General features: G+C 45.2%; 3 protein-coding genes across 6 annotated transcripts in view; all 3 read right to left on the bottom strand.

Moving 5' to 3' along the window:
• Positions 1 to 7,428: 7,428 nt before the first annotated feature.
• Positions 7,429 to 17,114, bottom strand: plekhf1 (pleckstrin homology domain containing, family F (with FYVE domain) member 1). Its single transcript, XM_078401535.1, has 2 exons — positions 17,071 to 17,114; positions 7,429 to 8,191 (listed from the first exon to the last, which is right to left on the bottom strand). Exon 2 carries the CDS (start codon positions 8,152 to 8,154, stop codon positions 7,429 to 7,431), a length of 726 nt encoding a protein of 241 aa, XP_078257661.1. The 5' UTR covers positions 8,155 to 8,191; positions 17,071 to 17,114.
• A 2,023-nt stretch (positions 17,115 to 19,137) lies between these two features.
• Positions 19,138 to 31,250, bottom strand: pop4 (POP4 homolog, ribonuclease P/MRP subunit). Its single transcript, XM_078401651.1, has 7 exons — positions 31,206 to 31,250; positions 28,203 to 28,255; positions 25,410 to 25,627; positions 24,133 to 24,210; positions 22,661 to 22,722; positions 22,038 to 22,139; positions 19,138 to 20,618 (listed from the first exon to the last, which is right to left on the bottom strand). Exons 1-7 carry the CDS (start codon positions 31,228 to 31,230, stop codon positions 20,482 to 20,484), a joined length of 675 nt encoding a protein of 224 aa, XP_078257777.1. The 5' UTR covers positions 31,231 to 31,250; the 3' UTR covers positions 19,138 to 20,481.
• Positions 31,251 to 57,181: 25,931 nt separating this feature from the next.
• The window catches only part of vstm2b (V-set and transmembrane domain containing 2B), a 24,067-nt gene continuing 20,300 nt past the window's right edge, over positions 57,182 to 60,948 (bottom strand). For all 4 annotated transcript variants that reach the window (XM_078401646.1, XM_078401649.1, XM_078401648.1 and 1 more), the window contains one exon: positions 57,182 to 57,870. In XM_078401646.1, coding sequence (XP_078257772.1) covers positions 57,791 to 57,870 — 80 coding nt within the window. In that variant the 3' untranslated portion in view covers positions 57,182 to 57,790. The remainder of the gene's footprint in view (positions 57,871 to 60,948) is intronic.

The raw sequence follows: 60,948 nt of genomic DNA, 5'->3' as shown, positions 1-60,948 counted from the left end.
AGTTTGCACGTTGTCCCCGTGACCATGTGGGTTTCCTCCAGGTGCTCTGGTTTCCTCCCACATTCTAAAGACGTGCAGGTTTGTTGGTTAATTGGCTTCTGTAAATTGCCCCCAGTGTGTCGAGAAGAACTAGTGTACGGGCGATCGAAGGTCGGCGAGGTCTCTGTGGGCCGACAATAGATGCAGGAGGAGCCCATTTGGCCCTTCGAGCCAGCACCGCCATTCAATGTGATCATGGCTGATCATTCTCAATCAGTACTCCGTTCCTGCCTTTTCCCCATGCCCCCTGACTCAGCTATCCTTAAGAGCTCTATCTAGCTCTCTCTTGAATGCATTCAGAGAATTGGCCTCATTCCACAGAGAATTCCACAGATTCACAACTCTTTGACTGAAAAAGTTTTTCCTCATCTCAGTTCTAAATGGCCTACCCCTTATTCTTAAACTGTGGCCCCTTGTTCTGGACTCCCCCAACATTGGGAACATGTTTCCTGCCTCTAACGTGTCCAACCCCTTAATAATCTTATATGTTTCAATAAGATCTCCTCTCGTCCTTCTAAATTCCAGTGTATACAAGCCTAGTCGCTCCAGTCTTTCAACATACGACAGTCCCGCCATTCTACGCTGTATCTCTAAATTAAAGTAAACTAAAAATTGGCAAAAGGTCTGGCAGCAAGTATGGGCAGGACATTGAGTTGATGTTCATGTCTTTTTCTGCTAGGGTAGCTTACAACCGAAACACTATGAACAGTCGATTTTCCAACGTTAATACCTCCCCCACCCCTCACTCTTCCCTTTGCCCCCACCCTGCTGGGCACCCATTTCTCCCACCCTCACCCCCCTCTGCTCCTGCCCTTCTTCATCCACTCATCTCCCAACCTGTCATCCCTCATTTCCCCTCCCCCCCCCCCCAATCCCACCCCCCCCCCCATCCTCCCTCCGGCTTCACATTTCACACAGATCAAACCCGGGTCTCTGGCGCTGACAGGCAGCAGCTCTACCCGCTGCACCACTGAAGCTTTGGAGACAATTAGTTTCCACGATAGATATCTGCCTTTGGGGTTAAATTGAGTGGACTTACAAAGTCATTAAGGAATAGGAGTGGAATTAGGCCATTCGGCCCATCAAGTCTACTCCGCTATTCAATCATGGCTGATCTATCTCTTCATCTCAACCCCATTCTTTGATTATTCGTGGATACAACATATATTCGATGGCCTGATGTAAGCACCCTCTGGTCTGCTGGTATTCTGTGTTGCACGACAGGGCTGCATGGGTACTGGACGCACCGCCAAGAGAACAGAGGGGGGGCCGGCATAGGGAGGGGGGGGGGGCGAGAGTACAGATGGGGGGGCTCGGCATGGGGAGGGGGGGAGAGAACAGAGGGGGGCTCGGCATGGGGAGGGAGCCGCGAGAGAACAGAGGGGGGCCTGGCGTGGGGGGGGGGGGGAGAGAACAGAAGGGGGCTCGGCATTGGGAGAGGGGGGAGAGAACAGAGGGGGGCTCGGCATGGGGAGGGAGCTGCGAGAGAACAGAGGGGGGCCTGGCGTGGGGGGGGGGGTGAGAGAACAGAGGGGGGGGGCTCAGTATGGGGAGGGGGGTGCGAGAGAACAGAGAGGAACCCGGCGTGGGGGGGGGGGCGAGAGTACAGATGGGGGGGTTGGCGTGGGGGGGGGGTGGGCAAGAGTACAGAGGGGGGGCCTGGCATAGGGGGGGGGGGCAAGAGAACAGAGGGGGGGGCTCGGCATGGGGAGGGGGGTGCGAGAGAACAGAGGAACCCAGCGTGGGGTGCAGGGGTGGGCGAGAGAACAGAGGGGGGGCCCAGCATGTGGGGGAGGGGGGCGAGAGAACAGAGGGGGACCCGGTGTGAGGGGGGGGGGGGGGGCGAGAGAACAGAGGGGGACCCGGTGTGGGGAGGGGGGCGAGAGAACAGAGGGGGACCCGGTGTGGGGAGGGGGGCGAGAGAACAGAGGGGGACCCGGTGTGGGGGGGGGGGGGGGGCGAGAGAACAGAGGGGGACCCGGTGTGGGGAGGGGGGCGAGAGAACAGAGGGGGACTATTGGGAACTAAATGGAACACTTTGTCGGCGCCCTCTACGTGGCAACTCTTTGCATACTTGTGTAAGCAAAACGAAGAATCTCAAAGATAATAAAATATCATTCATTCAATTGTGTAACAATGGTAAAGAAATCCAAAGAGATAGAGAGCAAAAAACCTCATTGACGTTTATTTACAAGTTCAAATGTTGCCAATCACCATTTAAATCCCTCTGCTACGCCCTTAGAAAAACCAGAGTGTGAACCAGCTAACCATCCACACTGGAAAAAATACAAAGAACAGCAGATGCTGGGTTATACACAGATAGAAACAATGTGCTGGAGTAACTCAGCGGGTCAGGCAGCATCTCTGGAGAACATGGACAGGTGACGTTTCACAGAGTGCTGGAGTAACTCAGCGGGTCAAGGCAGCATCTCGGGAGAGAAGGTTGGGTGAAGTTTCAGGTCGAGACCCTTCTGTCCATCTAACAATCTCAACTGCAATATTCAGCAATGCTTACAACATCTAAATGATCTAACCATTGATATCACTTTGTCCAGCTTAGAGGACGTGGGGTGTGAATAGCATAACTTTCCCTAGTTTATCAAATTAGTCAAATGTCCTGATTCCCACAGCATAGACAAGCACACATTGCCATGTAGGGTCCTGAAATGTTAGCATTCGGGCTAGCATTTATTGAAACTAGAATTGTAGAAACTAGAAAAGTGCGAGTCCTGTGAGAAAAGTGCGAGTCTTCGGCGAGGAGGCTACAGTTGTTTTTGAGCCTGATTTGTTTTTAGACAATAAAGTAATGGCCGATAAGTTGGTGCAGTGTGTTTCCTGCAGGATGTGGAAAGCTAGGGACACTGCTGGAGCTTCTGGGAGCTACACCTGCAAGAACTGTGTCCAGCTCCTGAATTGACGTGTGGTGGAGTTGGAAAAGCAGCTGGATGACCTCAGGGCCATCCGGGAATGCGAGAGTTTCCTGGACAGGATCTACTGTGAGGCTGTCACGCCAAGGGTCCAGGTCGAGCGAAGGTGGGAGACCGTTTCATGGGGGAGTGAATGTAGACTACAGGAGACCCCGGTGGCTGTGCCTATTGCAAACAGGTACACCCTATTGGGAACTGTCGGGGCAGAAGACACTTCCAGTCCGAGCGGTGGACAAGTGTACAGAGTCTTTGACCCAGGGTAGGGGGATCAACAACGAGAGGACATGGGTGTAAGGTGAGAGGGAAATGGTTTTAATAGGATCCTGAGGGACAACTTTTTCACACAGAGGGTGGTGGGTGTGTGGAACGAGCTGCTTGCTGGTGGAGGTAGTTGAGGAAGCTGCCTGTTTCTGTGCTCTGTGACTCCATCGCTCTATAACATGGCTTGGTGCTGGTCACAGCTCCACCACCGATTTTCCAGCATCTTTCTTTCCAGGGCCTTTTTGGATTATCCGTTTTGCCAGACCAACAGAGGTCGCTCAGAGAGGAATGCAACGACCGAGATGGCGGCTCTAATCCAGGCAAGGAGACTCGACCAGGGAGACCGAAGTCAGGATGAGCCATAGTAGTGGGTGACTCCATTGTCCGAGGTGCGGACAGTAGATTCTGTGGCGGCTGGCGGGACTCAAGGATGGTCTGTTGCCTCCCTGGTGCCAAGGTTCAAGGCATCACGGAGCGGCTTCAGAACATCCCAGCGAGGGAAAGCGATCAACCGGAGGTAGGTGTGCACATGGGCACGAACGACGTCGGGAGGAAGGGGAAGGAGATACTGCAACATGTTTAGAGAGTTAGGAAGAAGACTGAGAAGTAGGACGTCGAGGGTGGTTATCTCTGGATTGCTTCCTGTACCTCGTGCTGGTGAGGGCAGGAACAGAGAGATCGGGGATATGAATGTATGGCTGAGGGGCTGGAACAGGGAGCAGGGATTTAGATTTCTAGACCACTGGGATCGCTTCTGGGGTAGGGGTGACCTGTACAAAAGGGATGGGTTACACCTTAACAGCAGGGGGTCCAACATTCTGGCAGGCAGGTTTGCTAGTGCTACAAGTGTGGCTTTAAACTAAGTAATGGGGGGGAGGGGTTGACAAATTGGGAATATGAAGATGGAGTTAAAGGGGAAGTGAATACAGGCGAAATTGCAAAGGACTCGAATAAATGGGACGGGAAGTTCTAGATGGGATAAGATAGTAAGGTCAGGGCCAATTGTGACCGGTGTGAGAGGGGAGGTGAATACCGAAGTGAAAGCGTTGTATTTAAATGCGCGTAGTATGAAAAATAAAGTGGATGAGCTTGAGGCTCAGTTAGACATTGGCAAGTATGATGTTGTGGGAATCACTGAGACATGGCTACAAGAGGACCAGGCTGGGAACTGAATATTCAGGGGTACACAATGTATAGAAAAGACAGACAGGTGGGCAGAGGGGGTGGGGTCACTCTGTTGGTGAGGAATGATATTCACTCCCTTGCAAGGGGTGACATAGAATCAGGAGATGTAGAATCAGTATGGATAGAAATGAGAAATTGTAAGGGTAAAAATACCTAATGGGAGTTATCTACAGGCCCCCAAACAGTAGCCTCGACATAGGGTGCAAGTTGAATCAAGAGGTACAATTGGCATGTCGCAAATGTAATGCTACTGTGGTTATGGGAGATTTCAACATGCAGGTAGACTGGGAAAATCAGGTTGGTAATGGGCCCCAGGAAAGAGAGTTTGTGGAGTGCCTCCGAGATGGATTCTTAGAACAGCTTGTACTGGAGCCTACTAGGGGGAAGGCAATTCTGGATTTAGTGTTGTGTAATGAACCTGATGTGATAAATGGACTCACGGTAAAAGAGCCATTAGGATGCAGTGATCACAATATGATAAGTTTTACTCTAGAAATTGAGAGGGAGAAGGGAAAATCGGAAGTGTCAGTATTACAGTATAGCAAAGGGGATTACAGAGGCATGAGGCAGGAGCTGGCCAGATTTGACTGGAAGGAGGCCCTCGCATGAAAACGGTGGAACAGCAATGGCAGGTATTCCTGGGAACAATGCAGAAGTTGCAGCATCAATTTATCCCAAAGAGGAGGAACGATTCTAGGGAGTAAGAGGCAACCGTGGTTGACAAGTGCAGTCAAGGACAGCATAAAAATAAAAGAGAAGAAGTATATCATAGCAAAGAAGAGTGGGAAGCCAGAGGATTGGGAATCTTTTAAAGAGCAACAGAAGATAACTAAAAAGGCAATACGGGGAGAAAAGAAGAGGTATGAGGATAAGCTAGCCAATAATATAAAGGAGGATAGTAAAAGTTTTTTAAACTATGTGAAGAGGAAAAAAATAGTCAAGGCAAATGTGGGTCCCTTGAAGTCAGAAGCAGGAGAATTTATTATGGGGAACAAGGAAATGGCAGACGAGTTGAACTGGTACTTTGGATCTGTCTTCAATAAGGAAGATACAATCTATTGTCTATTGTAAGTTATGTCTTTTTCTGTCAAATTACTTAAAGCACACGTTAACTCAAGGGCCTGATCTGTAGGGAGAGGCTGGGCAGGCAAGGACTTTATACCATGAAGCGCAGAGGATGAGGGGTGATAATTTAGAGGTGTATAATCATGAGGGGAATAATAGATAGGGTGAATGTACAGAGTCTTTGACCCAGGGTAGGGGGATCAACAACGAGAGGACATGGGTGTAAGGTGAGAGGGAAATGGTTTTAATAGGATCCTGAGGGACAACTTTTTCACACAGAGGGTGGTGGGTGTGTGGAACGAGCTGCTTGCTGGTGGAGGTAGTTGAGGAAGCTGCCTGTTTCTGTGCTCTGTGACTCCATCGCTCTATAACATGGCTTGGGGCTGGTCACAGCTCCACCACCGATTTTCAAGCATCTTTCTTTCCAGGGCCTTTTTGGATTATCCGTTTTGCCAGACCAACAGAGGTCGTTCAGAGAGGAATGCAACGACCGAGATACCGATGTTTAGAGATACAGCGCGGAAACAGGCCCTTCGGCCCATCGGGTCCGCGCCGACCAGCGATCCCCGCACACACTAACACTATCCTACACCAACTAGGGACAATTTTTACATTTACCAAACCAATTGACCTGTATTTCTTTGGAGTGTGGAGGAAACCAAAGATCTCGGAGAAGACCCATGCACGTCACGGGGAGAACGTACAAACTCCGTACAGACAGCACCCGTAGTCGGGATCAAACCCGGGTGTCTGGCGCTGCATTCGCTGGAAGGCAGCAACTCTACCGCTGCGCCACCGTATTCCCGATGTTGGGGGAGTCCAGAACCAGGGGTCACAGTTAAAGAATAAGGGGTCGGCCATTTAGGACTGAGATGAGGAACAACTTTTTCACCCAGAGAGTTGTGAATCTGTGCAATTCTCTGCCTCAGAAGGCGGTGGAGGCCAATTCACGGGATGTTTTCAAGAGAGAGCTAGATTTAGCTCTGAGGGGTAAAGGAATCAAGGGATGTGGGGAGGAAGTAGGAACGGGGTACTGATTTGGATGATCAGCCATCATCATATTGAATGGCGGTGCTGGCACGAAGGGCCGAATGGCCTCCTCCTGCACCTATTTCCAATGTTTCTATACCGGCCCGCAAGGTCGGCTATGGGAACGGATCTGCCGGCTCCGGCCGGGCTGGAGTTCCAGAGCCACGGCCGGGCTGGAGTTCCAGAGCTCCGGCCGGCTGGAGTTCCAGAGCTCCGGCTGGGCTGGAGTTCCAGAGTCCCGGCCGGGCTGGAGTTCTAGAGCTCCGGCCGGGCTGGAGTTCCAGAGCTCCGGCCGGGCTGGAGTTCTAGAGCTCCGGCCGCGAGGGGCAGATTCGACTCGACCATCGGCGGTAGAACTCCCGATGAGGTGGAGATCGGCCGCCTCACCCGGTCTGGGCGCCACATTTGCGGGGGCGGGGATGGGGGAGGGGGGTTGTCCGGATTAAAGAAGGGGTCGGACCACCAGTTGCTGATAAATCGGTGGTGGAGCTGTGACCTTCTGTAACGGGGGACTAAGTGTGGAAGGAGGAACAGGAGTGATGTGCGGAGAAGAATTGTTGCTGCTCGGACCATGGCCGCGCCCCCTCGTCATCACTGGACCAGTCGTCCTGGCCAGACTGCCCCACTCCTGCACCGCCAGTCTCCACACCCCCAGTCCCCGTCCCCACACCCCCAGTCCCCACTCCCCCAGTCCCCACTCCTCCAGTCCCCACTCCACCAATCCCCCGCTCCCGCACCCCCAGTCCCCACACCCCCCAGTCCCCCACTCCCGCACCCCCAGTCCCCACTCCCCCAGTCCCCATTCCCACACCCCCAGTCCCCACTACAACACCACTCACTCCTGCACCCCCAGTCCCAGCACCCCCAGTCCCCACTCCCCCAGTCCCCATTCCCACACCCCCAGTCCCCACTACAACACCACTCACTCCTGCACCCCCAGTCCCAGCACCCCCAGTCCCCACTCCCCAGTCCCCGTACCCCCAGTCCCCGCCTGCCCCGTGTTCGCCTCGGCCGCCAGCCGCCCGTAGCACAGCGTGCAGACCCGCAGCGGCTTTGCGGAGAGGCTCGGAAGCAGCAGGCGCTGCCTGGAGCAGGAGCGGCAGACGACGAAGCCGCAGTGGCGGCAGTGGTGGCGCCGGACCAGGGCGCTGAACCTGGTGTTTGTGCAGCGCATACAGATGTCTGTCACACTGTCCTGGACCCAGGGCGCGGCGTGCTCGTTGCAAGGCTCCTTGCCCGCCCGCTGCAGCAGACACCGCACACAGTCCGCGATGTGCTGCAGCCAGTCTGCCTTCTCCGGCGCAGTGGCGGCGCAAACCACGAAGGATTTCTGCGGCGTCTTGATCATCCAGCGGTTGCTCTGGCAATCGTTGTCAGGCAGGTCCTCCACTGTGACAGTGTCCAGAGGCAGCAGATGTTGCCCAGTGTAGCGTCGCTTGTACACCAGCACCGTCCCGTACACCAGCAAGTCGCTGAACAGGAAAAAGATCCGCGCCTTCGGCTTCTTGCGGCACATCTTGGTCAGTACCCCCTCGCCCACCAGGACCCGGCCCGGCGTGGCCAGTGGGTGGCCACTCGGCCCGAAGCAGCTCTCCACCGCGGCGACACGCTGCGCGTTAACCTCCGTGTCCACCAACTGCTCCCCCATTGCACTCGGCCACCCGCCAAACACCAGCTCCTTCCTGCTGCACAACAGAAGGAAAGATGACACTTTATACATGGGCCCTAATCCTGTACTTTAACAGCTCTGTGTCTATCTTATCGAAACGTATAAGATTATTAAGGGGTCGGACACGTTAGAGGCAGGAAACATGTTCCCAATGTTGGGGGAAGTCCAGAACAAGGGGTCACAGTTTAAGAATAAGGGGTAGGCCATTTAGAACGGAGATGAGGAAAAACTTTTTCAGTCAGAGAGCTGTGAATCTGTGGAATTCTCTGCCTCAGAAGGCAGTGGAGGCCAATTCTCTGAATGCATTCAAGAGAGAGCTGGATAGAGCTCTTAAGGATAGCGGAGTCAGGGGGTATGGGGAGAAGGCAGGAACGGGTACTGATTGAGAATGATCAGCCGTGATCACATTGAATGGCGGTGCTGGCTCGAAGGGCGAATGGCCTCCTCCTCCTGCACCTATTGTCTATCTTCCGTTTAAACAGCATCTGCAGTTCCTTCCTGCCCGAGCGTGTTGTATTCTCAAAGGTAGTCACAAAAATGCTGGAGTAACTCAGCGGGACAGGCAGCATCTCTGGAGAGAAGGAAATGGGTGAGGTTTCAGGTCGAGACCCTTCTTCAGACTGAGAGTGGGAGGGGGGTTAGAGGTTTCTCCCTCTCCCCTGCCCCTAAGACTTAAGAACTAAACTGTCAGTGGTAAGACCACACTTGGAACTTTGTGCACATTGCTGGGCACCCCTGCTTTCGGAAGGATGCAGAAAAAACTCCATGAGGATATGACCAGGTCTGGAGAATTTCATTTAGAGATACAGCATGGAAACGGGCCCTTCCGCCCAGCGATCCCTGCACATTATCACTATCCTACACACACTAGGGACAATCTACACTTATACCAAACCCAAGCCAATTAACGGACAAAACCTGTACGTCTTTGGAGTGTGGAGGAAACCAAAGATCTCGGGGAAAACCCAAGCGGTCATGGGAGAACGTACAAACTCCGTACAGACAGCACCCGTGGTCGGGATTGAACCAGGGCATCGGGCGCTGTAAGGCAGCAACTCTACCGCTGCGCCACTGGGCGCCCGTGGGTGTGAATAATAAGGGGAGGCTGGATAAGTTGGGACATTGTTCCTTGGAGCATAGGTGACTGGAAATGGCATGTAAAACACAAGGGCCATAGATAAGATGGATGGTCACAGTCCCCAGGGTGGGAGAGTCTAAAATTAGAGGGCATAGGTTTAAGGTGGGATGGGAAAGATTCAACAGCAACCTGAGGGGCGGGCAACATTCACAACGTGCACGGAGGAACTTCAGTCTAGTCCAAATGTTAGCACTTGCTAAATGTTGCCTTACTCTCTTCCTGCTTTGTAAATGACAGAAGTTTGCTCATCGGCGTCTGTTCAATTGTTATCTGTGATCCGAAATGTCCTGAGACGCCACCCAGTCCTTCTTTCCAGACATGCTGCCTGTCCCGCTGAGTTACTCCAGCATTTGTGTCTGTCTTTGGCAACATTCACAAACAGGGTGGTGGGTACATGGAACACTTTAGGCTGTAGGTAGCTCCCTTGCCAGGTGAACTCTCCTCAACCTCACTACTTAGTTTTAGTTTTAGAGATACAGCATGGAAACAGGCCCTTCGGCCCACCGAGTCCGTGCCAACCAACGATCACCCCGTACACTAGTTCTATCCTACACACACTAGGAGCAAATTAATGGAAGCCAATTAACCCACAAACCTGTACGTCTGTGGGATGTGGGAGGAAACCGAGCACCCGAGAAAACCCACGCGGTCACGGGGAGAATGTCCAAACCCCGTACAGAGAGCACCTGTGGTCAGGATCGAAGCCGGGTCTCTGCCGCTGTGAAACCTTCAGACCACGTTCCAACCTTCAGACCACGTTCCATGGTGGCACAGCAACTCTGCCCGCTGCGCCACCATGCCACTGTTGCTGTGCCACCATTGCTGATGGTGAAATCAAAAACAAGCCTTTTTATTCTCAATATTCCTGCATCCATTTGGATGTGGAAAGTCGTCTGGCAATTTTGTAAAATGGGCGACGGAAAATAATCTCACCTTGTGCCTGACTTTTCACATGATTGGGAAATACTTTTTTGATATAAACGTCTCCACGCCTTACTGAATTACAAGTAGTTAAGGTTTTTGTTTGGAGGCAAAAGGAACTGCAGATGCTGGAATTTTGTGTAAAACACAACACACTGGAGTGACTCAGCAGGCCAGCCTGCATCTGTGGAGAATGTATCACCAAATGCTGGAGTAACTCAGCAGGTCAGGCAGCATCTAGGAGAGAAGGAATGGTGACGTTTCAGGTCGAGACCCTTCTTCAGACTGATGCCACATTTTGTGATACAATAGACAATAGACAATAGACAATAGGTGCAGGAGTAGGCCATTCAGCCCTTCGAGCCAGCACCGCCATTCAATGCGATCATGGCTGATCACTCTCAATCAGTACCCCGTTCCTGCCTTCTCCCCATATCCCCTCACTCCGCTATCCTTAAGAGCTCTATCCAGCTCTCTCTTGAAAGCATCCAACGAACTGGCCTCCACTGCCTTCTGAGGCAGAGAATTCCACACCTTCACCACCCTCTGACTGAAAAAGTTCTTCCTCATCTCCGTTCTAAATGGCCTACCCCTTATTCTCAAACTGTGGCCCCTTGTTCTGGACTCCCCCAACATTGGGAACATGTTATCTGCCTCTAATGTGTCCAATCCCCTAATTATCTTATATGTTTCAGTAAGATCCCCCCTCATCCTTCTAAATTCCAGTGTATACAAGCCCAATCGCTCCAGCCTTTCAACATACGACAGTCCCGCCATTCCGGGAATTAACCTAGTGAACCTACGCTGCACGCCCTCCATAGCAAGAACATCCTTCCTCAAATTTGGAGACCAAAACTGCACACAGTACTCCAGGTGCGGTCTCACCAGGGCCCGGTACAACTGTAGAAGGACCTCTTTGCTCCTATACTCAACTCCTCTTGTTACGAAGGCCAACATTCCATTGGCTTTCTTCACTGCCTGCTGAACCTGCATGATTCCTTTCATTGACTGATGCACTAGGACACCCAGATCTCATTGAACTCCCCCTCCTCCTAACTTGACACCATTCAGATAATAATCTGCCTTTCTATTCTTACTTCCAAAGTGAATAACCTCACACTTATCTACATTAAACTGCATCTGCCATGTATCCGCCCACTCACACAACCTGTCCAAGTCACCCTGCAGCCTTATTGCATCTTCCTCACAATTCACACTATCCCCCAACTTAGTATCATCTGCAAATTTGCTAATGGTACTTTTAATCCCTTCGTCTAAGTCATTAATGTATATCGTAAATAGCTGGGGTCCCAGCACCGAACCTTGCGGTACCCCACTGGTCACTGCCTGCCATTCCGAAAGGGACCCATTTATCCCCACTCTTTGCTTTCTGTCTATGTCAGTACCCTACCCCCAATACCATGTGCCCTAATTTTGCCCACTAATCTCCTATGTGGGACCTTGTCGAAGGCTTTCTGAAAGTCGAGGTACACCACATCCACTGACTCTCCCTTGTCAATTTTCCTAGTTACATCCTCAAAAAAATTCCAGTAGATTTGTCAAGCATGATTTCCCCTTCGTAAATCCATGCTGACTCGAATGATCCCGTTACTGCTATCCAAATGCTCAGCAATTTCGTCTTTTATAATTGACTCCAGCATCTTCCCCACCACTGATGTCAGACTAACTGGTCTATAATTACCCGTTTTCTCTCTCCCTCCTTTCTTAAAAAGTGGGATAACATTTGCTATCCTCCAATCCACAGGAACTGATCCTGAATCTATAGAACATTGAAAAATGATCTCCAATGCTTCCACTATTTCTAGAGCCACCTCCTTAAGTACTCTGGGATGCAGACCATCAGGCCCTGGGGATTTATCAGCCTTCAGTCCCATCAGTCTACCCAAAACCATTTCCTGCCTAATGTGGATTTCCTTCAGTTCCTCCATCACCCTAGGTTCTCCGGCCCCTAGAACATTTGGGAGATTGTGTGTATCTTCCTCAGTGAAGACAGATCCAAAGTAACGGTTTAACTCGTCTGCCATTTCTTTGTTCCCCATAATAAATTCCCCTGCTTCTGTCTTCAAGGGACCCACATTTGCCTTGACTATTTTTTTCCTCTTCACGTACCTAAAAAAACTTTTGCTATCCTCCTTTATATTATTGGCTAGTTTACCCTCGTACCTCATCTTTTCTCCCCGTATTGCCTTTTTAGTTAACTTTTGTTGCTCTTTAAAAGAGTCCCAATCCTCTGTCTTCCACTCTTCTTTGCTATGTTATACTTCCTCTCCTTAATTTTTATGCTGTCCCTGACTTCCCTTGTCAGCCACAGGTGTCTCTTACTCCCCTTAGAGTCTTTCCACCTCTTTGGAATAAATTGATCCTGCAACCTCTGCATTATTCCCAGGAATACCTGCCATTGCTGTTCTACCGTCTTCCCTGCTAGGGCCTCCTTCCAATCAATTTTGGCCAGCTCCCGCCTCATGCCTCTGTAATCCCCTTTGCTATACTGTAATACCGACACTTCCGATTTTCCCTTCTGCCTTTCCATTTGCAGAGTAAAACTTATCATGTTGTGATCACTGCCTCCTAATGGCTCTTTTACCTCTAGTCCCCTTATCAGATCAGGATCATTACACAACACTAAATCCAGAATTGCCTTCTCCCTGGTAGGCTCCAGTACAAGCTGTTCTAAGAATCCATCTCGAAGGCACTCTACAAACTCTCTTTCCTGGGGTCCATTTCCAACCTGATTTTCCCAGTCTACCTGCATGTTGAAATCTCCCATAACCACCGTAGCATTACATTTTTGACACGCCAATTTTATCTCCTGATTCAACTTGCACCCTATGTCGAGGCTACTGTTTGGGGGCCTATAGATAACTCCCATTAGGGTCTTTTTACCCTTACAATTTCTCATTTCTATCCATACTGATTCAACATCTCCTGATTCTATGTCACCCCTTGCAAGGGAATGAATATCATTCCTTACCATCAGAGCAACCCCACCCCCTCTGCCCACCTGTCTGTCCTTTCTATACGTTGTGTACCCCTGAATATTCAGTTCCCAGCCCTGGTCCTCTTGTAGCCATGTCTCAGTGATCCCTACAACATCATACTTGCCCATGACTAACTGAGCCTCAAGCTCATCCACTTTATTTTTTATACTACGCGCATTTAAGTACAACACTTTAACTTCTGTATTTACCTCCCCTCTCACATCGTTCACAATTGGCCCTGCCCTTAATTTCTTTTCCGCTCTAGAACTTCTGTTCCCATTCTTCCGAGAGTCTTTTGCAATATCTCCTGTATTCCCTTTTACCTCATCTTCATATTCACAATTTGTTAACCCCTCCCCCCCACTACTTAGTTTAAAGCCACAGGTGTCACACTAGCAAACCTGCCTGCCAGAATGTTTGTCCCCCTGCTGTTAAGATGCAACCCGTCCCTTTTGTACAAGTCACCCCTAGCCTTCGATTTGTACCAGCATCTGCAGTTATTTTCTTACACATCTGTGGAGAATGTGTCGTTTCGGGACGGGTTCCTTCAGTCTGAAGAAGGAACATGGTCTGAAGGTTTTAGTTTGGTCTTTAAACAATAAAGAGACTTTCACACTCACCTCTGCTATTGTTTCAGTTCCCTCAGGATGTATCTCCAGCTCCAACCACTTTCAGTGGCTTACGCAATCTAGTGAGACCTCGCTGCCTTCTGAACAGTGAATGTCAATACCCCAGGACAATGAGACATCTTCCCTCACTGGCCTGATGAGAAACTGCACTGGTTTTTGGAAACAAAACCTGTCCTCGACCCCTCTACCAGACTAGTTATTCCGGTTACATTCTACATACTTTTGGCAATGGGGCAGGCCAACTATGCAAATTACAAATGCCCTGGTGTGGAATCCAGCTCTCAGTTTCAATTGTGATTTTGCAATCCAGGCATAATGGTGCAGAGGAATTGTTATTTTAACCAAGAATAACACCACATTCTATTCCTATTTTCTTTTAGTTTAGAGAAATCAGTTGTTATGTTCAGTGCTGAAAATAAATTCACCATCAGCATTTAGAAACAGTCTGGCAGTCCTAATGTGTTAGTTTGCAAGCTGAAGAAATGTCTCAGTGTAAACTTTGAACGGTAGAACAGAACATAAAATAGTGAGCGCAGGACAGGCCCTTCAGCCCGTTTAGTCTGTGCTAACCATGCTGCCAATTTAAGCCTATCTCATCTGCCTGCACAGTGGCGCAGCTGGTAGTGCTGCTGCTCACAGCACCAGAGACCGATGGCAGGGAAAAGTTTAAAGGCAATGTGCGGGGAAAGTTCTTTAACACAAGAGGGTGGTGGGGGCTTGGAATGTGCTGCCAGGGATGGTGATGGAGGCAGATACAAGATTTCATACCATCTGATGCAAAAGTTATTTTTCTCAGTCAAGAAGCACACATTCAACTTTCAGTTTAATTTAGTTTTGAGATAAAGCGTGGAAACAGGCCCTTCGGCCCACCGAGTCCGCACCAACCAGTGATCCCCGTACACTAACACTATCGTACATACACTAAGGATAATTTTATATTTACACCAAGCCAATTAACCTACAAACCTGTACGTCTTTGGAGCGTGGGATGAAACTGAAGATCTCGGAGGAAACCCACGCAGGTCACAGGAAGAACCTACAAACTCTGTACCCATAGTCGGGATTGAACCCGGGTCTCTGGCGCTGTAAGGCAGCAACTCTACCGCTGCGCAACCGTGCCGCCGTTGAAAGACTTGCACTGGGGTGAATAACATTGCAGTCAATTTGTTTTTCAACGTTTACTTGAATTTATACTGAAGGTACTTGATTTCTCAACTGGTAATATTTACTTTACTAAATGGAGAAAAACAGATCGATTAGAAAGTAGTATTGCACAGAGTGCACAATCTCTTTCCATTCTAACTAGCATTTAACATACCGGCATTTAACATTAGTTTAGTTTAGTTTAGATATACAGTGTGGAAATAGTCCCTTCGGCCCACTGAGACTGTGCCGACCATCAATTAAATTTCCCCGGTGCGGGACGAATTTTTATTACATATTAATATATTATATATTAATAATATATTATTATTACCCGTTCACATTAGTTCTATGTTATTCCATTTTCTTATCCATTCCCCACACGCTCGGGGTAATTTACAGACCAATTAATCCACAGACCTGTACATCTTTGAGAACCCACGGTTTTAAAGAATATAAAATAATGAGAAGCATAGATGGGGTAGACAGTCAGAACCTTTTTGAAATGTCCAAAACTACAGGGCAAATCTATAAGGTGAGATGGAGAAAGCTTAATGGAGACGTGCGGGGGAAGTTCTTTAACACAGAGGGTGGTGGGGGGTTGGAATGTGCTGCCAGGGGTGGTGGTGAAGGCAGACACAATAGTGGCATTGAAGAGGCTTTTAGATAGGCACTTGGAAGTGCAGGGCACAGAGGGATATGGAACATGTGCAGGCAGATGAGATCACTTCAGCCAGGTATCATGTTCAGCATAAACATTGTGGGGCCCAAGGCCTGTTCCTGTGTTGTGCTATGGTCTATCTCTGGAGAACATGGATATGTGATGATTCAGGTCGGGACCCTTCTTCAGAGTGATTGTAGTGGGGGAAGGGGAAATCAGGAAGAGAGGAGGAGCATGACAAAGCCTGGCAGTTAATAGGTTGATTCAGACGGGGGAGGTCTTAGCTGGGCAGATGGGTGGACAAAGACCAGAGATGAAGAAGGGTTTCAACCCGAAATGTCACCAATCCCTTTTCTCCACAGATGCTGTCTGACCCGCTGAGTTACTCCAGCTTTTTGTGTCTAGCTTTGGTTTAAACCAGTGTCTTTAGTTCCTTCCTACACCCGAGATGAAGAAGGTGTGAACAAAAGGAATTGAAAAGTTGCAAATTGTGAGCTAGAGGAAGGAATGTCGGTGGAAGAGGTGGGGGGGGGGGGGGGGGGGGGGGGGGGGGGTGAATTTGGTGTAAGTCTAGGTGGGTCAGGTAGTTTTTACCTACAGCTATCAATGAAGTTAGATAGAGCTCATAGCTCTTCGGGCCAAGGGATGTGGGGAGAAAGCAGGAACGGGGGTACTTATTTTGAATGATCAGCCACTATCATATTGAATGGCAGTGCTGGCTCAAAGGGCTGAATGGCCTACTCCTGCACATATTTTCTATGTTTCTAAATTATTTAAAAATATTGCATGAACAAATAATCTCTTCCATGAATTAATCTAATCAATAGTCTGCTCAAAGAGAGACTCTAATCATGAAGTTTGTTCAAAACAAGTGTTCCAGTTCTGCATTCACACATCACAATAGCAAACACAGCCAGGATATTTCTGTCTGGTGTTCACTGGAGAAAGATTCTTCATGAAGTGCAAATGACTGATCTTACATTGCTCCAGGCTGCCTTGTTGCAAAGGCCACGGTTAATTTTAAAGTGCGGGGGCTCTGTCTGTTTCAGATAATGTTAATAGGCCAGAGGGAAACATTTCTCAGCGTTAAATGTAGCACAGATCAGAAACATAATCTGTGTGAAGGAAGGAACAGCAGATGCGGGTTTACACCGAAGATAAGACACAAAATGCTAGAGTAACTCAGCGGGACAGGCAGCATCTCTGGAAAGACAGAGTCTGAAGAAGGGTGTCGACCCTAAACGTCACCCATTCCTTCTCTCCCCCCCCCCCCCCCGAGTTACTCCAGTATTGTATGTGTACAATCTGTGTAACCCCTGGCCGGCAAATAAAATAAAATACAAAACAGTCCAGTTTAAGCAATACTTTGCAAAATTGGCATGGAACCTGTTTAAAAACACGTACCTGTTTCGTGAGGAATATTTTCTGCTTGTTCCTGCTATCAGCCTTCCTACCATTGCAGGAAGGAAGGAAATGCAAAGCTGGATTTTTTAATTTAAATAAGCCATACCTCCCCCCCCCCCCCCCCCCCACCTCGCCTGTTAGTAGTTTATGATACCAGAATTCGACAAAGCAATAAAACCACATTTTACAACCTGGGTTTTGGTTCCATAGGTTTGTATCATTTGACCATTTGTTGATTGCAACTGGTCTCATGCCAGGATTATGAAACCAGTTCCACACTGAAGCTTGGGCAGCTTATAAAAAAGGGCCCCATTGCTAAAAAAATATAGGACCACTGTGTGGTGAAGGTTAAAACATGTCGTCAAAATTACCACTATTGCAACTTCACAGAAGCCAGGTTTAAAGTCATAGGGTCAGACAGCATGGAAGCAGGCCCTTCAGCCCAACTGTTACTGATTGGATGATCAGCCATGAACACAATGAATAGCAGTGCAGGCTCGATGGGCCAAATGACCTCCTCCAGCTCCTATTTTCTGTTGTCTTCCATGCTGACCAAGATGCCCCATCTAAGCTAATCTCATTTGTCAGTGTATGCCCCGTATCCTTCTAAAACTTTCCTATCCATGTACCTGTTCAAATGACTTTTGAACGTTCCAATAGTACCTGCCTTAACGACCTCTTCTGGCAGTTCATTCCAAACACCCACCACTCTGTGTGAAAATGCTTTTCATTTGAATTGCCTTTCATTTTAAAATTAAAACAACTGGAATAAAAGGTTTTGTACCGAAAATGTACAGAGGAAAGTTGATCGGGAGAACGGCTCAATTCGGCTATGTCTTATGATCTTATATATGCAGGATTATCTGTCACCTGCAAAAATGAGTAAAATTTGAATTAAAAATGACAGGGCAAGGTTGGCTGAACTAAGTCTGGAGAAGTGTCCCGACCTTAATCGTCACCTATCCACGTTCTCCAGAGATGCTGCCTGACCCGCTGAGTTGCTCCAGCACTCTGCATCCTTTTGGGCAAGGTTAACTTTACAACTCTCAATAAACAGCATCTCAGTTGTAAAATTTAGATAGTGAGGCCTGATTCTACAAATGAGGGCAAAAGGTTGACCTTCGTACTTGATTGCTTTTCAATACTTAAGCATGCAAATGTAAAAACATTTCCTGAGGAAACTTTAATAACAGATGGTCAAATTCTCCAATAGCCTTATTGGCATCATATTGAAAGTCTGTAAAGTGTTTTAAAAAATTAAAATTACAATCAAAGCCAACGTTTTTTTGCATGAATTTGAGAAAAAGATAAATATTTGGAAACGTTTGAATGGTTAGGTATAAAAACAGAATTATTCACAGCTCTTTAACTAGGAGACAGAAGAGTACAAAATGGAACTACTCAGCCAAATCAAAACGAGATTCAGAAAACAGTAAAGATATCATTTTCGATAAGACGCAAAAAGCTGGAGTAACTCAGCGGAACAGGCAGCATCTCTGGAAAGAAGGAATGGGTGATGTTTCCGGTTGAGACCATTCTTCAGACTAGTTATCATTTTGTTTTGTTAGAAATTAAAGTAGATTTAAGTAATTTAAAGGTAATGAAGAATTGTTTGGATCAGCAATTAAGAATTCCAATAATTGAAGGGCGGCACAATGGCGCAGCAGGTAGAGCTGCTGCCTCACAGCACCAGAGACCTGGGTTCGATCCGGACCTCAGATGCTGCCTATGTGGAGTTTGCATGTTCTCCCTGTGACCATGTGTTTCCTCTGGTTTCCTTCCACATCCCAAAGACGGGTTTGTAGATTAATTGGCCTCTGTAAATTGCCCCTAGTGTGCAGGGAGTGGATGAGAAAGTGTGATAACATAGAACCAGTGTGAACGGGTGATCGATGGTCAGTGTGGACTCGGTGTGCCGAAGGGCCTGTTTCCATGCTGCAACTCGAAACGAAACTAATTAAGAATTATTGGAATAGTTCACATCGTTGAGAGGTACTTTTAAGCAAAGATCAATGAAGTAAATAACAGCTAAAAAGTAATGCAAAAAACTCCAAATTAAATCAGCAATGAAAATAATCATGGAGAATTTATTGAAGGGATAAGCTCAAAATCTTTACAGGAAGAGAAATTAAACAGTGCTCAAGAAGGGTCAACCCTGAACTGACAATATAACCATTTTGTAAATCGTTTTCTAACGTCATTGATGTAAGAGACCACATCATCACCATTGGTGAGGGTGTTTGATAAAGGGGAACATGATATATATTTGAAGTCTTCACTGGTTTAGCATGGAACCTTATTTGTTCAGAGAAGATTGTGCATTTATCACAAATTCACCAGCTCCAAATTTTCAAAACATAATAACACAAAGAGAAAGTGTTAAAGATACATGAATGCAAGTTATTCAAGCTGCCAATATAACCACTTTATTGTAACAAACTTTACTGATAACATAGGGGTGAAAAAAAATTACAATCTGCAATAATTCATAGTCTGAAATGCTAATAGATCACGATGCAACTAATAGATCAACATAGACACAAAATGCTGGAGTAACTCAACGGGTCAGATAGCATCTCTGGAAAAAAGGAATAGGTGATGTATCGGGTCGAAAGCCTTCTTCAGACAGAGGCAGAGATAGATATATTCTTGATTAGTACAGGTGTCAGAGGTTATGCGGAGAAGGCACGAGAATGGCGCTAGGAGGGAGAGATAGATCAGAGAGATAGATGGCGTAGACTTGATGGGCCAAATGGCCTAATTCTACTATTCCTATGACCTTATGAAAAGAAAATGAGAAATCTAGATGGTGATATAGAGATATAGAAGAAATGAATGAAAGATATGCAAAAAGTAATGATGATCAAGAAAAGGTGGAGCCCACAAGAGTCCATTGTTGGCTGTGGGATAGGTGATAGAGTTATGCAACATGTTGTGATTTATTAGTTACCTAATGCCGTGGCAAGTGCTTACATTGGTCAGTATTTAAATGTAAGGGTTTGACGGATCATCCTCCAGGAATTAAAGACCTCGCACAGTTCATGTTCAAACTGAAGGTCGACACAAAATGCTGGAGTAACTCAGCGGGACAGGCAGCATCTCTGGAGAGAAGGATGTTCAAAGGGGTTGAGCAGGGCATGCAGGGTCTCATTGCTTCTAGCAAACTTGAATCAAGATGTCAGTACTGTGAAGATATAGATACAAAATGCAATGTCTTCTTCATTTTCAGTCTGAAGGGTCTCAACCCGTAGCGTCACCCATTCCTTCTATCCAGAGATGCTGCCTGGCCCGCTGAGTTACTCCACCATTGTGTGTCTATCTCCGGTGTAAATCAGCATCTGCAGTACCCTCCTAGTTGTCAGTACTATGGTTGGTGAAGCATGCCAGGGGCAACGTGGCAATGTCTTTGACTCAGAGGTCTATGCTTCCTTTCCCTTTAAATTTCTTCACAGACCGTTCACTTGATCTCAGCTGAAACATGTTGCCGTAGATATGGGAGACAAAACCATCGATCTCCACACTGAAGATGTTATTTTGCTTTGGAATAACTTTGGTTGCAGGATGTTGTTGGGCGTGAGGGGAGAGGAAGAAAGCAAAACATACATTAGTGCATGAAATTGCATGTAAACATTCTTCAGTTCCACAGTATTTGAATGTACAGTCTTCTTGAGCACTCTTTACTACAATGTCATTGTAAACACAGAATCAATGTATTGAGAGGATAGCAACAAGTGTAGATCAGATAACATTAACACAGAGGATGATTACGTGTCACCAGTTGGAGGAAGAGGCAAAGTCCCAGCATCAAATAAAACGTACTTTACTGCCAACAATTATGAACTACCTACCACATTGAATTGTGACTGAGTCACAGAGATATTGCACACCAGTTAATGGTGACTAAATCAGAGGCTGAGCAGATCCTGATTTTAGTTAAGTTCCCCACTAGTGCCAAGGAGAGATACAACATGGAAACAAGTCCTTCAGCCCATCAAGTCTGCACTGACCAGCAACCGCCCATTTACATAAATCAATTTTAATTAGTTCCATAAGAATTAAATGGACCATTTGGATTAAGCCAGCCAGGGCTCCTGGTTGGGAAAAACCTTTATCGCAACATTCTTGTACAAATCTTTCCAGTGTCTTCTCATGCTGCTTCTGTAAATTCTTCCAGTCTGGTACTTTGCCAAGAGAGCGGCATTCTGTAACTGATACCTAACTCATCCCAGGTGTAAATCACTCCACTACCCACAGCTGCCCTTCAGGTGCTGGATCCTAGGCTGTGAAATGCAACCCCGAACACTCATCAATCTGTCTCCATTTCCTCCTATTAAAGTAGTGCTTAAAATCTCTCTCTCTTACCCAAGATTTTGATCAACTGCACTGATGACTCTACATGGCTCGGTATTATAATTTTTTTGCTAATGCTCCGGAGGACATTTTTGATACATTAAATGGCACTGTATAAATGGATCACACGTCATGGGATCACAGCATCCCTAGCTAATAATCGGACAACATCCTTGCTTGAGGTTTTCTGTCGCCGGCCCCGATTTGTTCTGGTCTTTTCTCGCATCCAGTAACCCCCTCAACCCCCATCCTTACAATCAGTCTGAGGAAGGGTCCCGACCTAAAACGTCACCTATCCATTAACCCCTGGGGCTGGTGACTGGTCTAGTTAAATAACTACAATACATGGTGTAGTTCAGAGGAAATGAGAACACGGAAGTTTTGTAAGACTTGGGTATAGCAAATAAATGCATTCTCATTTTAAACTCAAAGTTAGGCATAAACATAAACTGGATCGATCAACAAAAAAGGTGGGAAATAAAACAGGAAGCATTGCAATAGCTAATATGCTAAAGCGCTTAATTTCTTTCTCAATATCGTGCTGTCACTTGAGTGTACAGGACAGTGAAAATCCTTCATGTAAGGATTCATAGACCACTGAGGATTTGTAACAGTACCTTTAATCTTATTTTGCATCGTGATAATCTTGAATATATGTTTCATTTCCTGCAGGATAATTCCAGTAATCCCTACGTAAGAGGGACATTTGGACTTCACCACTGCAATACAAACAGATCATCAATACAAACATGAATCTCAACTAAAGTTATAAAATGCTGCTATACTGGTGAGTTGGAATAATTGCCAACACATACCTTGAACAAGCAAATTAATTTTACATTTTAGAAACTGGCTGGATGTTTGCGATATTGAGTCTCCAGTTAATTTTCTCTTTTGAAAGTGAACAGTCTTAACGTTTCCAGTTTAACTTGTACAAGTTAGAAAAGCTGACATTATATGAACAGAACCGCTTAGTACACAAAATAACTGCATTTAGAGTGCATCTTCCACAGCACAATCCTGTGTACCTTGCGTATTATAGACAAAAAACTGAAGTAACTCAGCGGGTCAGACAGCATCTCTGGAGAAAATAGGTGACTTTTTGGGTCGAGACTCTTCTGAAGAGATGCTGTCTGACACACTGAGTTACTCCAGCTTTTTGTGTCTATCTTCGGTTTAAACCAGCTTCTGCTGTTCTTCCTACACATACCTTGCTCATTACATAACAAGATTGACGTACCTGTCACAATGGCTCCATGAAAGTCTGCCTTCATCAACTTTGTCTGGATTATATTCGTAGAACTGTAAATGTTGTAGACATGTTCTGTGACAATCATGCAGCATTGATATTCTTTCTAAGACAGTTGTCATTCAGTAGGTCTTACTTAACCAGGAACCCAAAACGTTACTTAAAACACTTTTTTTTGTACTCAACATGCACTTTAATCATTAAGTTTAGATATGTTCATCAATAAATTCTGAAAGATTTCAACATTTAAAAAACACAGTGCTGCATTTCATAAGATTTAGAACCTCCCTTACAGTGGTTATTTCTATCAGACCACTTCTATAACGGACACATTTTCCAAACATTAAGGGTTTACTAGGCTCATTGTAAATCGATTGTAAAAGGGTGGCACAGTGGTAGAGTTGCTGCCTTACAGCGCCCTAGACCCTGGTTCGATCGCGACTACAGCTCGTCTGTACGGAGTTTGTACGTTCTCCCCGTGATTGTGTGGGTTTTCTCCGAGATCTTCAGTTTCTTCCCACATTCCAAAGGAGTACAAGTTTGTAGGTTAATTGGCTTGGTGTATGTGTAAATTGCCCCTAGTGTTAATGTGCAGGAATCGCTGGTCGGTGCGGACGCGGTGTGCCGAAGGGCCTGTTTCCACGCTGTATCTCTAACCCAAACTAAACTAAAGTATTGCTGACTCAAATAAAAAGTGAGATTTGAGAAAGAATTTTTTTTTGAAATTTCTTTTGGAAAAATTAGGACTTAATATTCTTTTGTCCAATGACCCTGTCAATAGAAAAGACAAAGGGATTTCATTCCCTCCACCTATCACTGTCTCTTTCCCATCAGTAACGCATGCATCATATGCAAGGTCACAGGATTATTAACTTACACCTTTTCTAAATATTTTCAACGCACCATTTAAAGAATTCAGCAGAATTAAAGATGGTATTTCCTAACCTGCAGTGCTCTAGAAGTTAACAGTCTTTCATGTGTCTGAAGTTAAAACAGTCTAATCAATTTAAGCATCAACGCTTTTCCATATTATCCGGCTGATAGATTAGTGCTTTGTTACACAGACGGGCTCCATAATTTCATATCTTTCTTCCATTAATCTAAAACGAGCAGTATCCTTGGTAAGGCCAACATTATTGCCCAAGGTCCATTGGGTTTGTTTATTTGCTATTGGTGAGACAGGTCTTAATATATGCCTCTGATCAAAGGTGAAACCCCTCCCCTCCCCCCACCACCACCAAATTCTTGGCTCCCAAGCAATGTCTCATCCAGAATAATGCCACTGAATATCAAGGAGATGATGGTGGCCTGGTATTTTGTGTGGCTTGACAGCCACTCATCAACCCATCTCAGTCTTGCAGTGGTCATGTGCAGGAAGACTTGGACAACCGAGTCTGATGGAAGCCCTGCAAGCTCGCTTACTACGTAATGAGTCCACTATACTCTACAAGGATAGTACTTACGTTTGAGGCTTCAAGCCGTTACATAGATCTCGAATGTATTGTTTCCACAGCTCATGCAAAGGGAGGAACAATTCATACCTGAGAAAAGTGAAATGGTTCAAATGAACATTTAAACACCTGCAACCTCAAAATCACGCAAAAGATTGGATAGAAATGAGCATTTCACTGCAAAGACTAGGCTGTGTTCGTCCAACAATTACTGGAGATAACCACCATACGTCAATATAGTGGTGCAGCGGGTAGAGCTGCTGCCTCACAGCGCCAGAGACCGTGGTTTGATCCTGACCTCGGATGCTGTCTGTGGAGTTTGCACATTCAGCCTGTGACCACGTGGGTTTCTTCCGGGTGCTCCAGTTCCTTCTCACATCCAAAAGACATGCGGGTCTGTAGGTTAATCGGCCCTCTTTAAATTGCCCCAAGTGGATGAGAAAGTGGGATAACATAGAACTAGTGTGAATGAGGGATTGCTGGTCGGTGTGGACTCAATGGACAAAAGGCTGTATCTTTAAAACTAAAATATGGTTGAAATTAATTACAAATGCTATTTGAAGTACCATATGTAATAAGTAATCAAGAATATTCTGAACATTTTCTCTGTCACTTTCTTTGTCAGATGAGGACCTGACAGAAACGTGATTACAAGTTATTTGTGTATGAATACAAAACAAGACTGATCAGTTTGCTTTTCAATCTACAAACTTTATTTTTACATAATTCTGTCATATTTTCTTGGCTTTTTACCATTGTCAGCTGGAACAGCAGTTCAGAATGTGGAGTTCACCGCCTTCATTAATGTAGCTAATTATCAGTGGATACGTGGCACGTGTTCAGAGTGAAGGAGACCTGAATACGGTGTTCATCACTAACCTGAAGAATTGTATTGTGTCTTTCTGACATCATATGGTGATACTCAAATCAGAAACAAAGCTCGAATTCAAAATCAGGCTAGTAAAGGGACCCAATAACCTGATGCACAATGTGCACGTGGAATAAAAAACAGTACAGCACACGAAAAGACCCTTTGGCCCACAATGTCTATACTGAACATAATGCCAAGGTAAACTTATCACACCTGACTACACATGATCCATACCCCTCTATATTCATGTGCCTTTCTAAAAGCCTCAGGACTCACTATTGATCTGCAATGCAACTAATATAATTGTATTAAAAAAAATATAGATTACACAAGTTTCTCTGTGTTTTTCTGCATTTAAAAAAGATCTGCAAATGTGCATAAAATCAGAATAATATTCGAACACAGGAAGCAAACATACCTTTGTTGTTCAAGGTTCAGCTCAAATATCCTCAATTCCCGCCTCTCTTTGGCAGACAGATACTTTGTCTTCCTCTTTTTTTTCTTGTTCCTTTTTGTGGTCCCAACAAGGGTAAGATTTTTATACAAATAATTATCAGCTTCCTTTGAACTCAACTGCGGTAAACTGGATCTGACAAAGGATGCGATGAACTCTGCCGATTTCTTGCCTTCAGGGAGCTGTCAGAAGGAATTGATGAACATTTGAAACATGCAAACAACAAGTCTTGACCCGAAACATTACCCATTCCCTCTCTCCTAGATGCTGCCTGACCTGCTGAGTTACTTCAGCATTTTGTGATACTGTAGTGGGTGCGGTCGCCGCGGAAATCAGGCCAGACGCCAGGTGAGTAGTAGCTATACTTTATTTCGCAAGAACACATACACCGCACTAAAGAACTCGTGAGTCGACACACCCAAAGCCTTTTATAGTCCCAGACCACCTGACCCAAGGGAACTGACCCAGGAAGTGACCTAATCCCTCCCGTCCACTGAGTGCTGAGTGGAATGACCAAGGAAGTGGCCTAGCCCCCGGGCGCCGCCACAGGACCCCCCCCAAGAACCGAAGGCACGAAACGGACAGGGGGACGGACGAAACGGCCAGCCCGCGTGCGCGCCACGGCGGGCGCAGGAACCGGAACCACCCCGCCAGGGGAAAGCACCCGCGGGAACTCCGGGGTAAGGGGCTTGTGGTCTGTGTACGCGGTGAAGGTACGCCCCTCGAGAAAATAGCGGAAGTGGCGGACCGCAAGGTAAAGGGCAAGGAGCTCGCGGTCAAAAGCACTGTAGTTCCGCTGTGCGCCGCTGAGGTGCCTACTGTAAAAAGCGACAGGCTTCCAACACCCATCCGTGTGCTGTTCGAGCACTGCCCCAACCGCTACTTCCGAAGCATCGACCGTCAGGCTGGTTGGTGCATCCGCCCGTGGGTGCACGAGCATCGTGGCCGCAGCCAAGGCTTCCTTGCCGTGTTGGAACGCCGCCACCGCGTCGGCCCATTCGACCTCCCTGCGCTTGCCCGCCATGAGGTGGAACAGCGGGCGCATGATCCGGGCTGCAGACGGCACAAATCGGTGGTAAAAGGCCACCATCCCAACGAACTCCTGGAGGCCCCGCACGGTGGTCGGGCGTGGAAACTGGCGCACCGCATCCACCTTGTTCGGGAGCGGCAGCGCCCCGTGCGGGGTCACGTGGTGGCCCAGGAAATCGATGGATGACACCCCGAAACGGCATTTGGTGATGTTGATGGCAAGCCCATGATCGCTAAGGCGTTGACATAGCTGGCGGAGATGGGCAAAATGCTCCTGTCTCGAGCGGCTCGCCACCAAAATGTCGTCAAGGTACACGAACACGAATTCCAGGCCACGGCACACACAGTCCATAAGCCGCTGAAAGGCTTGCGCAGCGTTCTTGAGTCCAAACGGCATGCGGAGGAATTCGAAAAGGTCAAATGGCGTCACGATTGCCGTCTTGGGGACATTGTCGGGGTGGACTGGAATCTGGTTATAGCCACGCACCAGGTCGACCTTGGAAAATACCGTGGCGCCAGCCAGGTGTGCATTAAAGTCCTGAATGTGAGGGACCGGATACCTGTCGGCGATTGTGGCATCGTTAAGCCGGCGGTAATCCCCGCAAGGACGCCAACCACCGTCTGCCTTGGGGACCATATGGAGCGGGGACGCCCACGGGCTGTCTGAGCGGCGCACGATCCCCAGTGACTCCATAAGGCGGAACTCCTCCCGAGCGAGACGGAGCTTGTCCGGTGGAAGGCGCCGCGCCCGGGCGTACAAGGGCGGGCCAGTAGTGGGAATATGGTGCACCACCCCATGCTTCGGGGCGGCGGAGTGGAACCGGGGGTCCAGAATATCGGGGAATTCGGCCAGAATTCGTGAGAACGCGGCGTCCACGGACGACAGGGGCCCATCAGGACGCACGACCGGGTCGCCCAAGCGGAGGAAAACGGGCTGCAGAGTGACGGAGTGCACTAAACGCTGCCGCTTAACGTCCACGAACAGGGAATGTGCCCGTAGGAAATCCGCACGCAGCAGCGGCTGGGACACATCCGCAATCACGAATGGCAACGAGAAGCTGCTCGCCCCGAAGTTGAGGAAGATCGTGCGCACCCCATATGATCGGATCGAAGTCCCGTTGGCTGCGGCGAGGAGGGGGCATCGATTTGTACCAGCATCTGCAGTTATTTTCCTATACTAAAAGATCAAAGGGATCGTTTTTATTATTAGCTAGGAATTGCATCAATGCCTCGACTTCCATGGAAGATTGAGGAGATTTGGTATGTCGACAAATACTCTCTTGAACACTGACAGGTGTACGGTAGAGATCATATTGACTGGTTGCATCGCGGCCTAGTTTGTTAACTTGAACGCCCATGAATGAATGAGTTTACAGACTGTGGTTGACACTGCCCAGTCTACTACATGTCCATACTGGTCTATGATTCTAAAAATGTGATCCACTATTAATATTCCACAAGCGGAAATAATTTCTGTTTCAAAATCCATAAAATGGTGCAAACTTATATACCAGCTGTGAGGCAAAAAGGCAAAATAAAACGATCATTACACCAAATGTAAGTATATGATGAAAGTACAGAGATGTATATGGAATAAGAGTTTGGTGTTTGCCATGTGATACTATTAATCATATGCAGTAGGCTTTAGGTTGTTTACACACTGTTGCATTACCCAAACAAGCTGCTGTAAAAATTGCCAACATAAAACCACCAGAGGGCGCAGCGTACCTGAAGCTCAGACTGGTCCCCTGCATCAGGACGGATCCTGCTGTAAATAATGCCTTCAACAGCAAAATAAAGAACTTTAGTTAAATTTAGGAAACAGGGCAGTGTTAAAGCAAGTACACAGTTATTTCAAATAGTAAAGGATGAAAATCATGCAAAATGCAAGCCACATATATAGTTCAGACTGAAGAATGATCTCGACCAGAAACGTCACCCATTCCTTCCATCCAGAGATGTTATCTGTCCCGCTGAGATACTCCAGCATTTTGTGTCGATCTTTAGTTTAGTTTAGTGATACAGCATGGAATCAGGCCCTGCAGCCCACTGTCCATGCTGACTATTGATCACCTGCTCACACTCGTTCTATATTTTGCCACATATTGCTGCTCCAATTAAAGCATTCTGTTGGAATATATTGTACGTCAAATGAAGCATGCAGTGCAAAACCCTGTAAGTGAAGCATTATAGAAGCCATAAAGCTACAAATATAGCAGGACTGCAAATTCTTTTAAACTATCCGAAATTCTTGAACAAAGCAAATGTATTGAGTTGGCAATAAATCATTTTAATTCCCTTTACTCCAGCAAAGCTAAGCTGTTGCCAGCAGTACAATTAAACCTGGAATTTAAAAAAAATCTAATGCACCAGCTGAATCATCAGAAATATTTTATTGCATTTCTGTGGATGATGAATGACATTTCTTAATGTTGGAAACTAATGTAAAGTGTCACATATGCATGGACTAGATCCATCTTTTTTGTGGATGGAGTGGGAGGTTACAAAGAAAATAACTATTCACAAGTTCACAAATTAAAGGAGTAGAATTAGGTCATTCAGCCCATCGTCCACTCAGCCATTCAATTATATCTGATCTCTGTCTCCTAATCCCATTTTTTTGCCTTCTCCTCATAATCCTTGACACCCGTTCTAATCAAGAATTTGTCTATCTCTGCTATAAAAATATTCACTGACTTGGCCTCCACAGCCCTCTGCGGCAATGAGTTCCACGGATTAACTACCCTCTGACTAAATAAGTTCCTCCTCACCTCCTTACTACAAGGTGTCAGGTTTAAAGCCCAATGCCACACCTCTGGCCTATTAAACAATTCCAAAGTCTTACGTGTTTTTGTCAAAACATTTTAAAAACATTTAAATATATTTCAAGAATTATTGGCTGGTCCTGCAAATGATCAGGTTCTTTGTAGCTTTCATTTCCATCATCTGCTTGAATTACCAAAACACCTCACATTTGCTGATTGACAAGGCAAACAATTTATTTAACATTTTTCTTGGCCATCCGAGTGAAACAAAAATCAATCCAAAGCCACCAAGAGTCGTATAAATCCCAATTTTACTGCCTGATACGTATGTCTTCAACTAAGTTTACAGCAATGATTACAGATAAATCACCTGACATTTATACTCAATTCTAACTGTGGCTACACTGATCAATGACTGAATGGAGCCATTTGGGTGCCACGGTAGCGCAGCGGTAGAGTTGCTGCTTTACAGCGAATGCAGCGCCGGAGACTCAGGTTCGATCCTGACTACGGGTGCTGCACTGTAAGGAGTTTGTACGTTCTCCCCGTGACCTGCGTGGGTTTTCTCCGAGATCTTCGGTTTCCTCCCAAACTCCAAAGACGTACAGGTATGTAGGTTAATTGGCTGGGTAAATGTAAAAATTGTCCCTAGTGGGTGTAGGATAGTGTTAATGTACGGGGATCGCTGGGCGGCACGAACTTGGAGGGCCGAAAAGGCCTGTTTCCGGCTGTATATATATGATATGGTATGATACTCGATCATCACTTTTTTGGTATTAGTCTCCATGTGCTAAACCCATAATGCAGATGCTGCTTTACAAAAAAAGATACAGTGCTTGAATAAATCAGCGGGTCACTCAGCTTCTGTGGAGAACAAGGATAGGTGACATTTCACAGAGTGCTGGAGTAACTCAGCAGGTCAGGCAGCAGCTCTGGAGAAGGTAGACACAAAATGCTGGAGTAACTCAGCGTGTCAGGCAGCATCTCAGGAGAGAAGGAATGGGTGACGTTTCAGGTCGAGACCCTTCTTCAGACTGAGAAAATGGATAGGTGACGTTTCACAGAGTGCTGGAGTAACTCAGCGGGTCAGGCAGCATCTCTGGAGAACGTGGATAAGTGACATTTCGGGTCGAGAACATTCTTCATTCTGATTGCAGACTTGTCCATTTTGTTAAAGTTGGTCATGAATAAGGACATTTGCCAGAGGAGTGGTGGCATTTGTTGGGAGAGAGATGGCATCTGTTAGAGGACTAATGGACCATATGCCAACGGAGTAGAGGGGAGAGGAGGGAAGCATCTGCCAGGGGAGTAAGATGGTCAAGTCAAGTTTGTTTGTCACATACACATAAATGTGCAGTGAAATGAAAGATTACCCACAGTCCAACAACAAGAGCAATAAAAATAAGCAATAACACACACAATCAAACAAAAAGAAACATCCATCACAGTGAGTCTCCTCCAGTCACAGGGGGAATATGGAGGACATTTGCTGGGGTAGGGGGGAATTAAACAACCCTCCCCCTCAATCTCCCCACCCCCTCTCCTCACGCTACTGTCCCCTCTCCCCACTCTCCACACATTCTCCCCACGCCCCCTCAGTTGCCGCTCCCTATCCCTCTCCTTCACACTGCAACAGCCCACTGCCCCGAGCCTGCCGGGGGATAACCCGCTCACGCCGCCGCCGCCCCACACTGTCCCTCACAGCAGCAGACACTCCCTGTGTGAGCCCCATCGCCGCCCTCATTCCCGCGCCATTCCGGGCCCCGGTGTGAACCTCATCGCCCCGGTGTAGGCCCAAGGAAGCCGCCGCCGCCGCCGCCGCTCTACTCCACTGCCCCTCACTGCAGCAGACAGTGCCTGTGACTGCTGTGTCAGCGCCGGTGCAAGGCCCATCGCCTTCCGCGCCCCCGGTGAAGATGTGGGCCCCGCTCCCCGCGTGTGTGGGGTCCATCGATCCCGCACTCACCCCGCACCTCAGCCCGCGTCGCCATGGCAGCAGCCAGCCAGCCAGCCTCGACGCGTGGTGATGACGCCAGGCGGCGGCGCGCAGCAGTGACGGGCGGAGGCGGCGGTTGTCATGGCGACCCCGGCCCACTGATGGGCCGAGTGGCCGCCCTCACCATGCTGCAGCTCCTACAGGTCTGTAAACACACGGTTCACAGGGATAAATAATCCACCCACACCAAGAAGTTACATTAATAATGACCTCAACAGTGGTGCAACACACACACACACACACACACACACACACACACACACACACACACACACACACACCGCCCCTGGTGCAACACACACACCGCCCCTGGTGCAACACACCGCCCCTAGTGCAACACACACACACACCACCCCTGGTGCAACACACACACACACACACACACCGCCCCTGGTGCAACACACACACACCACCCCTGGTGCAACACACACACACACACACCGCCCCTGGTGCAACACACACACCACCCCTGGTGCAACACACACACACACCGCCCCTGGTGAAACACACACACACACCGCCCCTGGTGCAACACACACACACCGCTCCTGGTGCAACACACACACCACCCCTGGTGCAACACACACACACACACACACCGCCCCTGGTGCAACACACACACACACACACACACACCGCCCCTGGTGCAACACACACACACCACCCCTGGTGCAACACACACACACACACACCGCCCCTAGTGCAACACACACACCGCCCCTGGTGCAACACACACACCACCCCTGGTGCAACACACACACACACCGCCCCTGGTGCAACACACACACACACCGCCCCTGGTGCAACACACACATACTGCTCCTGGTGCAACACACACACACCACCCCTGGTGCAACACACACACACACACACCGCCCCTGGTGCAACACACACACACACACCGCCCCTGGTGCAACACACACACACACCGCCCCTGGTGCAACACACACACACACACCGCTCCTGGTGCAAAACACACACACACCGCCCCTGGTGCAAACACACACACATCGCCCCTGGTGCAACACACACATACACTCCACAGAGGCTCATACCGCTGTGAATGGATATCAGTTTACAGTTTGGTTTTATTGTCACGCGTACCGAGGTACAGCGAAAAGCTGTATCCAGTCAGCGTGCTATCTAGTCAGCAGAAAGCCAACACATGATTACAATCAAACCATTCACAGTGTACAGATACATGATAAGGGAATGATATTTACTAAGGTAAAGCCAGCAACTTCAGATCAAGGTTAGTCCGAGGGTCCCCGATGAGTTAGATAGAGTTCAGCACTGCTCTCTGGTTGTGGTAGGATGGTTCAGTTGCCTGATAACAGCTGGGAAGAAACTGTCCCTGAATCTGGAGGTGTGCGTTTTTACACTTCTTTACCTTTTGTCTGATGGGAGAGGGGAGAAGAGGGAGTGACCAGGGTGCGACTCATCCTTGTTTATGCTGCTGGCCTTGCCGAGGCAGCGGGAGGATCTGACTGCCCCTAATGCTGCGGTGTTTAAATAATTCCGAAGGTTTTTTTGTTGCATGCTTTGCTGTACCCTGGAATTACACTGCAGTGTTAAGTCAGTCCAGCATCATTAAAGAAAAGTTTTGAATTAATTTGAAATGTTTTTAATAAATTAACGTGTCATGTTGGAACAGTAGCTTGCCAAATGGATAGGACAGATTTGGAGGGATATAGGCCAAACGCGGGCAGGTGGGACAAGTGTAGATGGGACATGTTGGCCGGTGTGGGCAGGTTGGGCTGAAGGGCCTGTTTCCACACTGCATGGCACCATGACTCTAAATGACGTTTGTAGGTTAATTGGCCTTTGTGAATTATCCCTAGTGTGTAGGGAGTGGTTGAGAAAGTGGGATAACATAGAACTAGTGTGAACGGGTGATTGATGGTCAGCATGGACTCGGTGAGAAGAAGGGCCTGTTTCCATGCTATACCTTTAATTTTTTTTTAAAGCATCTGAAAACAGGCAGTTTAACGTATTTTAAAGTCATTCATTAAAATTCCATCTGACAGCACCACAGCATAATGTCACTCAACAGTACAGGCAGCTATTTATTAAATATCTCTCAAAGAAGTTTCAGGAAAGATCAAGGTTTCTTTGCAAATTTTTTCCCGCAATGAAATGTAAAGATGTGACATTAACATAGTGTGAAAACTATGGTGATTGATTGTAACGGTAGCATCTAAACACTGTTAATTTTCTTCTGATCTGAGCAAGTCATGTAATCCTGGACTGGACAGGTCTGACAGATGGCGTCACTCACCCCTTTATTAATTGCATCCTCAGCAGTGTTTGTGGCATTGGATGGAAGGCCTCACAAATTACATTGGCCTGCCTGAATTATAGAAACCAGAGGCAGACAAATCTTCATTGAACAAATCGGCTCACTGAAATGGCAGCTGAGGTGCTGTCTACTCTTCAGATGTTCACTGGATCCCAATTGGATCCCACTTTAAAAAAATGTATTATTGTTTTCACTCGTATCAATTTCTAATATTTCAAGAGTCAATAGTGTTTTATTGTCATATGTCCCAGGCAGAACAATAACATTCTTACTCGCAGCAGTACAACAGAATATGTAAACATAATACTCAGTAAAAGGAAAAAAAGTTCAGTGTATGTATATATATATATATATATATATATATATACATACACACTCTTAGTAGGAGAGTCTAGAAATAGAGGTCATAGCCTCAGGACGTTCTTAAAGGACGTTCTTTTAAACCTGACACCTTGTTGAAAGGAGATGAGGAGAAATGTCTTTAGTCAGAGGGTGGCGAATCTGTGGAATTCTTTGCCACAGAAGGCTGTGGAGGCCAAGTCGGTGGATATTTTTAAGGCAGAGATAGATTCTTGATTAGTACGGGTGTCAGGTTATGGGCAGAAGGCAGGAGAATGGGGTTAGGAGGGAGAGATAGATCAGCCATGATTGAACGGTGGAGTAGACTTGATAGGCCGAATGGCCTAATTCTACTCCTATTTCCTATAATCTCATATATAGATACACATACATACGCATAAAAACAAACAATAATAGTGCAAAAATACCAAACCAATGCCCCCAAGTCTATGTAGTTCAGAGCTTATTTGTAGGTTTTAGTGTTTACTAGCCTGATTGTTGCAGGGAAGAAGCTGTTCCTGATCCTGGAAATTACAATTTTCAGGCTCCTATGTCTTATTCTCGATGGCAGGGGTGAAATGAGTGTGTGGCCACTGTGGTCCTTCAACAAAGGGCGGCACAGTGGTCACCATTTCAGATTGTACTCTTCATATTTGAGGTGTTGTTTACCCTTTGAACAGTGTGTGATGATTTGGAACCCAACTAATAGCAATTACATGACCAACCAAGCGTAAACTGAATTAACACACACAGTTGACTTGTGATGCTTATTCAAGCACATTGTGATAATGATTACCTTTACTGATGTTAGTTCAACTCCATCACACAATTCAGGCTAAATAATTATTCGGTTACTTCGCTTGGTGACATTTATCTCCAATTATTTAAATATAAATATTCCAAAATATAAACAGAAAGTAAAACAGATTAAATCACAGTGTGAATTGAATATGAAGCTCTCACTAAAAGGTCCTCTTATCTGCATTAGGTTAGTTAGAGTCTGGAACAGTTTCTTCCCCTCTGTTATCAGGCTTCTGAATGGTCCTTCCATAAGGTAGGATACTGTCCCATTACGGACATTGGACTTTGTCTCTGGAACTGATGCGCTACAATGCTGAGAACTATATTATGCACTCTGTATCTTCCCCTTTGCTCTACCTAGTGTACTTGAGTTTGACTTAATTATACTTTTGTGTAGTATAATGTGATCTGTTTGCAAACAAAGCTTTTCACTGTACCTCGGTGCACGTGACAATAACAAACCTAAAGCTAAACCTAAACAGTTTTGGGTCTTGCATTTTTTCATCGATAACCAGAGGAGAACTGTTGAGAGGAAGGGTTTAATGTACAGATCAACAGCAAGTCTCCATAGGGCAAGCACAAATGGGAAGCATGCCTCAATGCAGGGACACCCCCCCCCCCAGCCCCCCACCCCACCCACCACCACCGCCCCATCCGACTGATAATTGAAGTGCCAGAACGTTGTCAAAGGTTCTCTTGGAAGTCTGTAACCAGCAGAAGCATTTGAAGGGGCACAAGGGGACACAGTGGAATCAGCTGATGGGGTCATCACCCGAACCCTTCCTTTCACAGATGCTGATTGACCAGCTGAGTTTCTCCAGCGTTTTGTTTTAAGCATTTGAAGGACACAATAACTGAAAATAAGGAAAAAAAGCAGGAAATGGAATCTTGAAATTAGGGCATTAATCCAACCTTCTTGCCAGAGCAAGTGTTAACCACATTGGCACAGCCCCAAACTGAGTGAAACCAAGAAAGATCACCAAACCATTCTGTACAGTTAATCACGTAATATACCAATATTTCTGAAATGGCAATACTAAAGTTAGAACCAAGGCTGTAATCACTAAAAGCTTCCACTAGAGTGTACACTAGAACAAGACACAGATAGATGATGAAACTGAAATAGGTTTAGGTTTTATATTGTCACTGTAGCAAAGTACAAAGAAAAGTTTTTTGCATGCAGTCCAAACAGATCTGAAGAAAGGTCTTGATGTGGATCATTGCCTATACATGCTCACCAGAGATGCTGCCTGACCCGCTGAGTTATTCCAGCACTTTGTATCTTTTTGTGCATTAACTAGCATCTGCAGTTCCTTGTTTTTGGAGATCAAGGTTTGAAGGTCAGTTTATTGTCACATGTACCAATTAAGGTACAGTGAAATTCAAATTACCATACAACCATACTAAAATAAGCAACACAACACACAACTACATAAAAGTTAACATAAACATCCACCACAGCGGATTCCCCATGTTCCTCACTGTGATGGAAGGCAATAAAGTGGGTCAGATCAAAATACACATAATAATCTGGCCCTTAATAGAGGACCAGAGGTTTAAACTGAAGGGGAAAAGGATTAATAGGAATCTGAGGTGTAACTTTTTCACACAGAGGGTGGTGAGTGTATGAAACAAGCTGCCAGAGGAGGCAGAGACTATCCCAACATTTAAGAAACAGTTAGCCAGGTACATGAATAGGACATGTTTGGAGGGATATGGGCCAAAAGCAGGCAGGTAGGACCAGTGTAACTGGGACATATTGGTCGGTGTGGGAAAGTTGGGCCGAAGGGCCTGTTTCCATGCTGTATCATTATGACTTTATGACAATAGAGAGAGCAAAGGGGAAGATACAGAGTGCAGAATATAGTTCTCAGCATTGTAGTGCATCAGTTCCAGAGATAGAGTCCAATGTCCACAATCAGGAGGAGGTGAAATGGACATCACCAAGTATCATTTGGTTTACTACGCACTTAATTTATGAATAAAAAACAAAATAAATAAACTGGTCTCCAAAAATGTTGAATAGTGTTGCTCTGAATATGTTAAGTCCATATTGTTGATGTATGTAGAAATGCTTTGAGCAGTATGTAACTAGTGTTTCTCACCAGAAAGTCTCACGGAAAAGCCTCCTAATTCATTTGCTGTGCTGTACGGACATATTTCCACTTACATTGTGATAGGGGTCTGACAGTGGCTTAGGTCTCTGGTGCCGCCTTCTGCGGATATAAGTTTTCTTGTCAATGATATGTGTTTAATAATATGAAAATAACTTGAAAGTGCATTGTTTCGATCTCACTGTGATATTGCGTGCTTTACAGTATGTTTGACATTATGCCTTAACACATGCAGGTAACTGCATGCACAACTGTGCATAGGTTAGTTTAAAACACCCCACTATGAAGATTTATTCAGCAATTTGGAAGCCATTTCTTCAGTAACTTTTCCTTTTTATTTGCTTTTTCTCTCCTGACAATGTTGTGGGATGTTGTCAATAGACACAAAATGCTGGAGTAACTCAGCGGGACAGGCAGCATCTCTGGAGAGAAGGAATAGGTGACGTTTCGGATCGAGACCCTTCTTCAGACTGATTGTGGGATGTTGTTCCTGCTTCTCTCTCTCTCTCTCTCTCTCTCTTTTCTGAAACCATTTCATGCTTTCCTAAGATTATAAGGAGTGTTCCCTCGCTCTTCCCGGCTTGGACTGTTTGCGGAGTTAAGTTTCACATCTGCGCAATTTTCTGATCCCATGATAAGACTTCTCTTTTGTACTTTTCCTCTTGGTATTACAAATAATTATGCAGTTATAGCTTGATTGTAATCATGCATTGTCTTTAGAATAGAATAGTTCCTTTATTGTCATTGTAACATGAGCCATGTACAACGAAATTGTAAAATGTCAGCCAGTCAGTGCACCATTCAAACATTTCTAAAAGCTAACGATACATACAAGGTAAAATATTTTAAAAAAGATAAACAACTAAAATAAATATCATGAAAATAGCACGCATAAACACCCAACCCTACATCCTTCTGTCGATTTCACAGTCTCTTATTATGTATCGCCCCTGCGTTCCTTGGCGGCTACATTTAGTGCCTTTATAGCAGTGGGGTAAAAACTATTTTTAAGTCTGTTTGTCCTTGTCCTTGTAGATCTGTACCGTCTGCCTGACGGTAACAGTTCAAACAGGGAGTGTCCGGGGTGGGAAATGTCCTTTATAATACTCTGGGATTTTTTGATGCAGCGGGAACTGTGTAAGTCCTCCAAGGTAAGTAGAGGGCAGCCGACAATCCTCTGGGCGTTGTCAATGGCCCTCTGGAGCGCTTTCCTCTGAGCCGCTGTGCAGCTGGTGTACCATACGCATACACAGTATGTTAGGATGCTCTCAATGTAGCACCGATAAAAGGACAACAGCAGTCTCTGAGTGATGTTATTCTTCCTGAGCACCCTCAGGAAGTGCAGTCTCTGCTGGACCTTTTTCAGCAGCGCAGAGGTGTTCACGCTCCACGTCAGGTCCTCCTCAATATGGATTCCCAGGAAGCGGAAATCCGCCACCCTCTCCACACAGTCCCCTCTGATAGTTAATGGTACCATGTCCGTTTTATTCTTTCTGAAGTCTATTATTATTTCCTTTGTCTTTAAGGTGTTGAGGAGCAGGTTATTTTCTCCACACCACACTGTCAGCTGCTCCACCTCATCCCGGTAGGCGTACTCGTCCCCCCCGGTGATGAGTCCCACCACCGTAGTGTCATCCGCAAATTTGACAATGGTGTTGCTGTGGTGGGCGGGGGTGCAGTCATGTGTATAGATGGTGTAGAGCAGGGGGCTCAGCACGCAGCCCTGTGGAGAGCCGGTACTGAGGCTGAGGGCCGTGGATGTGTGATGGCCCACTCTGACTCTCTGGCTGCGAGCTGACAGGAAGCTATTTATCCACATGCAGGTGGAGTGTGGAAGTCCCAAGTCCCCCAGTTTGTCCACCAGTTTATGGGGAAGGATGGTATTAAAGGCAGAGCTGTAGTCCACAAAGAGCATCCGCACGTAGCTCCCCGGCTGCTCCAGGTGGAACAGTGCAGCATGGAGGGCTGTGGCTATAGCGTCCTCTGTGGATCTATTCGCTCTGTACGCAAACTGGTGGGTGTCAAAGCTTCGGGGCAGGAGTGATGTGATATGACCCCGGACCAGTTTTTCAAAACACTTCATCACCACTGGTGTGAGTGCGACTGGCCGGTAGTCGTTGAGGCTGGAAATGTGGGGTTTTTTGGGCAAGGGGACTATGATTGCGGACTTCAGACAGGATGGAACAGTGGACTGGGCCAGAGACTGGTTGAAAATCCTCGTACAGACTCCAGCCAGCTGGTCAGCGCAGTCCTTCAGCACGCGTCCAGAGACGCCGTCGGGTCCAGTAGCCTTCCTTGGATTGATGGCCCGCAGCGTGCGCCTCACCTCATGCTCCTCTATCTTGAGGGTTAGGCTGCTGTGGACCATGTGGTGTGATATGGCTGTCTCGGGTGGCTCCACTTCAAAGCGAGCAAAGAAGAGGTTCAGCTCCTCTGCCAACGGTTAGCACACAACAAAAGCTTTTCACCGTACCTTGGTACACGTGACAATAAACTAAACTGAACTGAACTGATCTAAACCGACCCAGTATTTATCATTTTTTAATCATCTATAATGAACAGTACATGAAAAATGAGGCAACAGTAAACAGACAATTGCAAACAAAATTGAATGGTGACAAACATGGTAATGGTTTGTCTATGGGAGGCTCTACCATGAAGTGAGTGGCAGTGGTGCAGCAGGTAGAGCTGCTGCCTCACAGCACCAGGGACCCGGGTTCGATCCTGACCTCAGGTGCTGTCTGTGCTGGGGTTTGCACGTTCTCCCTGTAACGGGATGTGGGAGGAAACCGGAGCACCCGAAGGAAATGGTTTCAGGTTTCTTGTAAAAGGTTTACAGGAATGATCCCAGGAATGAGTAGGTTAACCTATGATGAGCTTTTGACGGCACTGGGCCTGTACTCGCTGGAGTTTAGAAGAATGAGGAGGGACCTCATTGAAATATACAGAATAGTGAAAAGCTTGGATAGAGTGGATGTGGAGAGGATGTTTCCACTAATGGGAGAGTCTAGGACTAGAGGTCGTAGCCTCAGAATTAAAGGGTGCTCTTTTAAGAAGGAGAAATTTCTTTAGTCAGAGGGTGGTGAATCTGTGGAATTCTTTGCCACAGAAGGCTGTGGAGGCCATCAGTGGATATTTTTAAGGCAGAGATAGTTTCTTGATTAATACACGTGTCAGAGGTTATAGGGAGAAGGCAGGAGAATGGGGTTAGGAGGGAGAGATAGATCAGCCATGATTGATTGGCAGAGTAGACTTGATGGGCCGAATGGCCTAGTTCTACTCCTTTCACTTATGACCTTATGAAACCCACACGTGGAGGTTTGCGGGTTAATTGGTCTCTGTAAACTGCCCGTAATGTGTAGAAGGTGAGATAACATAGAACTAGTAGATTGATGGTCAGCATGTACTCATGGGCCGAAGGGCCTGTTTCCATGCAGTGTCTCTAAACAACTAAACAAAGTGGAAGAAAAGCACTGTGCCAAGCTCAGTACATTTTGTGTCACAAAATCTTGCAGAAGACCAAGGAACTATTATTAAGCTGCTGTTGGAAGTCATAGTGAAAAGTTAAATTTTAAACATGTCACTTATTTAAAAATTAAAATAGGATGAAGGTGGTTTCTAGTAATGTGCAATTTCCTCAAATGGATTTAGTAATAAATGGTTCTATGTTTTCTTAGTGTAACGAACCAAACCTATTCAATAATTAAAAGCTAGCACCTCTCTTAGAGTGTTGGTCACAATGGAGGTTTTAATGTTGTGAGCCCCAGTCTCTCTTAAAACACACAAACGCAATTAGGCACAGCAGTGAAGCAGCCACAATTATACGTCTGTTCATTCAGCCAAGGGGTGATTTAATTCACACAGTGCTACATCAATCTAGAACATCAGATCAAAGCAGTCACAATGTGAGATATTCGAGGGGTGTATTTATATGAATGCATGCTCTAAAATGGGAGCATGTGCGATCCAGGATCAGCTTGTCTATATGTCATTCATTCTTTTTTTGTGCACAATCCGCAGGCATTGTCACTTTCATTTCACTGCACATCGTGTATGTGTATGTGACAAATAAATTAGACTTGACTTGACTTCACAGTATATTGCAAAGGGCTGTGTAGGAAAATAACTGCAAATGCTGGTACAAATCGAAGGTATCACAAAATGCTGGAGTAACTCAGCAGGTCAGGCAGCATCTTGGAGAGAAGGAATGGGCTGGGTGGTTTTGAGATACTAATCACAATGTTTCATCGTCAATGCTCGTGAAGTATGAGAAATGACTGGATCATACGGTGAAGACATATTTTTAAGAACTTTAAAACATGAAGGATACAAGTTTGCCCCTGAATCGTGTCGACTCTTGTGTACTGTCTCAGTGTAACCTACTATCCTTACACTCTTGATTGTCACTCGTATGTGCTTTATGCTACACACATGTACATTACATGATCAAAAGTTAAATTGCATGCTATGGCCACTTTACGGCCTGCAATCAATTTTACGCTACAATTCACTTCCATAGTACATACATCTACACACGGTACAAGTGAATTTGTGGGATCATGCGTTCAGCACTATCTCCCCTTTGCTCTACCTATTGTACTTGAGTGTGACTTGATTGTATATATGTATTGTATTACCTGATTTATTCAAATACCATGCAAAACAAAGCACGTGACAATAATAAACCTAAACCTAAAGCCCTATCTTTAATCTTACTATTTTACTTCATAGTTCCTTTTATGTTTCTTCAGTAGTTAGAGGCAAGAAATACAAGCAATGATTTTACAAATGGAAATGACAGCGCAGAGCCTTTCCCACCAGCTATGTGCCTCAGCAAATTGCAAGCACGCTGCCTGTGAATTTCCATTTATTAATTTTAATATGCTTGATCATCGGGCAAGGATTTGCATTGTTGGCACTGAATCAGAAAAATAAATCCTATTAACACTTGAGTGGTGGGTGTTTGGAACTAGCTGCCAGAGGAGGTAGGTGAGGCTGGGACTATCCCAACATTTAAGAAACAGTTAGACAGGTACATGGATAGGACAAGTTTGGAGAGATATGGACCAAGCGCAGGCAGGTGGGACTCGTGTTGGCCGGTGTGGCGAAGTTGGGCCAAAGGGCCTGTTTCCACACTGTATCACTCTATGACTCTATGAGTAAAAAAATATCATTTAAAGTTTCATTCAGAAACAATTGCTGAAGAATACAAAACAGCTGGCCAACATAACTGTCAGGAATATGTACCAAGATTTAAAGAGTGCAAAGAACTAACTCTTTTGTACATGTCCTTCCTTGGAGGACCACATTGTGTAGTTCAAAGCTTTCTACTTAAAATTAAAGTATGTTTTCCATGTAGCTCAGATCCATTGCTGCATGTTTGCAATGTAGGTAGGTAACAAAGAGGGATATGATGCAGCCATGCAGCACAGAAACAAGTCCACCCCAACCAAAAAGTACCCACTTGGGCTAATTCGAATATTTTATTCTCCCCACATTCCCGTCAATGCCCTCCAGATTCAACCCCTCACCTACACACACCTACGCACTGGAGGCAATTTATAGTGACAAATTAACTCACTAGGAGTGTTGGAGGAACCCAGAGGAAATCCACAGAGTCATAGATAGAGCTTTGAGAGATGAACAGAAGTTGGTGGACATAGCTTCCGGGCATCAACAATTAGTAACAGATGCCTGCTGGCTTGTGGAGATCCTGCCAACTGTTGCCTGGTGCAAGAAAAATGTCTTCTTAGAAATCTAGTTATTGTGAAATAAATGGAAAATATATAACTCTAGTCTTGAGCAAACAAAACAAAGTGTTGGAGTAACTCAGAGGGTCAGACAGCATCTCTGGAGGACATAGATAGGCGAGCTCTGGATCAGGAACCTTCTTCAGACCAGAATCTGATGAAGGATCCCATTTTTTGTCCTTTCCCTCCGCGGTTGCTGCCTGACCCAGTGAGTAACTCCAGCACTTGTGTTGGAAGGAACTGCAGATGCTGGTTTATACCGAAGATAGACACAAAGTTCTGGAGTAACTCAGCGGGTGCTGCAGTGTCTCTGGTGAGAAGGAATAGGTGACATTTTGGGTTTCGGGTCAGGAAGCGCTTTCTGTTGTTTGCTGAAGATTCCAGCATCTGAAGTTCTTTGAGCCTAAACTTCTGCTTTCTTGAGCATCAGCCCACTTTTAACAATGCTCTAACAGGTTTTTCATTTGCTGTATTCTAATATGAAATAATTTAGCTCTATCACTTGATGTTTAAGGGTGTTAAGCAAGGATAAGCAAGGTGGACAATTCTTAATATTTCATCTGGTGGTTTGCTCGTAGCAATTGAAATTTGTCTTTCAAAAGAAGCAATATTTAACAGGAATAGATGACCTACATTTATCACAGTCAAAGATGAAAGGTGTTTACTACAAGCTTAATGTAACTTTATAACCGAGTATTGTTTATTTAATGGAGTAATTAGTTATACTTCACTTACTGTTCTTCAATTATAAATCCATTCGAAAGCAAAATAGACCTAATGGCAGTTTAAGATCAAAGGATCGACTCGTTAGAAAATTGGATTGAACACAAACTAATGTCATTAAGCATTTCATCAGAACACGTGAACAGATCTTCAATCAACCTTCTTTTCCTTTCCATATCATTGCCTGCAAATCCATCCCAGTCAGTGGAGTTAAATGCACTAAAAATTCACATCAGCAAGTGGAACTTTAGCTCTGAAATGCATTGTGTTGAAGTCAATGGAATGGAATGAATTACAGAGACAGAGATCAGCAGCATGGCGTTCTGATGATTTTGTGCATTTACTACAACCAACCTGGGATAAGTTTATAGACTTGTATATTTAAAGTGGCAATCTGGAATTCCCATTCTAGTTTATCAAAAGTAATTAGTAGATAGCAATATGTGAATATTGGCAGCACAGTGGCATAAGGTCATAAGTGATAGGAGAAAAATTCGGCCATTCGGCCCATCAAGTTTACTCCGCCATTCAATTATGGCTGATCTATCTCTCCCACCTAACCCCATTCTCCTGCCTTCTCTCCATAACCCCTGAGTCAATTATTAAAGAGGTAATAACAGCGCATTTGGATAGCGGTAAAAGGATTAGTCCAAGTCAGCATGGATTTATGAAGGGGAAATCTGACTTGACTAATCTTCTGGACAGTATACTTGAAGCACTTCTATTTCAATGAAGGGGCAGTGCAGCAAAAAATCACTTGGGAACCTGAAGTATTGTGGATGCACTCACTTGATGGCAATAGAGACACTTTGCAGTAGTTCCCAGGTATTAGGCCATAAAACACCGCACATTCAACACATACCTATTAAATAATTCAACAGATGAGAGCAGCGGAATGTTAATGTTGAGAGCCCATGAACATGTCCGCACATCAAATAGAAAGAAAAACTCTCCATTCTGCTGATGAAACCCCAAATGTGTCCACCTGCAATCTATCCCCTCATCTCCAACAACGTGGCATTTCCTGGCATAGAAATCCATTAAATAAAACCATCCTTTCCTTTCTTGTTAAAATACAACCACACCTGCCAAAACATTGGCAAAACAGTGCACTACTCATCAAGAACATGAGCAAATTGAACTGACGCCTCCTTATTGGTATGTGAGAGAGTTATTGTCAGCCTGAGAATAGATTGCTTGCAATAAGACATTCAGCTTTTATTTAATGATTTTCATTCTGCGCAAATTTTTTGACTGGAGTTTTTTCTGCAACCAGAAAGCAAAATTGATTTGTGGGGTAATTGTCTCGTTGATAGCTGTCAATGGAAGTCTCTGAAGAGAAAGCTTAGGTGAAGCCACCTTAAGTACAAGAATGTGTAGGAAGGAGCTGCAGATGCTGGTTTAAACCGAAGATAAACACAAAAAGCCGGAGTAACTCAGCAGGACAGGCAGCATCTCTGGAGAGAAGGAATCGAAACCCTTCTTCAGACTAGTTAGAGATAAGGGAAACAAGAGATGGAGGAGATGATGTTGAGAGATAAAGCACAAGTACAAGAATTTCTTCTCGTCTAAGCTCCAGAAGGAATCTGGCACTTTCCATCTTCTCAGGCTACAGATGGAGGAAAAATGTTCCCGATGTTGGGGGAGTCCAGAACCAGGGGTCATAGTTTAACAATAAGGGGTAGGCCATTTAGGACAGAGATGAGGAAAAAAAACTTCACCCAGAGAGTTGTGAATTTGTGGAATTCTCTGCCACCGAAGTCAGTGGAGGCCAATTCACTGGATGTTTTCAAGAGAGAGTTACATTTAGCTCTTAGGAATCAAGGGACATGGGGAGAAAGCAGGAACGGGGTATTGATTTTGGATGATCAGCCATGATCATATTGAATGGCGGTGCTGGCTCGGAGGGCCGAATAGCCTACTCCTGCACCTATTTTTCTATGTTTCTATGTTTCAAAGTCCAGTAATAGTCACCGACTGCAACGGTGACTGGCGTCTGTGTGCTCAGATTGATCAAAGTCCTGGCTTTTGAATGACAGGGCATGGTTCAGAGCAGAACAATAATTTCCTTGGGAATGAGCCCTGGAGGAGCTGAAAGCAGCAATAACACATTGATACGTTACACTGAGTCTCTGATCCATTTTCAGAGTTGTGTCGTTGACATTCGTTTTATTGTACAGAGGAGCTGCTGTTTAATTCAGATGGTCCAATTTTAATTAAATGAACTGCCATAAATTTCAAAGTCGTCATAGCTATTTCCGAGCAACTTACCAGCAGCTGCGCTTCATTACTGAAATCAAGTGATTGTGTTGAAAAAGAGACACCGAGTGTTGGAGTAACTCAGCGGGTCAGGCAGCATCTCTGGAGAGAAGGAATGGGTGACGTTTCAGATCGACGCAATAGCAAGGGGAGACATTAGCTTGGATGCTGTCGAATTGGTATTGATAGAACTGCGAAATAGCTAAGGGCAGAAAACGCTTGTTGGAGTTGTATACAGACCATCAAACAGCAGTAGGGAGATTGGGGATTGCATCAAGCAGGAAATTAGGGATGCGTGTAGCAAAGGTACAGCAGTTATCATGGGTGACTTTAATATATATGTAGATTGGGCCAACCAAATTGGTAGCAGTGCTGAGGAGGAGGATTTCCTGGAATGTATACGGGATGGTTTTTTAAACAAATATGTAGAAGAACCGACCAGAGAACAGGCCATCCTCGACTGGGTATTGTGTAATGAGGAAGGATTAGTTAGCGATCTTGTTGTGCAGAGCCCCTTGGGCAACAGTGACCATAATGGTGGAATTCTGCATTAGGATGGAGAGTGACACGGTTAATTCAGTGACTGGGGTCCTGAACTTAAAGAAAGGAGACTTTGAAGGAGACTATGAGGCGGGAATTGGCTAGAATAGACTGGCAAATTATGCTTAAAGGTTGACGGTGGAGATGCAATGGCAAAGATTTAAAGACCACATGGATGAACTCCAAAAATTGTTCATCCCTGTCTGGCGAAAAAAGAAAGTGGGGAAGGCAGCTCAACCGTGGCTAACGAGGGAAATCAAGGATAGTGTTAAATCCAAGGAAAAGGCATATAAATTGGCCAAAAGTTGCAACAAACCGGAGGACTGGGAGAAATTTAGAACTGAACAGAGTAGGACAAAGGGGTTAATTAAGAGGGGGGGAAAAAAGCATGACAGAAAGCTTGGGGGAATATAAAAACTGACTAAAAGCTTCTTTAGATATGTAAAAAGGAAATGATTAGTGAAGACAAATGTAGGTCCCTTATAATCAGAGACAGGTGAATTTATAATGGAAAATAAAGAAATGGCAGAACAGTTAAATGAGTACTTTGGTTCTGTCTTCACTAAGGAAGACACAAACAATCTCCGATAAATACTAGGGCACCGTGGATCTAGTGGGAGGGAGGAACTGAAGGGAATCCACATTATTCAGGAAATGGTGTCAGGTAAACTGTTGGGACTGAAGGCAGATAAATCTCCAGGGACTGATGGTCTGCATCCCAGAGAACTTAAGGAGGTGGCCCTAGAGATCGTGGATGCATTGGTGATCATTTTCCAATGTTCTCTCGACGCTGAATCAGTTCCTGTGGACTGGAGGGTAGCCAATGTAACTCCACTTTTTTAAGAAAGAAGGGAGAGAGAAAATGGGGAATTTTAGACCAGTTTGCCTTACACCGGTAGTGGGGAAGATGCTTGAGTCGATTGTTAAAGATGTTTTAGCAGCGCATTTGGAAAGCGGTGACGGGATCATTCAAAGTCAGCATGGATTTATGAAGAGGAAATTATGCTTGACTAATCTTCTGGAATTTTTTGAGGATCTAAAAAGTAGAATGGATAAGAGAGAGCCAGTGGATGTGGTGTATCTTTAATTTCAAAAAGCCTTTGACAAGGTCCCACACAAGAGATTAGTGTGCAAAATTAGAGCACATGGTATTTGGGGTAGGGTATTGACATGGATAGAGAACTGATTGGCAGACAGGAAGCAAAGAGTAGGAATTAACGGGTTCTTTTCAGAATGGCAGGCAGTGACTAGAGGGGTGCCGCAAGGCTTGGTGCTGGGACCCCTGTTGTTTACAATATATTTTAACGATTTAGACGAGGGAATTAAAAGTGACATCTCCACGTTTATGGATGATACAAAGCTGGGTGGCAGTGTGAGCTGCAATAAGGATGCTATGAGGCTGCAGGGTGACTTGGATAGGTTGGGTGAATGGGCAGATGCATGGCAGATGTGGTATAATGTGGATAAATGTGAGGTTATCCACTTTGGTGGCAAGATCAGGAAGGCAAATTATTTTCTGAAAGGCGTCAGATTAGGAAAAGGGGAGGTGCAACGAGACCTGGGTGTGCTTGTACACCAGTCACTGAAAGTAAGCATGCAGGTACAGCAGGCAGTGAAGAAAGCTAATGGCATGTTGGCCTTCATGGCGAGAGGATTTGAGTTTAGGAGCAAGGAGGTCCTACTACAGTTGTGCAGGGCCCTGGTGAGACCGCACCTAGAGATTGTGTGCCATTTTGGTCCAATTTGAGGAAGGACATTATTGCTATTGAGAGAGTGCAGAAGTTTCACCAGTTTAATTCCCAGGATGGCGGGACTGACATATGATGAAAGAATGGGTCGACTGGGCTTGTATTCACTGGAATTTAGAAGGATGAGAGGGGATCTTATAGAAACATGTAAAATTGGACAGGCTAGATGCAGGATTGGACAGGCTAGATGCAGGAAAAATGTTCCTGATGTTGGGGGAGTCCAGAACCAGGGGTCACAGTTTAAGAATAAGGGGTAGGCCATTTAGGACTGAGATGAGGAAGCATTTTTTTCACCCAGAGTTGTGAATCCGGAATTCTCTGCCACAGAAGGCAGTGGAGGCTAATTTACAGGATGTTTTTAAGAGAGAGTTAGATTTAGCTCTTAGTGCTAATGGAATCAAGGGATATGGGGGGAAAGCAGGAACGGGGTACTGATTTTAGATGATCAGCCATGATCATATTGAATGGCGGTGCTGGCTCGAAGGGCCGAATGGCCTACTATATTTCTATGTTTCTCTGTTTCTTCAGACTCTGTTTTGGGTCAAGACCCTTCTTCAGACCACCTTCCTCACCACCCAATGATGACCCCTTCTCCCGTCTCCACCGGTCCCCCTCCTCTTGGACTCCCCAGAATGACCTTCTACCCTCTCTAGACCTCTTTATTTCTAACTACCGGCGTAACATCAACTGTCTCAACTTTTCCACTCCCCTTACCTACTCGAACCTCACCCCCTCTGAACATACAGCCCTCCGCTCACTCTGCAGCAACCCGGACATTGTTCTGCAGCATCTTTGGAGGACATGGGTAGGTGACGTTCAAGGTCCTGCTGATGATGAAGGGGGAAGAAGGCTGGAAAAGAGGTGGGGGTGGGACAAAGCCTGGTGAGTGATAGGTGGAGACACGTGAGAGGGTTTTTTTTAGCGACAGATGGGTGAACAAAGGCCAGAGAGGAAAAGGCAATAAGAGTGAGATTAGAGGATGATAGAAGAGGCGTGATTTGTGAAGCCAGATGAAGATCCTGTTAATTTTCTTTTCAGCTTCTTAAACCAGTATCTGATCCAAATTTGCCTTTTTAAAATCTTCTCATTAATTATTGTACAACAAGATGATAATAACATTTGATTGCAATATATATAAAACTTAAAAATCTCTTTATAGACACAAAAGGCTGGAGTGACTCAGCGGGAGGCAGCATCTCTGGAGAGAAGGAATGGGTGATGTTTCGGGTCTAAAGCCTTCAGACTAGTCAGGGGAAAGGGAAACGAGAGATATAGACAATGATGTGGAGAGAAATAGAACAAATGAATGAAAGATATGGAAAAAAGTAACAATGATAAAGGAAACAGGCCACTGTTAGCTGTTTGTTGGGTGAGAACGAGAAGCTGGTGCAACTTGGGTGGGGGAGGGATGGAGAGAGAGGGTGCAGGAGTTACTTGAAGTTAGAGAAATCAATATTCATACAAATCATAAAATCTCGTTAGTTCTAGCAGAAGCACATTCTCCTTAGATAGGTTGTTTATTCCCCAATGGTTTCTACCTAAAGAGAGTTTAGTCTTACAATAAAATAAAAATTTCCTTTGTGCCTGTTTGTGAATTGTGAAATATTGAACACATTAATTGACAATGAATAAATTGAGACAATATTTTTACTATGATCTGAGAAAGCCCAGATATAACGTAGATATTTTTTACCTAACAATGACAATACATTTAAATGGTTACCTAAAGAGATTGGGAAAATTCTTCATTATCCAAGGATTGGCCCAGGCTAAGCTCCAGAGAGAGCCATGATTCTGGTTTGGTTGCTGGCAAGGGCGGCACAGTGACGCAGCGGGTAGAGCTGCTGCCTCGCAGTGCCAGAGACCCAGGTTCGATCCTGACCTCTGGTACTGTCTGTGTGGAGTTTGCACGTTCTCCCTGTGACCGTATGGGTTTCCTCCGGGTGCTCCGATTTCCTCCCACATCCTGTGGATTGGAGGTTTTCAAGAAAGGAGCGAGAGAGAAAATGGGGAATTATAGACCAGTTAGCCTGACATCGGTAGTGGGGAAGATGCTGGAGTCAATTATTAAAGAAGTAATAACGGCGCATTTGGATAGCAGTAAAAGGATTGGTCCAAGTCAGCATGGATTTATGAAGGGGAAATCCTGCTTGACTAATCTTCTGGAATTTTTTGAGGATGTGACAAGTAAAATGGATGAAGGAGAGCCAGTGGATGTAGTGTATCTAGACTTTTAGAAAGCCTTTGATAAGGTCCCACACAGGAGATTGGCGGGCAAAATTAGAGCACATGGTATTGGGGGTAGGTATTGACATGGATAGAGAATTGGTTGGCAGACAGGAAGCAAAGAGTAGGAATAAATGGGTCCTTTTTAGAATGGCAGGCAGTGGCGAGTTGAGTGCCGCAAGGCTCGGTGCTGGGGCCACAACTATTTACAATATTTATTAATGATTTGGATGATGGAATTAGAAGTAACACTAGTAAGTTTACAGATGACACAAAGTTGGGTGGCAGTGTGAACTGCGAAGAGGAAGTTAGGAGGTTGCAGGGTGACGTGGACAGGTTGAGTGAGTGGGCAGATGCATGGCAGATGCAGCATAATGTAGATAAATGTGAGGTTGTCCACTATGGCGGCAAAAACAAGGAAGCAGATTATTATCTCAATGGTGTCAGATTAGGTAAAGGGGAAGTGCAACGAGACCTGGGTGTCCTTTTACACCAGTCACTGAAAGTAAACATATTGGTACAGCAGGCAGTGAAGAAAACTAATGGCATGTTGGCCTTCATAACGAGAGGATTTGAGTAGAGGAATAAAGAGGTCCTTCTGCAGTTGTATAGGCCCCTGATGAGACCACATCTGGAGTATTATATGCAGTTTTGGTCTCCTAATTTGAGAAAGGACAACCTTGCTATTGAGGCAGTGCAGTGTAGATTCACGAGGTTAATCCCCGGGATGGCGGGACTGTCATATGAGGAAAGATTGGAAAGACTGGGCTTGTATTCACTGGAGTTTAGAAGGATGAGAGGGGATCTTATAGAGGAGCACCCAAGCTGAAAGGGTAGCACTAAGTATTGTGCCACCAGGCCTTATGAAGTGATCAATACTAACCTAAATCCAAATTCAAATTAATTCTGCCTCTGACCTTTCATGTCTTCCATTTCAATTTGTTTGCATTTCTATTGTGCTGCAGTGTTTTAGAACCATCTCTAAACAGTAATAGTTGTGCATTAGTTGATATTATATGCGCTGTTTTGAAAAGAAAATCGTCATCTAAATATGGAACAGCTCCTGTCTGTTACGTTGCTGAATTATTCTTTATCTTGCTGCAATGGAGAAGTACTGGTGCTAATAACATTCTTCATCACGGCTGACTATTCAGAATTTATTGGGAGTGTGAGGCATGCCTACAAGGGGGGGGGGGAGAGAGAGCTAGAGAGAGCGAGAGAGAGCGAGAGAGAGAGAGAGAGAGAGAGGGAGAGAGAGGGAGAGAGAGGGAGAGGGAGAGGGAGGGGGAGAGAGAGGGAGAGGGAGGGGGAGGGGGAGAGAGGGAGGGGGAGGGGGGGAGAGGGAGAGAGAGAGAGAGAGAGAGAGAGAGAGAGAGAGAGAGAGAGAGAGAGAGAGAGAGAGAGAGAGAGAGAGAGAGAGAAAGAGAAAGAGAGAGAGAAAGAGAAAGAGAAAGAGAAAGAGAAAGAAAGAGAAAGAGAAAGAGAAAGAAAGAGAAAGAGAAAGAGAAAGAGAAAGAGAAAGAGAAAGAGAAAGAGAAAGAGAAAGAGAAAGAGAAAGAGAAAGAGAAAGAGAAAGAGAAAGAGAAAGAGAAAGAGAAAGAGAAAGAGAAAGAGAAAGAGAAAGAGAAAGAGAAAGAGAAAGAGAAAGAGAAAGAGAAAGAAAGAGAAAGAAAGAGAAAGAAAGAGAAAGAAAGAAAATGTTGACTTCAGGGTTTGTTCCTCCATTGAAAATGTTCACTTCAGGGTTTGTTCCTCCATTATTGCCCGTCAGCTTCAAATGCTAATTCAGCACCGCTCTCATGAAACTTAATGGGCGTGGGGCTAATCATGGATCCTGCAAATCATTGCCATCAGGACTTTACTTGCAGGAGGCCACTTATCTTAAAAGGCAGTTTATTTCGGCCTGAAGTGATTGGAAGCTCCAGGTTCACGGCATCTTTTATTAACTCACCAGAAATAAGTTCATTAAGCTCTCTGACTTGGCGCCTTGAAAATCCGGATTCCGAGACACAAACCTTTAAAAATGCAAGGGTAATTTGATAAAACCATAACAGTGTTTGTGGGCTTTGTATTTTAATTAAGAGCGGTGGAGACATTGGAAATTAAATTGCAGTGGCCACAGTCTACACAGTGCGATGAAAATCAAGTCACATTTCTCAATTATCATCACAATTTAACATACAGAACATAGAACAGTGCAGCTCAGGAACAGACCCTTTGGCCAACAGGGTCCGTGCTGAACATGATGCCAACTTAAAACTAATCTCCTCTGCCTGCATGTGACCCATATCCCTCCAACCCTCCTTTTATTCCATATCATAAGGTCATAAGGGATAGGAGTAGAATTAGGCCATTCAATCCATCGTCTACTCTGCCATTCAATCATGGCTGATCTATCTCTCCCTCCTAACCCCATTCTCCTGCCTTCTCCCCATAACCTCTGACACCTGTACTAATCAAGAAACTCTATATTTCAAAACCTGAAATGAGCTGAAGATATGTTCAAACCTTTCCAAAAGAAAATTATGTTGTGAGGTTGAAATTCAGCTTAACGGAGTGGAGTAATTGAATGCAGATTTTTTGTGTGGTTTGACACCCATGGTGAAATTAGTTTTCCCGTTTTTGGTACGGTTTTCATTCTAATCGCATATTTCTTCTGGGATAAAACTCCACCAAATCACATCAACAGATACTGTACAGAATTTGGCTGCATGGAGATATGCAATCTGGGTGAGGAGGGAAAGATTTAATAGGAACGTGAAGGGTAATTTTGTTTACAAAGGGTGGTGGCGCGATGGAACGAGCTGCCGGAGGAGGGAGTTGAGGCAGGTACTATCACAACTTTTAAGAAGCATTTGGACAGGTACAGGTTTAGAGGGATATGGACCAAATGCAGGCAGGATGGAAAGTGTCAAAGACCGTTGTAGCTCATTTTGTAGCTTATTGTATAAGAAAATAACTGCAGATGCTGGTACAAATCGAAGGTATTTATTCACAAAATGATGGAGTAACTCAGCAGGTCAGGCAGCATCTCGGGAGAGAAGGAATGGGTGACGTTTCGGGTCGAGACCCTTCTTCAGCTTATTGTAGCTCATTCTGTTGCCCATTATGGGTCATTACACCAACCTTCCGTTCAAAAACAAACATAGAATGAGTTGAAGATGGACACAAAAAGCTAGAGTAACTCAGCGGGACAGGCAGCACCTCTGGTCTGAAGAAGGGTCTCAACCCGAAATGTCTCCCATTCCTTCTCACCACAGATGCTGTCTGTCCCGCTGAGTTACTGCAGCTTTTTGTGTCTTTCTTCGGTTTAAACCAGTATCTGCAGTTCCTTCCTACACATAAAATGAATTGAGCTAATTGGGGATGGGCGCCTTGTTGCAGGCGATACTGCCTGACTTCACCTGTAGCTCAGTGTAGCTTGCAAGCCTTGCCACAATCAACGGCTGTCTGTCTGTGTGGTTACATCAGACTCAAGGCTGGTGTGGTGGACATTTCTCCAGATGTCCTTGCAGGCTTTGCGAAGGTCACACACAGACTTCCTGCAAAGGTCATGTTGGTGCCTTCCATTTGAAAATGGCAGCTCTGGATTATGACAGTCCCATTAACTTCGAGATTCCTCCTGCCTTTTCACCGAGTGCAAACAATGGCAGAACAACACTTTGTGCATTAATGGTTTCAATTATTTTCTGACTGTTAATATTAACGCTGTAAGCGGTCAGTTAATTAATTATTGATAATTGTAACTGTGGGTTCGACTATTTACATGTAAGCTTTACCAAAGGTAATCCACAATGATTAAGGCTGCAATCTCTGAGCCCAGATTATAACGCACTCTCAAACTATTTTATTAGTGCCTTTCGGTTATTGCCATGGTGATATGTCAGTGCTTACTGTGTGTCTGTGTAGAGAGTTCATGTTACCGACATGGATCAACTGAACCATGGCATTTAATTCCAATTACTGATACGGAGAGAATTGCCGGTGCATCAATATTTCTGAGAAACATTGTTATTTGCATTAAGGTAATGCAATCTGATGGATATGGACAGCACTGGTTGGAAGGGTAATAAAAGATGAAGTAATGATTTATTTTTGTAATAAAACCTCGAGGAGTGGTTGCTGGTGTAGCAATGTGCTCCTTTAACTGTATCTCGATAATCTCGTGTCATTGTGAACTAAATTGAATCTGAGGCGATGATAAAGAAAATGAAAAGGCTAATTAGATCCATGCTACTCACCGTGAAGGATTACCTGTGAGCTGTGCGTCGAATGATAAGACTTGGGTTCATGCCATTAATTCATGAAATGCTGTGCTGTCAATCTACAGCCTGCTGTTCAGAAGAAGGTCTCTACTTCTCCAGTGCTGCATGTGTGTACGTTTATTTAGATTAGTTTGGAGATACAGTGTGGAAACAGGCCTTTCGGCCCACTGAGACCGTGCTGACCAGCGAGCCCTGCACACTAACATTATCCTACACACTCGAGAGACAATGAAACCAAGCCAATTAATGTACAAACTTGGAGTGTGGGAGGAAACTGGAGATTTCGGAGAAAAGCCACGCCGGTCACGGGGAGAACGTACAAACTCCGTACAGACAGCACCCACATTCAGGATCGAACCCGGGTCTATGGCGGTGTAAGGCAGCAACTCTACTGCTGCGCCACCATGCAGTCTGACTCAGAGAGCGACTTGACATTCACAGTGGCTGCACAGTGGTTCTCAAGCAGCGACAGAGGAGCAATATCATGCTCTTCAATGCAAAAAGCACCTTTGATTTCACATACCTCCAACAACAAAACAAGCGCCAAAGGAATATGGACCATAGGGACATAAGGAGCTCTAGATGCTAGAATCTTGAGCAGCGCGCAAAGCTCTGGACGGACTTTTATTCCTTGGAGCACAGGAGGATCAAGGGTGATCTTATGGAGGTGTACAAAATCATTAGAGGAATAGATTGGGTAAACACACAGAGTCTCTTGCCCAGAGTAGAAGATTCGGGAACCATCGGACATAGGTTTAAAGTGAGGGGGAAAAGATTTCATGGGAGCCTGAGGGGTAACTTTTTTTACACAAAAGTTGTTGGGTGTTTGGAACAAGTTGCCGGAGGAGGTAGTTGAGACAGGGACCATTGCAACATTTAAGAGACATTGAGATGGATACATGGATAGGATGGGTTTAGAGGGATAAAAGCAGGCAGGTGGGACTAGCGTAGTAGCCGTGGTTGGCGTCGGCAAGTTGGGCCGAAGGGCCTGTTTCCCAAGCTGTATGAACGTTATGAACTCAATATCTGTGGAGGGAATGCGTATGATGCTGTCAGACCTGATGCATTACGCCAGCATTTTGCGTCTTTGTGGCATTCCACTACCCCAACGGCACCGGGCCTCTGCTTGCTGGAGTGTAGAAGGATGTAGGGGATCTCATTGACACGTATCGAACAGTGAAAGGCTTGGATAGAGTGGATGTGGAGAATTAAAGGGCGTTCCTTTAGGAAGGAGATGAGGAGGAATTTCTTCAGTCAGAGGGTGGTAAATCTGTGGAATACATTGCCACAGGAGGCTGTGGAGGCCAAGTCAGTGGATATTTTTAAGGCAGAAATAGATAGATTCTTGATTAGTACGGGTATCAGGGGTTATGGGGAGAAGGCAGGAGAATGGGGTTAGTACGGAGAGATAGATCAGCCATGATTGAATGGTGGAGTAGACTTGATGCTCCTATTACTTATGAACCTGTGAACTTACTGGGAATCTATTCTGTTCGGCTTCCTTTGCTATTTAAATTTGCAGGCATGCAACACACTCCCAATAAATTCTGAATAGTCATCCATGAGTGAAGAAAGTTATTAGCACTAGTACCTATCCATGCCAGCAAGATAAAGAATCATTCGGTAACATGTAACGGACAGGACGTGTTCCACATTTAGACTACGATTCTCCTTTCAAAACAGCACATATAATATCATCTATTGAACGAATATTATTGTTTAGAGATGGTTCACTATGTCTCTGTATGTTGAAAAATAGGAAGCATATTGTTGGGTTGCATCATAGCTTGGCTTGGGAACAGTTCCGCCCAAGAAACTGCAGAGTTGTAGATGTAGCCCAGTCCATCAGACAAACCTGAGTCCCCACCAGTTACTCCATTTGCTGCTTCGGAAAAGCAGCCAACATCAAAGACATGTCCCACCCCGGTCATTCCTTCTTCTCCCCATAACCGTCCAGCTGAAGGTGCAGGCTTGAAAATGCGGCAGGAACAGCTTCTTCCCCTCTGTTATCAGGCTTCTGAACGGTCCTTCCATAAGCTAGGGTAATGTCTGATTCACCTCTACCCCATTGCAGACATTGGACTTTGTCTTTAGAAATGGTGCGCTATAACGCTGAGAACTATATTCTGCACTCTGTATCTTCCCCTTTGCTCTACCTATTGTACTTCAGTTTCACTTGATTGTATTTATGTGTAGCGTAATCTGATATGTTTGGATAGCATGAAGAACAAAGCCTTTCACTCTACCTCGGTGGTACACATAATAATAAGATAGACACAAAATGCTGGAGTAACTCAGTGTGACAGGCAGCATCTCTGGAGAGAAGGAATGGGTGATGTTTCGGGGCAAGACCCTTCTTCAGACTGAGCCTTAGGGTTCGGGAGTTACAGAGATAAGGAAATGTAAGAGATCAAAAGAAATGAAGATCATGGAAAATGTACAATAGATCATTGTCAGCTAGGGGAAGGTGACAACACAGCAAACAGAGATACAATGTAATCAGGGGGACAGGCAGACTGGTCGGAGAACTGGGAAGGGGGAGGGATGGAGAGAGAGGGAAAGCAAGGGTTACTTGAAGTTAGAAAAGTCAATATTCTCATGTTGAATATTGTGTGTAGCATGTTGAATCTGGGGGATTTGAAAATAATATGGAGAGAATAAAGTCAGATTACATTAGTGTAAATGGGTGGTTGATGGTCAGCATGGACTTAGAGGGCCGAAGGGCCAGCTTCCGTGTTGTGTCTCTATGTATCTAACGTGCATTTCAAAACCACACCGATATCTGTTAAGAAGAATCAAATGAACACGTATTTTGTAGCTCATATTCAGAAACACAGCTACACAGGGATTGAAGACATTATTTGAAAATTCTTTATTCCAACTTATTATCAGCAATATATCAATACAGTTTAAAAATGAATGTCTTACTTTAATTCCCATCTTTATTAAAAAATAAATATTGTTGATATTGAATAGTTTCAATGGTGGGATGATTTGTTTCAACATAAAAGGGAATCAAATCCAAAAGTCAGTAAAGGAAATGAGGTGAACTAATCAAAACAGATCAATTAAAAATATTCACGTTTCATTAGATATACCGACCCTGCTTTATCACTTTAGATTCTCAATAACTGATAGGTGGCTATGGAACGATTTGTGTAGTAAAGCAGGCATAACTCATCACAAAGAAAAGTCATCTTATCGTTGCCATGCCACATCCAACAGGCTTTACACTGTGTTAATTGTAAAATTAATTGACCACATTGTGAACATTTAGAATGTGCAACATTAGACTGCTGAAAATCTTTGAAGGTTGTCCTCAAATGAAAATGTTTCCTTCCTTTGCCTTCAAAAGCTTCCTTTGATATCGTGAAAGGCAATTTGATGTCACTAGTTCTTAAGTTCTTTTCTCTCTCCACAGACTTTTGTGGCTTCGCTGCACATTTTCTTCGTTGGCTTGCGAAAGGTTTGCTTTGCAGTCAGTCCAAGGATCAATAAGATGTGCAGAGATTTTGTAAGACCATTAAAGGGATAAGCAGGAAGAGGGCCCGAGGGCAAAGGGGTTCGAAACCTGCAGGTGGATTAAACATGTAGTTATTTCACAATGAACTCCCATTAGAAGCATTTTCTCATCAATGTAGTAATGTTTGCTACTCATCCCATAATAATAGTCCACTCCCCATCCACAGAGAACTTCAGATTCATACCAAAGCTATTATGCACAAGATTTCTGAACCATAATTATCCACTTCAAATCCAAGGTTGTAATTGGAATTAATATTGACATAATTGATATTGATAATACACAAGTAAACAATAATTAGCAATTTAAAAAAAAATTATTATAAAAAATCCACAAAGTACTGGAGTAATTCAGTGAGTCAGGCAGCATCTCTGGAGAACATGGATATGTGGCGTTTTGGGTCAGGACCCTTTTTCAGACCCGAATCCTTGCCTATCCATGTTCTCCAGAGATATCTTATTCACATGAAAATAAATAGTACCAGTTTACTCAATTATTTCCAATTATTAAGCCACAAGGAACTGCAGATTCTGGTTAGCAAAATAAACCATAAAATGCTGGAGTAACTCAGCAGGTTAGGCAGCATCTGTGGAAGGAAAGGATTATAATTGTCACATGATCTTCCTGCCTAAAGCTTGCAAGAGCACTTTGATACATATGATGGAATAGAAAATGGTGAAAAAGAAAGTCTTCATTTACAATATGTTCATTATAACGTCAGGGACATTGCAAAGTTCGTTACAGCCAGTGAAGTATTCGTGAAGGGATAATGCAGTTGTAAAAACACCATGGGAAATACAAGCAAAAGTAGGGCATATGATCTTTCAATCCAGCGACACTTTTCAAAAGATCATGCGTAATCCCACTCCTCAGCCCTCCTGTACACTGCCATCCCATCTACTCCATACTGCATGATGGCTTTAATATCTAAGAACTAATTCATTCCAATTAATAATACAGTATAGTCATTGATATATTCAGGTCAGGTCAAGATTTCAAACCTACTCACAAAAAATATCTCATTCCAGTGCTTCATAGGCTCTAGGCCTGACTAGTCCCCCACCCTCCACCACCTCACCCCATGTCTTGGGAATGCCTACAAGAGTGCAACACCTTGCCTACCTCTTTCGGAACTGGCCACATTAAAGCCCTGTTCAACAATGCTTCCTCATTGTTGCACTTCAACTCCTTGCCAATGAGGGGAAAATCTCACGACACAGGAAGCTGCAGATATGGTTTACCAAAAACGACACAATGAGATACTAAAAAAGCTGAAGAAGGGTCCCGACCTGAAACGTGGCCTGTCCATTTGTGTCTTTGCAGGAAAAAATTATATCTGGATTTCAGTTGCTTGCTGTACTATTTATAAATTTTGCATTAATAGAAAACGGCATCCAAATTGCCTTTGAACACAATGTACCATCTCACCATCTCTAACTGTATATCCTCACTGAATAAGAATGTGAGTTGATGAGGAGCTAAATCGAGCATCTTCATTATAATCTTACACTTTGAAATCAAAGCGCATGAGAAAACATCTTTCCCACCTCCTTGTAAGAGTGGGACTGCACAGAAATCTGCCCTCCATCCCACCGAGACCCCATCAGCCACTCAACACCTATTTATTCTAATCCCATGTTATTCTCATGCAGAAAACCACGTTGATTAGCAATTAGATCAAGCAATGGTTTTGAATTATTTTCTGACATGGATAACATCAGATTTGTCTTAATAGACGAATATTTTGAAGAGTTTTATTGCAAAGAAATTCTCCAGCTCTTAGTCATAGAGTCATACAGAACGGAAACAGCCTCATTGACCCAACTCGTCCACACCGACCAACATGCCCCATCTACACTAGCCCCACATGCCCGTGTTCGGCCCATTTCCCTCTAATCATTTCCTATCCATACACCTGTCCAAATGTCTTTTAAATATTGTAATATATAGGCCTGTACTACCTCCTCTGGCAGTTCATTCCATGTCTGATTGACCCACTAATTGTGGTCACCCAAGAGTGCTTGGGGAAAATATTGAAGAATGTCCTACACTTGACAACTGGATTGTAGCGCAGTAACACAGTAGTTCAGGCAGCATCTCTGGAGAACGTGGATGGATGACATTTCATGCCGGGACCCTTCTTCAGGTTGATTGTGGGACTAGTTTAGATGGGGGAGGCGGAGAAGAAAGCTGGAAGAGAGATGTCAGGAAGAGTTGGCCTGGCAACCATCTTTGGTGGTTTGACGACATTGGCGCATCTGCTGCATTAAATTTCCTATTGAGGGAGTCCAGCGTAGGTTCACCAGGTTAATCCCCGGGTTGGCGGGACTGTCATATGATGAAAGAATGGAGTGACTGGGCTTGTATTCACTGGAATTTAGAAGGATGAGAGGGGATCTTATAGAAACATATAAAATTATTAAGGGATTGGACATGCGAGATGCTGGAAACATGTTCCCGATGCTGGGGGAGTCCAGAACCAGGGGCCACAGTTTTAGAATAAGGGATTGGCTATTTAGAACTGAGATGAGGAAAACCTTTTTCACACATAGAGTTGTGAATTTGTGGAATTCTCTGCCTCAGAAGGCAGTGGAGACCGATTCACTGGATGCATTCAAAAGAGAGTAAGATAGAGCTCTTAGGGCTAGCGGAATCAAGGGGTTTGGGGAGAAGGCAGGAACGGGGTACTGATTGTGGATGATCAGCCATGATCACATTGAATGATGGTGCTGGCTCGGAGGGCCGAATGGCCTACTCCTGCACCTATTGTCTATGTATCTATGTATCTAGGACATGTTTAGAGGGATATGGGCCAAACGCAGGCTGGTGGGACGAGTGTAGATGGGACATGTTGGGCAAGTTGAGCCAAAGGGCCTGTTCCACGCTGTATGACTTTACAAGTAATTAGCTTCTGGGTAAAAAACAATGAATAGGTTCAATGGAGCCACGAAAGTCCTGACTCATGATACAACTAGTTTAAGCTATGTTATTGTGGTACATGATATTATCAGTGCCCCTCCTTGTGCATCTACTTTCAAATTCATTTGCAACATTTTAGTTCCAAGGCCACAGAACCAAACCTGATTTCCTATTTCTCCATATATCTTGGCATTCAGTTTGACAACA

The sequence above is a fragment of the Rhinoraja longicauda genome, chromosome 6 (assembly GCF_053455715.1).
Source record: "Rhinoraja longicauda isolate Sanriku21f chromosome 6, sRhiLon1.1, whole genome shotgun sequence".
NCBI classification, from domain to species: domain Eukaryota; kingdom Metazoa; phylum Chordata; class Chondrichthyes; order Rajiformes; family Arhynchobatidae; genus Rhinoraja; species Rhinoraja longicauda.
Note: the sequence above shows the minus strand (reverse complement) of the source record. Positions and strands in the feature narration are given on the sequence as shown.

Coding starts and splice junctions, on each gene's coding strand:
- plekhf1 (XM_078401535.1), bottom strand. CDS start 8,154: ATGGGGGAGCAGTTGGTGGACACGGAGGTTAACGCGCAGCGTGTCGCC.
- pop4 (XM_078401651.1), bottom strand. CDS start 31,230: ATGGCGACGCGGGCTGAGGTGCGGG. Junction 25,628..28,202: donor GGGACCAGTCTGAGCTTCAG/GTACGCTGCGCC, acceptor TCCTTCTGACAG/CTCCCTGAAGGCAAGAAATC. Junction 22,723..24,132: donor AACGGCTTGAAGCCTCAAAC/GTAAGTACTATC, acceptor CAACATTTACAG/TTCTACGAATATAATCCAGA.